The 60,948-nt window shown below is 44.2% G+C and overlaps 1 pseudogene across 1 annotated transcript; it reads left to right on the forward strand.

Annotated features, from left to right (window-relative positions):
* Positions 1-21,735: 21,735 nt before the first annotated feature.
* LOC149441009 (uncharacterized) lies at positions 21,736-40,870 on the forward strand (annotated as a pseudogene). The gene is made up of 4 exons (XR_016307456.1): positions 21,736-22,101; positions 31,556-31,676; positions 35,970-36,043; positions 40,374-40,870. The product of XR_016307456.1 is annotated as an uncharacterized LOC149441009 (transcript).
* The last annotated feature ends 20,078 nt before the right edge of the window (positions 40,871-60,948 follow it).

Below are 60,948 nucleotides of genomic sequence, written 5' to 3' on the forward strand. Positions count from 1 at the left end.
TTAACGGAACCCCCAAGGCATGATATTTAAAGGAAAATTTCAAAAAAATGTTTTACTATCAGCAATGACAAATGATTGCCTTTTTAAAAACGGTACTTTTTGAAAAAAAAGTTTTCACTGATTCATGTCCCTCAGGGCAGTACCCCAGTCCCCTTATCACTTTTAAGGCCAATGCCTTGCATATATGCCTTCAAAATTGGCACTTTTCAATTTGCAAGTTCGAGTCCCATAGACTTGCATTAGGTTCGATGTTAGCGGCAAACGTTTGGTCCGTTCGAATGTTCGACCGGGAACCAAACCGGGGGGGTGTTTGGCCCATTACTACCCTCTAGTGATATGAAGATCTATATAGAGGAATCGGGACCTCTTTGCTCCTGCTGGTGACACCTCTAAACACCTGGAACGCTTAGTCTACAATCGCCTGAGCTCCCACCGCACCGACAACAACCTTCTTGACCCTTTACAGTCCAGTTTTCGCTCACTACACTCCACTGAAACTGCCCTACTAAAACTCACTAATGATCTACTAACTGCTAAAACCAATGGCCACTACTCTGCACTCTTACTACTTTACCTCTCTGCGGCTTTTGATACGGTTGACCACCCCCTCCTCCTCAAAAAACTCCACTCTCTTGGCCTCCGAAACTCTGCTCTCTCCTGGTTCTCCTCCTACCTATCGCAGCGCTCCTTCAGCGTTACCTATAATGCTGCCTCCTCCTCTTCACTCCCTCTTTCTGTAGAGGTCCCTCAAGGTTCTGTCCTTGGACCCCTTCTCTTCTCCATCTACACCTCCTCCCTTGGTCACTTGATAAACTCCCATGGCTTTAAGTACCATCTCTATGATGATGACACACAAATCTATCTTTCTACTCCTCACCTCACCCCTTCAGTCTCCTCTCGCATTACTAACCTACTAAGTGACATATCAGCATGGATGTCACTCCACTTCCTCAAACTCAATCTTTCCAAAACTGAGCTCTTAGTGTTCCCTCCAGCCCGTGCCCCCTCCCCTGACTCCTCCATCAAGATCAATAACACCACCATCAGTCCCTCCCCTCATGTCAGGGTACTAGGTGTAACCCTAGACTCCCATCTGTCCTTTCACCCCCAAATCCAATCACTGTCCAAATCTTGTAGACTTCACCTCCGCAACATCTCCAAGATACGCCCGTTCTTAACCTCGGAAACCATTAAGCAACTTATTCACTTCCTTGTTATATCTCGCCTTGACTATTGTAACTCCCTCCTCACTGGCCTATCTCATCGCAGGCTATCCCCTCTTCAGTCTATCATGAATGCTACTGCCAGACTCATCCACCTTGCTAACCGTTCTGTATCTGCCACCTCTCTCTGCCAATCCCTCCACTGACCTCCACTCAGTGTCCTCCACCCCTCTCTGCCAATCCCTCCACTGGCTTCCTGTTGCCCAACGGATAAAATTCAAAACACTAACAATAAAGTATAAAGCCATTTATAACTCTGCCCCAAATTACATCACCAATCTTGTCTCCAAATATCACCCAAACCGTCCTCTCTGCTCCTTGCAAAACCTCCTGCTCTCTAGCTTCGTTGTCTCCTCCTCCCATGCTTGTCTCCAGGACTTTTCCAGAGCTTCCCCCATCCTCTGGAACTCTCTACCCCAATTTATCATGCTATCGCCTACTCTGCTCATTTTTAGGTGATCTCTGAAGAACTATCTCTTCAGGGAAGCCTATCCTGCCCTCAGCTAATACTGGAATCTTCTACTCTTCCAACCACTCCATCCCCCACAGTTACTACCTCTTGTACCACTAGCCCCTCCCTCCTAGATTGTAAGCTCCAAGGGGCAGGGCCCTCCTTTCCCTCTTGTATTGAACTGTATTGTTGCTGTATTGTCTCCCGTTATATTGTAAAGCGCTGAACAAACTGTTGGCGCTATATAAATCCTGTATAATAATAATAATAATATAAAGATCTGTATAGAGGGATTAGGACCTCCATCCTCCTGCCGGTGACCCTTCTAGTGATATAAAGATCTATGTAGAGGAATCAGGACCTCATTCCTCCTGCCGGTGACCCCTCTAGTGATATAAAGATCTGTATAGAGAAATCAGGACCTCCTTTCTCCTGCTGGTGACCCCTGTAGTTATATGAAGATCTATGTAGAGGAATCAGGACCTCCTTCCTCCTGCTGGTGACCCCTCTAGTGTTATAAAGATCTTTATAGAGGGATTAGGACCTCCATCCTCCTGTTGGTGACCCCTCTAGTGATATAAGGATCTATATAGAGTAATCAGGACCTCCTTCCTCCTGCTGGTGACCCCTCTAGTGATATAAAGATCTATATAGAGGAATCAGGACCTCCTTCCTCCTGCTGGTGACCCCTCTAGTGATATAAAGATCTATATAGAGGAATCAGGACCTCCTTCCTCCTGCCGGTGACCCCTCTAGTGATATAAAGATCTATATAGAGTAATCAGGACCTCCTTCCTCCTGCTGGTGACCCCTCTAGTGTTATAAAGATCTTTATAGAGGGATTAGGACCTCCATCCTCCTGTTGGTGACCCCTCTAGTGATATAAGGATCTATATAGAGTAATCAGGACCTCCTTCCTCCTGCTGGTGACCCCTCTAGTGATATAAAGATCTGTATAGAGGGATTAGGACCTCCATCCTCCTGTTGGTGACTCCTCTAGTGATATAAGGATCTATATAGAGTAATCAGGACCTCCTTCCTCCTGCTGGTGACCTCTCTAGTGATATAAAGATCTATATAGAGGAATCAGGACCTCCTTCCTCCTGTTGGTGACCCCTCTAGTGATATAAAGATCTGTATAGAGGGATTAGGACCTCCTTCCTCTTGTTGGTGACCCCTCTAGTGATATAAAGATCTGTATAGAGGAATCAGGACCTCCTTCCTTCTGCTGGTGACACCCCTAGTGACATTAAGATCTGTATAGAGAAATCAGGACCTCCTTTCTCCTGCTGGTGATCCCTGGCAGTACTAGGGTCGTTGGTTCAAATCCCAACCACGGCACCACCTGCCTGGAGTTTGCATGTTCTCCCTGTCCCTGCGTGGGTTTCCTACGGGTACTCCGGTTTCCTCCCACACTCCAAAGACATGCTGGTAGGTTAATTGGATCCTGTCTAAATTGTCCCTAGTAAAGCAGTGAGGGGATTCAGACCCTTTAGGATTACTATCCAATCCATCCACAGTCCGCACAAGGGACACAAGCTATATATGACCTCCTTTAATGGTTTGGTCATATTTATCAGGTGAGAGCACAACTGATGAAGGTGCACGAGTGGTTGTTATGATAACACACCAGAGGTTAACCAAGTAAAAGTTGATTTGTCCACATCACTTGAAGGAACGTATTATTACGGATGCAACATGGACATTATGTTTAATTTTGGAAGAGATATATAAACTTTGGAAGAGACTTATAAGTTTGGAAGTTTTTACATGTATATTGGATAGTGGAGCACGGCACTAATTTCTTGTATTTGCATATTGCTGCCACATTTGTATGGGTATGTGTATGGTGTGAGTGATCTACTATTTTATTTAGTTTGGCACAATTAGTTCAATAGGTGTCATAGCAGCTTACAAGATTTCATTTATTTTAATATTCACTATATATATATATTCAGGCATTAATGGCGGGATTTAGACCAGACGTATGTCTCTTGGTGAAACAGTTGATCTCAGACTGGACTGAAATGACAGCAAAGGACTTTGAGAAGAGGGTGCTAGAAAAGGACGTTTTGAGGTTCCCAAGCCTTGTAACAAGGACCATTTCCAAGGATTGCAACAAAGTAATTATCCAAGAGACGGAGAGTATGGTAGGTATAGAGGAGGATTTAGAGGTGGAAGAGGTATAGACAGGCGAAGAAATGAAATTTGTTTTGCTTGTGGACAAGAAGGACAGTGGAAAGGTAAGTGCACAAACAAGGACAGGGACATGGGTAACAGAACGAGTGAACAAAGACAGATAAGAACTCCCAAAGAACCCAGATGCAGAAACCCACCAATAAAATACCCCCTTAATTGGAAGGAATCAAATCCCCAATAAGGGTGCCCTGAAGGTGAAATTTCCCTCACATGTCCTGTGGCCTCACATACATCTGAACAGAATCCACTAATAATTATGACTAGTGATGGGCTACATGTTCGAGTTGAACCTAAGTTCAACTCAAACATGGGCCATTCGTGTGTTTGGCAAACACACAAATGGTACGGGCGTTCGGCAGGCTATTTTCCCCACAATGCACTGCACCCTGACGTGTGCATTGTGATTGGTCAAAGCAATGCACCTGACCACAGGGAGGATCATTGTGTGGGACCACTTTTTGAATGTGAACCTTCAATAGGGATTGGTGGAGCAATGATAGAAATAAAGAAAACCCCACCTCTTCCTGTAAGAGAAGGGGTAGACAACCATCTGTGCCATGAATTTTGTATAATTCCCGGACACCCTGTAAATGTTTTAGGAAGGGATCTCCTCTGTAAGATGGGAACATTTATGACATTGAACGAAGAAGGCATGGCTGTAGATAGCCCCTTTCTTATTTGTCCCCAACTTACTAGAGATTTTTAACAGTTACCTGAAGTTGCCCTTACAGTTGAAAGAATACTAATGTATTTCCGTGTTGAGTGTAAACCCTCTGTGGGGATAACGGGCATCCAGGTCAAAACACGGGAAACTCCACCATTAAGTGTATCAATAGGGCACAATGTATATCATTCGCTCAAAATCATACCGGGATGCCCTGTGAATCTTTTATGTTGAGATTTGTTGGGGAAGATTGGGGCCACAATCAAAGTAAATGAGGAGGAAGGAGTGCACATGGAGTCACCTCAGTCTGGGCGAACAGTAAGTTAGATGTAGGGTACATTCCCCGTACGACTTACAAAGCCAGACTTAAACCTGGAACTGGCCCAGTATACCAAAAGCAGTATCCCCGTCACAAGAAAAGACTGATGGTATGCCAATAGTAGAGAAGCTCCTTGAAGAGGGAGTTTTAAAACCTGTGATTTCCCCATACAACATCCCAGTAAATCCAGTGAAGAACGCTGACGGTACTTTTCACCTAGTGCAAGATCTGAGGGCCATAAACAGCCTCATTATTCCGGTAGCACCCATTGTCCCAGATGTACCCTCACTGATTACCTCCATTCCAGATGATACACAGTATTATACTATGATCGATTTAAGCAATGCATTGGCTGACCAGGTGGCCAAACAAGCCAACACACAGCTTTTGTCCTCACCTACGGCATTCCAGATGACACCTCAGAGCCCTTCATGTTACCAGAGCAGTCCCTGCTCCTTGAACTACAGTATATTGCCACAGAAGAGGATGTGAAGTACTGGAAAAGGAAAGGATTGACATTGGACATGAATGGTCTAATGTCAAAGGGAGAGACAATCATAGGTATCCCTCAGCATAGCGCTCCCCTCATCATTGCACAATTTAACAATATAGGGCATAGAGGGTGGCTGGTGGTAGAAGGAGAAATACAGAAAGTTTCTGTATAAAAAAATCTTTATAAACGCAAACAGGAGCAAATAGGATGCTGCATCATATGTCTTTGGAACAACCCAGGCAAAATATGACCAGTGTTCCCTTTCAAGAATTACAAATTGATTTCACACATTTGCTCAACCATACGAGAGGTAAGTATCTCCTGGTAGTAGTGGATACTGTGGGAACTCGCTTCAAGTGGTAGAGCTTCTTCAAAGCACACGGCAACTCGCTTATTTTTTAAGGGCCTGTTTGCCCACTTTTATTTAAATGACAGTTCAATAACATAAAGGTTTCCCACGCAGGGGTATCCACCATCAAACAAAACAATATTAAGCCTCCTGGCTTGTACGCAGTTTTAAGTCTGCCTCCTGCAGACTCTTCCCAAAGTATGGCACTAGCACACAGCTAGTCTGGCTTCCACCTCTCCTAGGTGTAGCCCACCTGACTCCACGGCAGAGACCTCCCGTCTGCCTGGGTGGCGCCCTCCTAACTGCCGGGGTGGAGCCCAGAATCATGGCCTGGCTTCCCCTAAAAGGCCTGCACACACCTGTGCAATCAGCACGCTGGCTGCTCCCAAAATATGGGCCCAGGATTGGAGATTTCATCCCTCCCAAATCTCTTAGAAATCTCCAGGCAACAGGTCCCAAAACAGGCTTTACAAACCAAAGAGAAAACTTATAAACCCGTTTCCTCTGCATTATGAGAACTGCCTGGAGCCCCTCAACCTGCATGGTTGAGAATCCTGGGTCTCCATCATGATTTCCACCGTGGCAGGACACCGCACTGCCACAATACGTTTAGCTGATGGCCGGAAGCTTTTGTGACCAATAAAGAGGATGCAAACACGTTGCCCCAAATCCTCTGTAAGGAGCATGGTGGGGATGCCCAGTAAGTATTGACGCAGACAAGGGACCAGCCTTTGTATCCAAGGTGACTCAACAGGTAACAGAATGATTGGCTATAGCATGGAAATTTCATATACCTTATCACCCATAAAGCTCTGCCCAGGTTTAAAGAATGAAATTTAAATAGATATGTAAATATTGTGAATCTTATTTACCTGCAGTATTAGCAGAGATTAAAATGACACCGAACAAGACCACCAAGTTATCACCCTTTAAAATATTCATGGATAGGGTATTGCCTACCCCATGGACTAGGCAACCATTGGTAGTTATGCCAGGGGATTTGGAATTGATCCAGAAAAAAAGAAACGAGACCTAACATTAGTAGACACCACCTCCTTTACTGATAGGTTAGGGCAGCAATGGGCAAACTACAGCCCGCGGGCCGTATACGGCCCGGCGGACCTTTTAATCCGGCCCGCGGAGCTAGGCTCCTCTCACAGTCCGCCCTGAAAACCGGTGTAGCATGAAAATCTGTCTCCTATGAGGATCTGTCCCCCTCGACGTATCTGCGCATGTTCCGGAGATCGCCGATCGGCTGCTAATGCCTGAAACTGGCACATGCGCAGATACGTCGAGGGGGACAGATCCTCATAGGAGACAGATTTTCATGCTACACCGGAACGGCGCGGGAACACGGCGAGAGGAACGCGTGGAGCAAAGGTAAGTGAATTGACACAGGGGGGACTTGGGGACTTAATATGGGGGATGAATTAATATGGGGAATGAATTACTATAGGGGGGATGAATTACTATATGGGGGATGAATTACTATGGGGGATGAATTACTATATGGGGGATGAATTACGATAGGGGGGGTGAATTACTATATGGGGGATGAATTACTATGGGGGATGAATTACTATATGGGGGATGAATTACTATATGGGGGATGAATTACTATGGGGGATGAATTACTATAGGGGGGATGAATTACTATGGGGGATGAATTACTATGGGGGATGAATTACTATATGGGGGATGAATTACTATAGGGGGATGAATTACTATGGGGGATGAATTACTATATGGGAGATGAATTACTATGGGGGATGAATTACTATGGGGGATGAATTACTATGGGGGATGAATTACTATGGGGGATGAATTACTATAGGGGGAATGAATTACTATGGGGGATGAATTATTATGGTGGATGAATTACTATATGGGGGATGAATTACTATATGGGGGATGAATTACTATGGGGGATGAATTACTATGGGGGATGAATTACTATGGGGGATGAATTACTATATGAAGGATGAATTACTATGGGGGATGAATTACTATATGGGGGATGAATTACTATGGGGGATGAATTACTATATGGGGGATTAATTACTATGCTTACTATGGGGGAATATTACTATACTTACTATGGATGACACATACACATCATTCATCTACTCTTGGTCCGGCCCCCGGGTCCAATATATGAACCCATTGCGGCCCTCAAGTCAAAAAGTTTGCCCACCCCTGGGTTAGGGTATGCTTGTCCTACTATGCCTAGCAGTAATTTTAATGGTGTACATCGTGATAAATCTATGCATGTGTTTTTTCAGCCAGGATTTGGCAGACTCTCATTCATATTGGAGACAAAAACTATAATCAACGAATATGTTGTCACTTTGTGACAAAAGGGAGGGATTGAAGGAAAAATATGTACATACACTGCATTCAATTTGTTATGCTGTCTCCATTTCATGTGTAAATGTACTAGTTAAGTTTCTTTAGTTTTGGATTTCTCATCTCCTGTGTAAGTTGTTGCAGCCAGTTTTGTTTTCTTAGAAATAACCTCTCATTTCTGGTAAATGGAAATGCTGCTTCTAACGTAATATTCCCTCAATTACTTATCAGTATTTTGTTTTGTGGTAGTTTGGATGGAAAAGTGTAATATTAATCTTAAACAGATGAATGGTCAGAGGAAATATGGAGCCTTCCTACAGACTGGCTTGGAGAACCTCTTCCACTTGGGACAGAAATATTTATCAACAATCTCCCTCAAGAAATCTATGAAGATAGAGGAATTCCACTTTTCAGACTGTTGGAATATTATATGAGTTTTGTCTTATGATGGACAGATGATACAAGTGAAGGCAAACACCTGAAAGACAGCATGTGTAATGGACTTTTTGTATTCAGGGGTGGGTTTGTTGACAGTGTTTCTGCCTGGACTCCCTGAATAATGAAAGCATTGTCTGGGTGCTTGGTTGTTGATTAGCTTACTGTTAATTAGATCACTGTTAGTTGACAGCTGAATGTAAAATGAATGTAGAATTGCCCGCAATTAAAATGAAAAAAAAAAACAGCGTGGGTCCCCATCCATACCAAACCCTTTTGGGACTGGTATGGATTTTGAGGGGAACCCTATGCCAATTTTTGTTGTTTAAATGGCATTGGGTCCCTCCAAAAATCCATATCAAACTGTTAGCCCTGAACCGTACCAGGCCACCTGCCCTTAAAATGTGTGGGGGTGCTTTGGGGCAAGGAGTGCTCCCCCCAAAGCACCTTGTCCCCATGTTGATGGGGATGAGGCCTCTTCCCCACAACCATGGCTGGGGGTCTTTGGGCGTGGGCTTATCTGAATCTGGAAGCCCCCTTTAACAAAGGGGCCACCAGATCCCGCCCCCCCAATGTGAATGAGTATGGGGTACATGGTACCACTACTCACTCACCAAAAAAAAAAAAAAAGCCCCCCCCCCCCAAGTAGATCCAAAGTCAATCATGATGCCCAGCACCATTCTCAAGCCAAAAAAGAAAAAAAAACCATGAACCTCTCTTGACCCTGGCTCCCACCATATGACAGCTGTATCGGGATGACATTTCTGTCACTGGGCCCCACCCCTTGTGACATAATCATGCTCTGTGATTGGCCAAAGCATTGCACCTGACCTGTGGTGTATATACTGTATATATATATGTATATACAGTATATATACATACACACTATATACACACTATATTGTCAAAAGTATTGGTCGGCCTGCCTTTACACGCACATGAACTTTACTGGCATCCCAGTCTTAGTCCATAGGGTTCAATATTGAGTTGGCCCCGCCCTTTGCAGCTATAACAGCTTCAACTCTTCTGGGAAGGCCGTCCACAAGGTTTAGGAGGGTGTCTATGGGAAGGTTGGACCATTCTTCCAGAAGCACATTTGTCAGGTCAGGCACTGATGTCGGGGGAGGAGGCCTGGCTCACAGTCTCCACTCTAATTCATCCCAAAGGTGTTCTATGGGGTTGAGGTCAGGACTCTGTGCAGGCCAGTCAAGTTCCTCCACCCCAAACTGGCTCCTCCATGTCTTTATGGACTTTGCTTTGTGCACTGGTACACAGCACAGTCATGTTGGAACAGGAAGGGGCCATCCCAAACTGTTTCAACAAAGTTAGAGCATTAAATTGTCAAAAATGTCTTGGTATCCTCACGCCTTAAAGAGTTCCCTTCACTGGAAGCCCAAGCCCTGAAAAACAACCCCACACCATAATCCCCCCTCCACCAAACTTTACACTTGGCACAATGCAGTCAGGCAAGTACCGATTTCCTGGAACTGCCAAACCCAGACACATCCATCGGATTGCCAGACAGAGAAGCATGGTTTGTCACTCCAGAGAACACTGCTCTAAAGTACAGTGGCAGCGTGCTTTACACCACTTATATCATCAAGTGCATGCATTGCACTTGGTGATGGAAGTCTTGGATGCAGCTGCTCAGCCATGGAAACCCATTCCACGAAGCTCTCTATGTACTGTTGTTGTGCTAATTTAAAGACCACATGCAGTTTGGAGGTCTTTAGCTATTGACTCTGCAGACAGATGGCGACTTCTGCGCACTGTGCTCTTCAGCATGCGCTGACCCCTCTCTGTCATGTGACGTGGCCTACCACTTGGTGTCTGAGTTGCTGTTGTTCCCAGTTGCTTCCACTTTGTTATAATCCCACTAACAGTTGAGCGTGGAATATTTAGTAACCAGGAAATGGACTTATTGCCCAGGTGGCCACCTATCACGGGACCACGCTTGGAGTCACTGAGCTCCTGAGAGCGACCCATTCTTTCACCAATGTTTGTAGAAGCAGTCTGCATGCCTAGGGGCTGGATTGTATACACCTGTGTCCATGGAGGGGATTGGAACACCTGAATCCAATGACTTCCATTCATGACTTTTTTGCTTAGTATTGTGATGCAGTGATTGGCCCACAGATGTAGCCAATCACAGATCCCAATAGTAATCAAGCTCTCATGAATGGAAAGCCATTCATGCAATTTAACTATTTCTTATAACAGTTGTTATTACTGTTATAAGCAATAATAGTGTAAAAAAAAAACCCAAAGTAGTACAGTATCACTATAGTCATACTGAACTACTCTGATAACAGGATGTATAAAAAATAGAAAACAAAATGTCAAAAAGAGAAAAAAAAGTGTAAAAAATGCAAAACAAAAAAAAGAGAAACTAAGAAAAATGTGTTATATTTAATTTGTTTGTTTATACAGGAAAAACCCAGTGGGGAGTAAATACCACCAAAAGAAAACTCTACAGCCCTGGCCAAATGTTTTGATAATGACACAAATATTAATTTACCTGTAAGGAAATATGTGCAGTCATCATTGCTTTGCACGAACAGGGATTCACAGGGAAGGATATTGCTGCTATTAAGATTGCACCTAAATCCAGCATTTATTGGATCATCAAGAACTTCAAGGAGAGAGGATCAATTGTTGTGAAGAAGGCTTCAGGTTGCCCAAGAAAGTCCAGCAAGCACCAGGACGTCTCCTAAAATTGATTCAGCTGCGGGATCGGGGTACTGCCAGTGCAGGGCTTGCTCAGGAATGGCAGCGGGCAGGTGTGATGCATCGGCATGCACAGTGAGGCAAAGACTTTTGGAGGATGGCCTGGTGTCCAGAAGGGCAGCAAAGAAGCCACTTCTCTTCAGGAAAAATGTCAGGGACAGACTGATATTCTGCAAAAGGTCCAGGGATTGGACTTCTGAGGACTGGGGGAAAGTCATTTTCTCTGATGAATCTTCTTTTTGATTGTTTGTGGCATCCAGAAAAAAATGTGTCCGGAGAAGAAAAGGTGAGTGTTACCATCAGTCCTCTGTCATGCCAACAGTAAAGCATCCTGAGACCATTTATTTGTAGGGTCGCTTCTCAGCCAAGGGAGTGGGATCACTCCCAATTTTGCCTAAAAACACAGCCATGTGACCAAGAATGATCCAAAAGCATCCTCCGAGAGCAATTTCTCCCAACCATCCAAGAACAGTTTGCTGAGGAACAATGACTTTTCCAGCACGATGGGGCCCCTTGCCATAAGGCTAAAGTGATAACTAAGTGGCTTGAGGAACAAAACATCAAAATTTTGGGTCCATTGAAACTCCCTAGATCTTAATCCCATTGAGAACTTGTGGCCAATACTCAAGAGGCGGGTGAACAAGTAAACACCCAAAATCCTGACAAACCCCAATTATTGATTATGCAAGAATGGGCTACCATCAGTCAGAATGTGGCCCAAAAGTTGATTGACAGCATGCCAGGGCGAATTGCAGAGGTCTTGAAAAAGAAGGGCCAACACCACAAATATTGACTCATAAATATAATGTAATTGTCAATAAAAGTCTTTGGCACTTATAAAATGCTTGTAATTATACTTCAGTATACCATAGTAACATCTGACAAAAAGTTTGTGAAAATTTATTTTTGTGTAATTCTCAAAACTTTTGGCCAGGGCTGTATTTGTGTGAAAAAAATGATAAAAATTCCCTTTTCGTACAGTGTTTCATGACTGAGCAAGTGACAGTTAAAGTAGTGCAGTGCTGAATAGCAAACAAATGCCCTTTTCATGAAGGGGGTAAAACCTTCTGGAGGTCAAGTGATTAGAGAAAACTACCTTTTTAAATCTGCTTCTGATCGTCCTATAGCAGAACTACAGCTACAGGGTGGCAGGGCTGCACAAAATCACGTATATACAGTATACGTGTTATTATATTTCCAGGTAGAGGGCATGCGCATGCCGCGCGTGCGCCCTACCCCCGCTGTCATTGGCGGCTACAGCTGTCGATCACCGGGTCCCAGATGGAAATCACCCGCCGGCACCTGCCGATTGTCAAGGAACACTGACGGGGAAAAGGTCTATATGTAATTACAGACCTCTCCCCTGTCTCTTAATAGCAGAGCAATACAAAGCAGTGTGCTTACAAAGTAAAACACTCCCAGCACACAGGTAACCCTTTGATCGCCCCAGATGTTAACCCCTTCCTGTCCAGTGCCATTAGTACAGTGTCAGTGCTTTTTTTAGCACTGATCACTGCATTGGTGTCACTGGGGATGTCAGTGACACCAAGTCAGTTCCCCCCAGTGTCAGAATGCCCGCCACAGTCCTACTATAAGTCGCTGATCGCCGCCATTACTAGTATAAAAAAAAAAGAAATCCCATTATCTATACCGCCATTTGTAGACGCTATAACTTTCACGTAAACCAATTAATTTACACGTATTGGGATTTTGTTTAGCAAAAACACGGAGCAGAATACATTTTGGCCTAAATTTATGACGAAATTTGATTTTTTAAATTTGTTTACTGGACATTTAAAGAAATTCCTAAATTACTTGTGAGCTACTAATTATAATCAAAAATAGGTTCGCCGGCACTAATCGCATATTCAAACAATGTGTGGATAACATACAAAAATACCAAATAAGTGCCGCGCTCCTGATTAATACTAAAATGATACAAGTTGCAAAATATATACGTGATTAAAAATACAGAGCAAAAAGCAATCACACACAAAAAATATATATATATATATTAAATAAATTAGTATAAATATAACAATATTAAAGTCTCTAATGATAATTAAAAGTGACTAATAAACAATGTGATAATGTGATCAAAAGACAATTTCTGAAAGGTGATCAAAAAATAAATTAAATAAATAAGTCTCTGGTGATAAAAGTGACAAATCCCAAGAATAAATATATGCCAAGAAAAAATATATTTTGCAACTTATATCACTTCAGTATTAATCAGGAGCGCGGCACTTATTTGGTATTTTTGTATGTTTACTGGACATGTTTTACAGCAAAAAGTAAAAAATATTTTTCTTTTTCAAAATCGTTGGTCTTTTTTCGTTTATAGCAAAAAAAACAAAAAACGCAGAGTAAATCAAATACCACCCAAAGAAAGCTCTATTTGTGGGAAAAAAAAGGACATAAATTTCATTTTGGTGCAGCATTGCATGACCGCGCAATTGCCAGTTGAATTAAGGCAGCGCCGTATCACAAAAAATGGCACGGTCAAGAAGGGGGGGGGGGGAAATCCTCTGGAGGGCGAGGGGTTAACATATTAAATTGCAATTTTGAAATTACATAACGTTAAATCGTCACTAAATTCTGGTTTTAAAATATATATATTTTATTCAAACATGTATTCCTAAGTCAAAAACATTTCCTTCTATTGATCTCAGCCTCCTCCAGATCTCCAAATTCCTTTTCTTTTTGCTGCTGACATCCTGTTAGAAGGTGGCTGTTTGTGCTCTCCATGACTGCTGTGTTTCGGTATGCAGCCACTCTCTCTCTTGCTCGCTCCTGAAATGCACTATGGACTATAGGATTTGTATAGTACAGAGATAAGACCACAACCAACGTGCACTGCTGATTTTAAACAAACAGAAAATCACGGAAGACATTGCAAGGAAGCAGAAAAAACAAAGTAACAATTTCATGAAAAGTCCATGAAAATAAAATGACAGGTTCATTAAGCAATGGATGTGTATGAATGATTTTTTGAAAAATAAGGATATTGCTTAGCGCAGTGGTCGGCAAGCCGCGGCTCGTGAGCCACATGCAGCTCTTTACAAACTTAAATGCGGCTCTTCTGTGTGCCGTCGCCCGCTCCCCTCCCTCCTCTCGGGCGGCCGCCCCCTCCCCTCCCCTCCCTCCTCTCGGGCGGCCGCCCCAAAAGTCAGGACTCTGCAGCTGTCAGGATGTAGGCGGGGCAGCCAGGATGTAGGCGGGGCAGCGTGACGAACTCCTCTCCTCTCACAGTCCGCCCTGAAGACCAGAACGGCGCAGGAACACGGCGAGAGGAACGCACGGAGCAAAGGTAAGTGAATTGACACAGGGGGGACTTACTATATAGGGGATGAATTACTATATGGGGGATGAATTACTATGGGGGATGAATTACTATATGGGGGATGAATTACTATATGGGGGATGAATTACTATATGGGGGATGAATTACTATGGGGGATGAATTACTATATGGGGGATGAATTACTATGGGGGATGAATTACTATATGGGGGATGAATTACTATGGGGGATGAATTACTATATGGGGGATGAATTACTATGGGGGATGAATTACTATGGGGGATGAATTACTATATGGGGGATGAATTACTATATGGGGGATGAATTACTATGGAGGATGAATTACTATATGGGGGATGAATTACTATGGGGGATGAATTACTATAGGGGGATGAATTACTATATGGGGGATGAATTACTATAGGGGGGATGAATTACTATATGGGGGATGAATTACTATATGGGGGATGAATTACTATGGGGGATGAATTACTATATGAGGGATGTATTTTCAGTTTTAAAAATGTGGCTCTCAAAATAAATTTCAATCGTGGTTTTGGCGAGATTTGGCTCAGTTGAAAAAAAAGGTTGCCCACCACTGGCTTAGTGTCACATTAAGGCTTGTATGAGATTGGGTTTATATACTTTAATCCCTCGCCCTCCAGAGGATTCCCCTCCCACCCCTTCCTGACCAGGCCAATTTTTGCGTTACTTTAACTGACAATTGCGCGGTCATACAACGCTGCACCCAAATTACATTTACGTCATTTTTTTCTCACGAATTGAGCTTTTTTCTGGTGGTATTTGATCGCTTGTGCACTTTTTATTTTTTGCGCTATAAAAAAAAAGCATCAATTTTGAGAAAAAAAAAACAATATTTTTGACTTTTTGCTATTAAACATGTCCATTAAAAAAATGTAAAATATCACATTTCGTCATAAATTAAGGCCAAAATGTATTCTGCGACATGTCTTTGCTGAAAAAAATCCCAATACGTGTAAATTAATTGGTTTACGTGAAAGTTATAGTGTTTACAAATGGCGGTATAGATACTGGGATTTTTTTTTATTTTTTAATTTGTACTAATAATGGCAGCAGTGACTTATAGCGGGACTGCGGCGGGCATTCTGACACTGGGGGGGAACTGACTTGGTGTCACTGACATCCCAAGTGACACCAATACAGTGATCAGTGCTAAAAAAAAATGCACTGACACTGTACTAATGGCACTGGGCAGGAAGGGGTTAACATGAGGGGCAAACAAAGGGTTAACTGTGTGTTAAGGAGTGTTTTACTAGGGGTAGGGGTGGTGTCCTTCACTGTAATCACACTGCTGTGGATGGCTGTGCTGTGCAGTGTGCCCGAGCTGACAGGGAGGAGGACTGTTAGTAAGCAAAACAGTCCTCCTCCCTGTCGGAGATCACCAGAAACCGGCGGGTACGAGTAATTACTGAAATTACTGTAATTAATGATTGACAGCAGCGCCGCCCCCCTTCCCAGAAAGGCAGAATCATTTGTGCACCCGTGTCACCCTGTAGCAGTATTTCTGCTATAGCGCGGTCAGGAAGTGGTTAATATCAATCAGTGTTTGGATGATTCAATTATAATTAGTATATAACTTAAAGCTGAACCCCATGGATGGCAAAATCTTTACCTTTGCAGTGGGTCCCAATCCCCAATGTAAGGGTTAGCTGCCCGTTTGGCCTCAGGGATGAAGAGTAAACTGCATCAAGTAAATAGATACCCAACACGTCAAACCTTAAAATTGCAGGCACCTGTGAAATGGGAAAAAAACTTGGGGACCCAAAATTGCCCATGAGCAACACTTTAACTGCTTGCCCGTCGCCCTATAGCAGAAATACTGCTACTGGGCAGCACGGCTGCACAAAATCACATATATACACATGATTTTGCATTTCCGGGTAGGGGAGCACCCTACCCGTGCTGCCATTGGAGGTTTCAGCTGTTGATTACCGGGTCCCAGTCGGAGATTCCCCGCCTGCAACCAGCGTATCACTGACGAGGGAGACAACACAGATCTCTCCCTGTCAGCACCAGCATACTGCTTTGTATGTCTCTGCATAGCAGCATGCTTACACTGTAAAACACAACACACAGCACACAGTTAACCCTTTGATGACCCCAGATGTTAACCCCTTCCTGCCCAGTGCTATTAGTACAGTATCAGTGTTTTTTTTTAGCACTGATCACTGTATTGGTGTCACCGGAGATGTCAGTGGCTGTTAGTTCCCCCCAGTGTCAGAATGTCTGTCGCAGTCCCGCTATAAGTCACTGTTCTCCGCCATTACTATTATAAAAAAAAAAAATCTAGTATACGGTATATGCAATAATGAGCCAAGGGAGCCACAATCTCTCCAGCATAAAGGTGACTGTGAGTAATAAAATTAGGTCAACATATATGGTGTAAGATACCAATGTCAAGTCGTTTTTAGGATTTTATATTTTGACCATAATACTGTGTAAAGAATATGTAAAGCACTGATCTGTGCCTGTAGTACCATGTACTTGTATGGAAAGTCTCTTTGTATTGCTTCCTTTGTGTGAAATCCCTGGTGTTCCTGCCAGACCCTCTGAGTTTCTATTAAAAACTGACCACACTAGGCATGAGAGCACAGTGTGGTCAGTTTTCTAGCTGTGATGGGAACTGAACCTGCTCTCTACCAATGGTCAGATTTATCCTGACAGCCTCCCCGCACCCACACACACACACACACACACACAGCCATTCAGTGTACTGCTGTTTCTGATCCCCCAGCTCTCTGAGCTCCTTATGCAGCTGAGAACAGAAATTTTGTGATCCCTTAAAATAACAAAGGGGATAAAGAGGTATTTATAATGGTTATTTTTTTATATCAATACACAAATGTGTTGCCTTTGTTTCCTATTTTAAAATGAATAGGTTGTTTTATAAGGTGAAGGTTCACATGCACTTTAACAGCTTTTCCGCCACCTCATAGCAGACATTCTGCTACAGGGCAGCAGGGCTGCACAGAATCACGTATATATACATGATTTTGCATTTCTGGGTAGTGGTCATTGGTGGCCTTATCTGTCGATCACCAGGTCCCAGCCGGTGATTCCCCGCCGGCACCAACAAGGGAGAGACCTGTATGTAAACAATACAGAACTCTCCCCTGTCTGCTCCTTCACACTGCTTTGTATGGCTCTGCATAGCAACATGCTTACACAGTAAAGCACACACAGTTAACCCTTTGATCTCCCCAGATGTTAACCCCTTCCTGCCCAGTGCCATTAGTACAGTGTCAGTGCTTTTTATTAGCACTGATCACTGTATTGGTGTCACTGGGGATGTCAGTGACAGTTAGGCAGTTCCCCCCTCAGTGTCAGAATGCCCGCCACAGTCCCGATATAAGTCGCTGATCACCGCCATTACTAGTATAAAAAAAAAAAAATCCCAACATCTATACCACCATTTGTAGATGCTATAATTTTCACGTAAACAAAATAATATACAATTATTGGTATTTTTTTTAGCAAAAACATGTAGCAGTTTTTAATTAGCCTAAATTTATAATGAAATTTGATTTTTAAAATTTTCTTACTGGACATGTTTAGTAGCAAAAGTCAAAAATATTGTTTTTTTCTCAAAATTGTTGGTCTACTGTCTATTTTTTTTTTTATACCTCAAAAATAAAAAGCAGAGGTGATCAAATACCACCAAAAGAAAGCTCTATTTGTGGGAAAAAAGGACGCAAATTTAATTTGGGTGCAGTGTTGCATGACCGCACAACTGTCAAAGTAACACAGCACCATATCGCAAAAAATGGCCTGGTCAGGAAGGGGGGTAAATCCTCTGGGGAGCAAGGGGTTAATAAGATTGAAAATGACCTAACATGTTAACACTTATATGGAAAGTTAGTGATTGGATTTCATGTACTCTATTCAGACTGTTGATATTGGTAATGTGGGGTTTTGCCACGCATTACCCCATTGCACCAAAACACATGGCATTTACTGTGGTGCATTGCAGTACCATTCATTTTGAATAGCACCCAATGCAAATAGACACAGTGTGGGCAAACTGTGGGCCTCCAGTTGTTAAAGAACTACATGTCCCATGAGGCTTTGCAGGACTGACAGCCACAAGTGTAACTCCCAGAGGCAGAGGCATGATTAAACTTGGAGTTCTGCAACAGCTGGAGGCCTGCAGATTGCTTACCCCAGACAGTAGAGCTCAACACACAAGCATTTTAGTTCACCAAAACACTCAAATGAGAACCAACTGCACCTTATGCTGCACTGCAACAAAAAATGCATTATAAGTTGCATTATGGAGTGTAACTGAGCCGATTCAGTCAAAGTGCATGTGAGTTTCTGCTGGCTGTAATGAAAGTGATATGGCTAGAAGTCTGTCCTCAATATGTACGGCTCAAAAAAAAGTGAAAGGAAAACTTTGAAAACCCATCAGATCTCAATGGGGAGAAATCTCCTGCTGGATCTCTATACTGACATGGACGGGGTGATGGGTGAGGAACGTAAGAATGCCCCATCGTTTGATGGAAATGAAAATGATCGACCTACAGAGGACTGAATTCAAAGACACCCTGAAAATCAAAGTGAAAAAATGATACAGCAGACGAGTCCATTTGGCTGAAATGTCATTGCAGCAACTCAGAATGGTCCTCAGTAGTTTGTATGGCCCCCACGTGCTTGTATGCATGCCTGACAACGTCGGGACATGCTCCTAATGAGACCACGGATGGTGTCCTGGGAGATTTCCTCCAAGATCTGGACCAGGGCATCACTGAGCTCCTGGACAGTCTGAGGTGCAACCTGGCAGCATTGGATGGACCGCAACATGACATCCTAGAGGTGTTCTATTGGATTTAGGTCAGGTGAGCGTGGGGGCCATTCAATGGTATCAATTCCTTCATTCTCCAGGAACTGCCTGCATACTCTTACCACATTAGGCCAGGCATTGTCGTGCACCAGGAGGAACGGAGGACCTACTGCACCAGCATAGGGTCTGACAATGGGTCCAAAGATTTCATCCCGATGCTTAATGGCCATCAGGGTGCCATTGTTTAGCCTGTAGAGGTCTGTGTGTCCATCCATGGATAAGCCTCCACAGACCATCACTGACACACCACCAAAACCGTCATGCTGAACGATGTTACAGGCAGCAGAACGTCCTCCACGGCTTCTCCAGACCCTTTCAAGTCTGTCACGTGCTCAGGGTGAACCTGCTCTCATCTGTAGAAAGCACAGGGCACCAGTGGTGCACCTACCAATTTTGGTGTTCAATGGCAAATGCCAAATGAGCTCTATAGTGCCAGGCAGTGAGCACAGGGCCCCCTAGAGTACGTCGGGCCCTCAGGCCACCCTCATGAAGTCTGTTTCTGATTGGTCAGAGACATTCACACTAGTGGCCTGCTGGAGGTCATTTTGTAGGGCTCTGGCAGTGCTCATCCTGTTCCTCCTTGCACAAAGGAGCAGATACCGGTCCTCCTGATGGGTTAAGGACCTTCTACTGCCCTGACCAGCTCTCCTAGAGTAACTGCCTGCCTCCTGGAATCTCCTCCATGCTCTTGAGACTGTGCTGGGAGACACAGCAAACCTTCTGGCAATGGCACGTATTGATGTGCCATCCTGGAGGAGTTGGACTGCCTGTGCAACCTCTGTAGGGTCCAGGTATGGCCTCATGTTACCAGTAGTGACACTGACCCGAGCCAAATGCAAAACTAGTGAAAAACCATCAGAAAAGATTAATAGGGAAAAAATGACAGTGGCCTCCACCTGTAAAACCATTCCTGTTTTGGGGTTGTCTCATTGTTGCCCATCTAGTGCACCTGTTGTTCATTTCATTGACAAAGAATAATAAAGTGATCACCAAGTGGGATAACTATGTACTCATTCCTAGCACGAGCCTTTAAATAGTGAAGCAGTCCACATGTACAGGAACAAACCAAAGTCCTTTATCCACACAAGCACTGCAAACAGTACACACGAAAAAGTCCAGTGATCCGTGTCACATTCCTCTTATGCATGCAAATCAAAGGAATGTATATGAACCCACACACCCTCGAATGTGATCCAGTAACGGCTAAAATGGCCTCTCACCTCCACCCTGCGACCCTGCAGGGCCACAGCGCTTTTTGTAAAATATATCACCACCGGAACTAGGATGGGCTCCTCACGATAATGTGACTTGAAGATGTTTCTACAGGACACAGCTTCCACCTCTCCTCCAATATCCTTGCGGGCCAATGAGCCAGATGGATCCCAGCTCAGATCCCCATAAGACAAAAGAAGACATCCTCCATAGTGCAGACCGTTTATTAAAACATTTAAAAGAGATAAAAAACAAACTCACATGGGCAGAGTTTCATACAGCGTTTTCCCCATATGCTGGGTGTAGGCATAGACCTCAAAGGGTGTGCAAAGATGGCGCCACGCCGGAAGTGCGTCACCACGCTAAGCCGTCGACGCGTTGCGTCACGTGACCTCGTGACTTCATCCTAGTTCCGGTGGTGATATATTTTACAAAAAGCGCTGTGGCCCTGCAGGGTCGCAGGGTGGAGGTGAGAGGCCATTTTAGCCCTTACTGGATCACATTCGAGGGTGTGTGGGTTCATACACATTCCTTTGATTTGCATGCATAAGAGGAATGTGACACGGATCACTGGACTTTTTCGTGTGTACTGTTTGCAGTGCTTGTGTGGATAAAGGACTTTGGTTTGTTCCTGTACATGTGGACTGCTTCAATATTTAAAGGCTCGTGCTAGGAATGAGTACATAGTTATCCCACTTGGTGATCACTTTATTATTCTTTGTCTATGTCTAAGCGCTACATCATTTATTTATATGTATGTGAGAATCACCTGTTCGGTATAGGATTGGATGTTAGCAGCTGCTGAATATTTAGTGTGAGCCAGATATATTTTTTTCACTACTGTCTTACATAAGAGCGCAAGAGGATTTTGTATCTTATTGTTCATTTCATTACCACCAAAGCAGCTGAAACTGATTAACAACCTCCTCTGCGACTTACCTGACCAGATCAATATCCCAAGAGTTTCACTGACTTGATGCTAGACTCGGATTACAAAGTCTTCCTTTCATTTTTTGAGCTGTGTGCAAAGTAAGGACAATTGAGAGAATAAGGGAGTGAGATGAGTGAAATAACAAAATCAGCAGCACTTTTACTTTCATTTTCCTACTATTATATAAAGAATCTTCATTCTCCTTCAGTTTCTGTAAGTTCAGAGATTGAGTCAAGCCAGGTAGTTTCCCTCTGAAGTCTCAGCTATGGCTAGTGGTGAGATGAGAACATATATCCAAGATTTCAGCCTTGATAATTGTGAGCATGGTAATCAGGGCTATAGTTGTTTGGTTTAAGCGGTCATGGCAAATCCTGCTTCATCAACTCCTGTAAGTATGTTGTAGACAATGCTCCTTACAAGGTCTATGCAGTGGTTGCTCCAGCAGAAGACAAGCCAGAGACAATGATAAGGAGCTCTTATGAGTTGACTGGAACCATCAAGCTGGTCGATAACCGGGGTTGTGTCAAACTGAATAAGAATGAGACGGGAGAGATATACGCTCAGCTTGGTATGTACAGAATATAATGTCTTAATGTACAGAACTGAAAGAAAGTAGTCTCTGCTTGTATCCAAACAGTAGAATATATATATGTCTCTGTATAAATGTTTCACATTTCACCAGGGGTGGACTGACCATTCAGGCACTGCCCGAGGGCCTGGGGTTACTAAAGGGCCCCATGAGAAGCTCAGTCTGTCCCTGAGAGAGGGAGAGAGAGAGGGGGAAGAGGGAAAGAGAGGGGGGGAGAGAGGGAGAGTGAGAGAGAGGGAGAGAGGGGGAGGGAGAGAGAGAGGGGGGAGAGAGAGATGGGAGAGGGAGAGAGGGAGAGGGAGAGAGGGAGGGAGATAGGGGGAGAGGGAGAGAGGGGGGAAGAGAGGGAGAGAGAGAGGGAGAAAGAGAGGGAGAGAGAGAGAGAGGGAGAGGGGGGAAAGGACGAGAGAGGGAGGGAGACAGAGAGAGAGGGGGAGGGAGGGGGCGAAAAGAGAGAGGGAAGATAGAGTGGAGAGGGGGGAGAGAGAGAGAAGAGAGGGGGGAGGGGGGAGAGAGGGAGAGGGAGGGAGTGGGGGGGAGAGAGAGGGGGAGATAGGGGAGAGAGGGAGAGAGGGGGAGAGGGAGGGGGTAAGAGAGGGGGGGGAGGGAGGGAGAGAGAGGGGGGAGGGAGAGAGAGGGAGAGATCAAGGGAGAGAGAGGTAGAGAAGGGGGGAGGTGGAGAGAGGGGGGAGGGAGAGGGGGGTGGAGAGAGGGGGGAGAGAGAGGGAGAGAGGGGGGCAGAGGGAGAGAGAGGGAGCTAGGGGAGAGAGAGGGGGAGAGAGGGGGAGGGAGAGAGAGGGAGAGAGGGAAGAGAGAGGGGGAGAGTGGGAGAGAGAGGGAAAGGGAGAGGGGGGGAGAGAGAGAGGGGGGGGAGAGAGGGGGGAGGGCGAGGGAGGGGGAGAGAGAGGGAGAGGGAGGGAGGGAGAGAGGGGGAGGGGGAGAGAGAGAAAGGGGGAGAGAGGGAGAGAGGGGGAGAGGGAGAGATGGATAGAGAGAGGGTGAGGGAGGGGGAGAGAGAGGGGGGGAGAGAGGGGGGGAGGGGGAAGATAGAGTGGAGAGGGGAAGAGAGAGATAGAGAAGAGAGGGGGAAGAGAGAGAGGAAAGAGAGGGGGAAAAGAGACGGGGAAGAGATAGTGAGGAGAAAGGAAGAGGGAAGAGAGAGAGCGGAGAGAGATGGGAAGAGAGAGAGAAGAGAGAGAGGGGGGGAAGAGAGATGTAAAAGAGAGAAAGGAGAGAGAGAGAAGAGAGAGAGGGAAGGGAGGGGGGAGATGAAAGAGAGAGGGGGAGAGAGAGGGGGGGAGAGAGAGTGGGTGGAGAGAGAGGAGAGAGGGGGAGGAAGAAAGAGGGGGGGGAAAGAGAAATAAGAAATAGGGGGGGGGAGAGAGAGGGAGGGGAGAGAGGGAAGAGGGATAGAGAGAGGAGAGAGAGAGGGGGAGGAGGGAGAGAGAGGGAGGGGAGAGAGGGAAGAGGGATAGAGAGAGGAGAGAGAGAGGGGGAGGAGGGAGAGAGAGGGAGAAAGAGAAGAAAGAGAGAAGGAAGAGAGAGACAGGGGGAAGAGAGAGAAGAGAGAGGGGAAAGAGAAAGAGAGGGGAAGAGAGAGAGAGAAAGACAGCAGGAAGAGAGAAAAGGGGGGGGGGGAGAATAACAGTTAGTGTATAGATGTCAGTGTTATATATAGGGAATAGTTAGTGTACATAACACTGATGTCTGTACACTGAGTGCCATTCCCTAACCGACCCTATATCTAAACACCCTGATTACTATATACACTGAGTGCACACTGATATCTGTACACTGAGTGGTACTCAATGTATAGTACAATGTACAGATGTCAGTGTTATATTTAGGAAATAACACTAAATGTAAAGATATCAATGTTATAAAACACAGATATCTGTACACTTAGTGCTATTTCCATATATATATATACACACATACAGGTGTACCTCGGTTTACAAATGCCTCGGTTAACATAATTTTCGGTTTACGAATGAAAATCCATTGAAAATAATGCCTCGGTTTACAATTTTTTTTTCGCAATACGAAGTGTGATTTTTAAGTGCAATTGCTGGCTTTTATTTTTCTTCACTATAGCTTCCAGAGCTGTCACTTTCCCTGGAGTTAAAGGAAACTTTGTTTCTTTTAACTTGGGGAAATAAACTAAAAATAAATTTTCTCTTTTAGCTGGGGGGAAATAGACAGCTGAATCTCTCAGCTATAGTGAAGAAAAAAAAGCTGTAATTACATTTAAAAACCGGCAACAAAATAAATTTAAAAAAACGGCATGGGGTCCCCCCTCCCATCCATACCAAGCCCTTCGGGTCTTGAGGGATTTTGAGGGGAACTCCCACAATTTTTTTTTTTTAAAATGGCGTGGGGGTCCCCCCCCAAAATCCAAACCAGACCTTTATCCGAGCATGCAGCCCGGCAGGTCAGGAAAGGTGGGGGGACGAGCGAGCACCCCCCTCCTGAACCATACCAGGCCACATGCCCTCAACATGGGGACAAGGTGCTTTGGGACAGGGGGGCTCCTTTCCCCCACAGCACCTTGTCCCCATGTTGATGGAGACAAGGGCCTCTTCCCCTTGTGGGGGTCTGTGGGCAGGGGGTTTATCGGAATCTGGAAGCCCCCTTTAACAAGGGGGCCCCCAGATCCCGCCCCCCCATGTGAATGAGTATGGGGTGCATGGTCCCGATACTCATTCACAAACAACAGAAAGTGTAGTGTGAAAAAAGACAGGACAGCTCGCTTCAGACGATGGCTCCTGCCATCTGCCTGCTCCGCTGATTTGACAGTTCTTAAATAGGTAAGGGGCGGGGCCACTCAGGGACATCATCTGAGTGACCCCGCCCCATGTGACATCATTGATGTCACGTGGTGTGAGGTCACATGCGTGATGTCCCTGGGTCTTTTAATGTCCCCTGGGCAAAGTAATGGACTTTACACACCTACTCTTAAGAATTAACCACTAGGGGACCGCCCACAGTACATATACTGCTACAAGGTGGCCCTTTGTGCAGGATCACGTATATAAATGTGATCCTGCATTTCCGGGTATGGGGCATGTGCAAGGCAATTTCCCCAGCAAGCGTGCCAGATATGGAGTCAAGATGTAGAAGACCTGTGAGGGCAACAGGCTATACTTATAAGTTTCGGATTTACGAGGGAAAAGATAGTCACGTGCAGGGGCGGACTGACCATTTGGAAACTTGGGCACTGCTCGAGGGCCCGGGGTCAGTAGGGGGCCCCATGAGATGCCTCTGGTACCTTTATCATAGGCTTTTTTGAGTTTGGGCAAGGACACAGGGGCCCCATGATCCCCTATTGCCCGGGGGCCCCATGAGTTGTCAGTCTGCCCCTGGTCACATGGAGCCCCCCTGGATACCCAGACTACATGGGGAGTGGTGGCATAATAGTTTGGGACTTGGTGTTATCCTTTTTCCATATGGGGTACCACTTATACGTGGACAATTTTTATTCAAGCGTGCCACTATTTAGACATTTGTTCAATCTTGGAATTGGCACTTGTGGCACCGTGTGACCTAATGTGTGCCCACCATTAGAAGTGAGTGGATGCAGGGCGGTATATTCTAATGGTGGGCATACCACACACTTTTTCTGGCAGAGATTTCTTCTCTTTTTTCATTCATTCCACTGCCTAAATACGAAAAAAAAAAAAAAAAAAAGAACATAGCATATATAACCAACAAGGACCAGCGACGTACTGGTACATCACTGGATTTGAATGGTTATACCAGGATGATGCCTACAGCTGCAGGCATCATCCTGGTATTGTTTTTTTCAGCCGTCAATCAGCTTTCATGTAAAATCAATCCTAGTGGCTAATTAGCTGCAAGATTGCTTTTAAAAGCAGCTGGAAATGATGCCCCCCCCTCCCCCGCTGCCTTCCACGGCCTTCTCCGGCAGTCCCATGCCATCGGGGGAACCTGAGAATGCAGCCGGTGTTTCTGTAGCTGACCATAGAGCTGATTGGAGACCAGAATGGTGCCAATCATCTCTATAATCTAAGAATTCGGAAGCTACAAGCATTTCATCACTTCAGTTTCGCAGGATATACACAGCGGCATTTGTAAATTGGGAAAGCATCACCGATCTTGGTGAGATGTAATGTAAGGGCAGAGGAGATATCCAGAGTCTGATAGACCCCAGAAAAAGAATATATGACAATGCCCATTGAAGTTATAGGGGATATGTGCATTCCCTGTTATAGCATTAAAAGTGATAAAAAAAAATGAAAGGGACAGTGTAAAAATAATTTAAAAAATCAAAATAACTTAAAAAAAAAAAAAACTCGCCCCCCCCACGCACGCACACCTGTGTGCTCGAGCATTGATCCTGTGCCGTTATATAAACAGCGGTTGCACCATGCATGTGAGGTATTGCCGTGAACGTCACTGACGCCAATGATTGGGCACTATTCCTCTCACTGACGCCAATGATTGGGCACTATTCCTCCCACTGATGCCAATGATTGTACACTATTCCTCCCACTGACGCCAATGATGGGGCACTATTCCTCCCACTGATGCCAATGATGGGGCACTATTCCCCCCCACTGACACCAATGATGGGGCACTATTCCTCCCACTGACACCCACAATAGGGCACTATTCCTCCCACTGACACCAATGATGGGGCACTATTCCTCCCACTGACACCAATGATGGGGCACTATTCCTTCCACTGACACCAATGATGGGGCACTATTCCTCCCACTGATACCAATGATGGGGCACTATTCCTCCCACTGATACCAATGATGGGGCACTATTCCTCCCACTGATACCAATGATGGGGCACTATTCCCCCCCACTGACACCAATGATGGGGCACTATTCCTCCCACTGACACCCACAATAGGGCACTATTCCTCCCACTGACACCAATGATGGGGCACTATTCCTCCCACTGACACCAATGATGGGGCACTATTCCTTCCACTGACACCAATGATGGGGCACTATTCCTCCCACTGATACCAATGATGGGGCACTATTCCTCCCACTGACACCAATGATGGGGCACTATTCCTCCCACTGATACCAATGATGGGACACTATTCCTCCCACTAAGGCCAATGATGGGGCACTATTCCTCCCACTGATACCAATGATGGGGCACTATTCCTCCCACTGACACCAATGATTGTACACTATTCCTCCCACTGACGCCAATGATGGGGCACTATTCCTCCCACTGACGCCAATGATGGGGCACTATTCCCCCCACTGACACCAATGATGGGGCACTATTCCTCCCACTGACACCCACAATGGGGCACTATTCCTCCCACTGACACCAATGATGGGGCACTATTCCTCCCACTGACACCAATGATGGGGCACTATTCCTTCCACTGACACCAATGATGGGGTACTATTCCTCCCACTGATACCAATGATGGGGCACTATTCCTCCCACTGACACCAACAATGGGGCACTATTCATCCCACTGATACCAACGATGGGACACTATTCATCCCACTGACATCAGTGATGGGGCACAGTTATGAAGTAGCAACGAAAATAATTTTATGGTTGGGGGTCACCACAACATGAGGAACTGTATTAAGGGGTCGCGGCATTAGAAAGGTTGAGAACCACTGCTCTATGGGGTCCGAGGTAGGTGGTCCTCTTCCTCAAAGGGGTCCCCCTGTGTAAACCTGATGGATTCTGTCCCTCTGGATAGTCTGGGTAGTGGGTGGTATTCCTTCCTTAGAGTGGATCTGTGGGCTAGAACACTCCCCCAGGGGGTGACAAAAACACTCCCATAGTGTAGTATGTTGTGAAGGCTTTTATTAAAGATACATCAGGGTACATCTGGGTAGATTAGGAAAAAATCGTTGCAGACAGTAGTCTGGAAAAGCACTGACCAGCTGGTATGTTAAAATGGCCGCCGGAGCTCCACGTTGCTCTGGCGGCGTGACGTCATGGCATGTTGTGGCTCCTCCTATCGCGTATCGTGCTCCAGCATGTCTTCAGAGGGGGGTCGCCAATCACGCCATGCCGTCCGCCGTTTGTATATATAGAGATGACTTTGCACATGCGCGGGGGTTACGGGCGCCATTTTGCCTTGGTCCCATCATACGAAGAAGCAGACTGGATGTCTGTAAATTCTTCTATGGGAATATGTTACTATTCCCATAGGGAAAGATTAGCGCCATCTACCGTTAGATAGAAAACATCAGAACCAAAACAGACTAGATGCCTGTGTGTTCTCTATGGGAATATGTTAATGAATATACAGGGAAGCTTCAGCGCCATCTAATGTTAGGTAATAAAATGATGATAGACAGAACAGATCTATCTTCCAAATGTCTGTGTTAGATGATATAATGATGATAGGTAGAACTAATCTATCTTTTAAATGGTAAAGCCAGTAAAAAATAGATTATGGGAAATTAAAATAGAGGGCGAGCAAAATGTCTGATTCCAATCCCATGTTATATTTTCCTGTAGACTTTAGATCAATGCGCATGTGCGAATATCATCATCACACAGTGCAATAATATAGTATTGTTCCTATATCTCATATGAAATGATATAGTGTGACTATTCTTCATGTCTATAAAGAAGATATATATAATTTTTCACAGAGTAAAATAATAATATATTAAACGGGAATAAATAATTATAAATAAACCATCAATATTGATGTATAAAAAGGTAAAATCCCAAATAAAAATGCATAGTTAGTGATCCCATATATAGTGAGTTAAGACATTGAAAAATCATCACACTATGCCTGGATTATGACAAGTGATACACATAAACAATTATAATATATCATAAAATATCTTATATGTAAAAAAAGTATAAAATACACGCATAAATATAAAATGTATGAAGAGGTGAATAGTAATATAAATATAAAAATAAGGAAATACATGTCCAGGATGGATGATAACTTAGCTATTCTCAATGAAACAGTTAATATCAACCTTGATATTGAGGCCATTCGGTTTTAAAGAACAGAGTTCATATATCCATTTCATTTCCAATTGTGAGACAGCACGTCTCTTATGTATTCCTCTCCAATGGGGTTTGATTAAATCAATGCCCGTGAATTTCAAAGAGGTGGGATCCATATTATGAAATCTCCTGTAATGATTAGAGACTGAGTGTTCTCTATACCCTCGTTTAATGTTATTGACATGTTCTCGTAACCTGTCCCTAAGCCGCCTAGTGGTACGTCCAATGTACTGCAGCTTACATGGACATTCCAGTAAATAAACAACAAACTTGCTGTTACATGTAATGAATTTGTCTATATTGTACCTCTTTCCAGTTACTTGTGAGGAAAAAACAGTCTGTTTATGCTTCCTAGTGTTGTCACACTTACAGATTATACATTTGTTACACGGTTGGTAACCCTTAAGATCATTAAACAAAGAGATTTCTTTGGGCGGGTCAATCACATTGGGCGCCAGATAATGCCTCAAATTAGTAGCCTTGCGAAACACTATTTCAGGTTTCTCCGGTAGTACATTAGACAGTATAGGATCCGCTCTCAGGACCTTCCAATTTTTTCTAATGATGTGATTAATTGCCCTATATTGCCTAGAATAGGTTGTAATAAATGGGCATATTTGTCCTTTCTTGGCCTTCTGCTTGTCTATTAGGAGGTCCTCCCTATTGAGATGTGCCACAGTGTCAATAGTATTTTCTAAGGTTTTTGTTTCATAGCCCTTTTCTGAAAACCTGTCTTTTAAAATTTCAGACTGATTATAGAACATTTCTAGATCAGTACAGTTCCTGCGTAGCCGAATGAACTGTCCCTTTGGAATATTAGACAGCCATCTTGGATGATGGCAACTTCCTTTCGGTATATATCCGTTACGGTCTGTCTTTTTGAAAAAGGTTTTAGTCACTAGACCTCCATTGTAATTAATCAGTGTGAGATCTAGAAAGCTGATCTCCTTCATACTGTAATTATAAGATAACTCTATGTTCAAATCATTATGATTGAGGGTAGTGAAGAAATTTATTAACGCTTGTTCCTCCCCATTCCAGAGCAAGAACACATCGTCAATGTACCGTCTATAAAACATAAGTTCAGGCCACTCCCTCGAATAGATCACCATCTCCTCCCAATGTGCCATGAATAAATTAGCAAGACTGGGGGCAAACTTTGCCCACATTGCTACGCCTGTTATCTGCAGGTAATATTTGTGATTAAACCAGAAGTAGTTATTGTTGATCGCAAAATTAAGCAAAGATAAAATGAAATCCACATGAGAGGACGATAAAGTGCTATAAGTGCGTAGATAATATCCGGCGGCTTCAAGTTCATCCCTATGAGCTATGTTACTATACAGAGAGGACACGTCCGCCGTTACTAAGAATGTTTGAGTGGTGATAGACAGATTTTTAATATCATTTAGCATCTGTTTAGTATCCCGTAAATAGGCTGGTGTTTGGGACACTAGAGGTTGCAAGAAGAAATCTATATATTGCCCAATTCTTGAGCTCAATGAACCTATACCGCTCACAATGGGTCTCCCAGGGGGATTTGTAGGGTCCTTATGGATTTTCGGGAGGATGTATAGAACTGGAAGTTTTGGGGCCGTGGGACACAGAAAATCTTTTTCTTTTTTGTTAATAATTTCTCTGGTGAAACCATCCTTAATAATATTCTTTAAAACACGTTTAAAAGAAAGGACTGGGTCCTTAGGTAAAACAGCATATGTTGTTGTATCTCCTAGAATGTTATATACCTCTTTTATATAGTCTGATTTATTAAGACTGATTGTACTGTTGTGGGTTTAGTAACACTAAGTTTGGAATAGAGTAGGGAAGGGTGTGAATCACTGTCAGGTGTCTACTGCTATTCTGGCCCAGGATCCCAGGTCCCAAAGGGAAAAACTTCAACAGAAGCTTGTTCAGAATATTTGGTAAAACACGATCCAACCCAGTAATGGCAAACTAATCAAGGGTTGGGCAGCTAACAAACATACAAGCAGGTAATGGCCGCTCCTGGAAGGTTCCCAGAAAGGTTTTAGCTATGATTCCACTCTAACAGCAATAGCCAGCTGAGGCTCCAATCATTATGTGTACAGAGCAGATACCTTTCTTGTGGAGTCAATACTTTGTCACCATCTCACAGGAGCTCTTCTGCCTGCCAGCCATCAGGGTCACTTACCTTTGTAGGTTCCCACCATTTTTGTGAAAGCAAATGTCATTCTATGTTTGAGTGGACTCAAAGCTGTTTTTTTAAATCTGTCAATCTGTGAGAAAACGTCTATACATGAGTTGTCAGCAGATCATGCTGAACCACAAACATGGATGTGCATGGTCCCGTATTCCTGTATCTTTTACTCTTGGTGGCTTATTGTGCCCATTTATGATCAGCCTTGGTTAAATGCAGTACCAGAATGTTTAATAATCTCTCCTGTGCTTTTCTCATTCTAGGAAATTTTCTACCGCTGGACACTGAGGTCACATGGGACTCCGGATATAATAACACACTGGCAAAAATTTTGAGAGCAGAATATCACACTGGTGATTTCATTGTCCCAGTGTGTATCTACAAGTAAGTAAAAATCTCATACAGAACATCACGTACAGTTGTGTTCAAAATAATAGCAGTCAGACATCACTAAACGGATCAATCGCTGTTTTTTGTAGAAATGATATTTCTACATGGCAAATAATTTACTAGCAGGTGAAGTAGAGTAATAGAAATCCAACAGACCCAACAGTCATGACATGCATGCTGCTGATTCTGTGTCATTGAATCACTCATTGAAAGGGGCGTGTTCAAAATAATAGCAGTGTGGAGTTCTATTAGTGAGGTCATTCATTCTTTGAAAAACAGGTGGCAATTATTGCCCTTATTTAAGGAAGGAAGGAAGGCAGCAAATGTTGGACATGCTGGTTTCAGTGCATTTCTCTCTGAAATTCTGAGGAAAATGGGTCGTTCCAGACATTGTTCAGAAGAACAGCGTACCTTGATTAAAAAGTTGATTGGCGAGGGGAAAACATATAAAGAAGTGCAGAAAATGATCGGCTGCTCAGCTAAAATGACCGCAAATGCTTTAAAATGGCAACCAAAACCTGAAAGACGTGGAAGAAAGCGAAAAACTACCATTGGAATGGATAGAAGAATAGCCAAAATGGCGCAGACTCAGCCAACAATCAGCTCCAGGAAGATGAAAGAAGGTGTGACGTTCCCTGTGAGGACTGTTACAATTAGAAGACGCCGATGTGAAGCCAAGCTATCTGCAAGAAGTCACCTCAAAGTGCCACTGTTGGAAAAAAGACGTGTGCTGAAGAGGTTACAGTCTGCCAAAGAGCACATTGACTGGCCTAAAGAGAAATGGTACAACATTTTGTGGACTGATGGAAGTAAGATTGTTCTTTTTGGGTCTAGTGGCCAGAGACAGTTTGTCAGACGACCCCCAAACACTGAATTCAAGCCACAGTACACTGTGAAGACCGTGAAGCATGGTGGTGCAAGCATCATGATATGGGGATGTTTCTCATACTACGGTGTTGGGCCTATTTATCGTATACCAGGGATCATGGATCAGTTTGAATCCATCAGAATACTTGAAGAGGTCATGCTGCCTTATGCTGAAGAGGAAATGTCCTCTATAACTGATTTCACTCAATGTTTTACATTTTTTGAAGGGACTGTACTTTAGGTGTATAACTGTATAAAAGTCTGTCTGTTTTATAAAAAAAAAAAGGTGTTCTTTAGGGTGTATCCGCAACTGAGAATGTACCTGTGTAATGTGTATACACAGGAGACCGCATATACACCTGTTGGTTGCAGAAACTGTTTATTTATTGCATAGCTTGACTAAAGAGTTTGCACTGTTAAGAGATAAGGTTAGATCAGATTTTAACTGGCTGAGACACAATGCAAAACTATGCCTAACAAACAGTTAGAAGGTTAGAGGTTGATTGGCCGCCATGTACAGGTGCATGTGATTCTGAGTGAACACGCTTTAGTAAATCTCCCCCTATGTGTATAACTAATACAGAAATCCTGTACAACTAATAGTCCATCATTAGTTTATCAAGGTACTTTCCTATGACCACCCGGTTCATCAACCATACACTTGTCAAAGGAGCCCCAGATCTGGAGGCAGAATCTCCTCAAAGCTTTATGAAACAGTTTCAGACAGTCTTTATTCCATGGGAGGGCGTTTCATCGGCAATCCAAGCTCCTTTTCAGCAGGAACTGTAGCTTTTCATGTTCTGAAACTCAGATACATAAGCGATTTCACTGCAAGGTAAATAAAAAGTATAAGCAAAATAGCCATGAAAAATCAGCACCCCTACTTGTTTAAACCATGAAAATATACAGTAATACCAAAGAAATCTTCAAAACCTCCTAGTCCTTTAAAAGGTTTCCACCATTCATTAGCAATACTGAGGGCTTTTTTCAGTGGGAATGTGGTTCCGGCACATCCAGCACTGAAGGTATTTAATGGCAAGGGATGCTGGAAGGGTCTATTGTTGCTGGGGTGATCTATTTTTGCTAGTGGGGGATCTATTGTTGTGGGTCATATGTTGCTGGAGATCAATTGTTGCTGGGAGGGATCTACTGCTGAGGGAGAAGTCCATTGTTGCTGGCTGCTGGGAAATCTATTGTTGCTGATGGGGTTTATATTGTGCCAGGGTGGATCTATTGTTGCTGGGGGTCTATTGTTGTAGTACTGGGAGTGGGGTAGGGGGTGAAACCAAAGGACAATGATGGGAGGTGGGTAGGGGGCAGGGAAATGGGTGCCCCATTAAAATTGTTTACCACCGCACTTCTATGTGTATGAATCCTAGACCCTGACCTCACCTTCGGATCTCACATCCTATCACTGGCTAAATCTTGGCACCTTAATCTCCAAAACATTTCAAACATTCACCCCTTCTTAACTAATGGCACATCAGACCAACTTATTCACTGCCTTGCTATCTTGACTGTCTTGACTACTGCAGCTTTCTTCTCACTGGTCCAGTTCCAACTGGACAACACTGAAGAGATCAAAGATCTTTTAAATACATTTTCTAGTAAGCCCCCCAATAAAAAGTAAAGACAGCGTAAAGAAAACTTAGAAAAATCTACTAAAACTGATGTCACTGTAAAAATATAAACTTAGCCTACCTTGAAAGTGTCAGTGAAAACCTCAGCGTTTACTTTCATTCACATTTTTTTTCCATGTCTAGGGAGTAATTGAGTAATTTTTCACCCACACAAATCTGATGCCAAAGTTCATCATGAAAACAGAACATCTGGTACTGCAGGCTGATTTTCTTGACTAGCTTTAGGCCTGGCTATCTAATCTGATTTCGTCAAGTGTAAGCAGTATGTAGGGTAGCTTCCAGGGCTCAGTAGTATGTAGGGCAATGTACAGAGGTCAGTAGGATGTAGGACAGTGTACATGGGTCAATAGGATGTAGGGCAATGTACAGAGGTCAGTAGGATGTAGGACAGCGTACAGAGGTCAGTAGGACATAGGGCAGAGTACAAAGGTCAATAAGATCTAGAGCAGCATACAGAGGTCAGAAGTAGGTAGGGCAGAGTACAAAAGTCAGCAGTATGTAGGGCAGTGTACAGAGGTCAGTAGCATGCAGAGCAGTGTACAGAGGTCAGTAGCATGCAGAGCAGTGTACAGAGGTCAGTAGCATGCAGAGCAGTGTACAGAGGTCAGTAGTAGGTAGGACAGCATACAGAGGCCAGTAGTAGGTAGGGCAGTGTACAGAGCTCAATAACATATAGGGCAGTGTACAAAGATCATTAGTATGTAGGGCTGGGGTCAGGATGACAAAATATAGGGGGGTCAAGGGGGCATGGTACTGGGGGATCAGAAGGGTATGGTGCAGAGGAGGTCAGAAGAGCACAGTAGTGGAAGGTCAGAAGGGAACGGTACTTGGAGATCAGGAGGGCACCGTACAGGGGGATCAGAATGGCTGGAGTGTCAAGTTGGCATGGCAGTGGGGGTATAATATTGGGGGGAATCAGGAGAGCTGGGGTGTTAGGAGGGCATGGTACTGGAGAGTCAGGAGAGCATGGTACTAGGGGATCAGGAGGGCTTGGTTGTCAGGAGGGCATGGTGCTGGGGGTAAGGAGGGTATGGTATAGGGGGATCAGAAGCGCATGGGGCTGGTGTCAGGAGTGCTGAGGTGTCAGGAGGGCATGGTGCTGGGACATCAGGAGGGCTGGAGTGTTAGAAGGGCACAGAAGTTGTTTTTTTGCAGAGTGGCTCAGGGAAGGTGCAGACAACCTACATGTCCTGGCTCTAATCCCTGCCAGTATTCCTCTTTCAACTACCTACTTGGTATCACCCAGAAGACCCTTGGATCGGGTTGACGGGCCAGTGGCAATAAGTGCAGAAGAGCCCAAACCTGCTTGAACCAACCTCATCTTGACATACTGCCCAAATCATCTCTGCTACTCCAAAGACCTCCTGCTCTCTAGCTCCTCCCATACCCACCTCCAGGACTTCTTTCCCATCCTCTGGAACTGCCTATATTCGTTTCCTACCCTGCCTGCTTTTAAGCAATCGCTGAAAACAAATCTATTCAGGGAAGCCTACCCCACCTCTACCTAAAAACTATACTATGACCATCTCCATCAGCCCATACCCTACAGATATTACCTTGTGTACCACTTATCCCTCCCTTTTAGATTGTAAGCTCCACAAACAGGCCCTCCTAATACTTTTATTGTATTGAATTGTATTGTAACTGTATTGTCTCCCTTTATATTGTAAAGCATTGCACAGACTGTTGGTGCCATAAATCCTGTATAATAATAATAATAACAATGTAGCTTTACGTTGCAATGTACATTTATAATTTATATAATATGTATTATGTTTAGCGCTGAAACCCGGATGTCTCCCAGTGACATTTCCGATCTGAAGGAGATCCTTTTGAAGGCCAAAGAAATAACAGGTACAACATTCATTTGAAATCTGGTTTAATAATTTTTAATCATGCACATTATACATATTAAACTGTTGTTAGAACTGAACTTGTCATAAACCTACAAGTTCAAGGGAACTTATGCTTTGCCCATCATTTAGACTCCATGCATATTAGCATTTTTTTAAGCTAAAAAACGCTGTAAAAAAAAAAAAGCTGGTAATAGCTTTTTTTAGTAGCATTTTAGTAGCGTTTAGAAGCATTTAGGAGCGTTAGTGTTTTATTATCGTTTTTACAGTACGTGTAGAAAAAACAATCAAAAAGCTAAACAAAGCTGTTAGCAGCATTTAGCATTTTTTTCTGTTTCAGCATCTAGGAGCAGAAAAAAAAAAGTTTTTTTGTAGAGTCCAGCAGAGAAAACTGCTAAACGCTGCTAAATGTTACTAAAATGCTCCTAGCAGCTTTTTTTTCCCTCTACATGTACTGTAAAAAAGCTACTAAAAACACTAATGCTCCTAAATGATTCTGAACACTACTAAAACGCTACTAAAAAAATGCTATTACTAGCGTTTTTTTATCCAGTGTTTTTCCCAGAATTTTTTGAGCTTAAAAAAAAATGCTAGTGTGCATGGAACCTTAAAGAGCTTATCTTGCCAATTTTAAAATGAATGTGGGGACAAAAATACTAATGAAAGCAAAATGGTGAACATACGGTGATACGTACTACATCCTGTTGTTAGATGAATTCACCAGAGCTTTATAATAATTTAGAAATTTATAATAATAAATAAATAAATAAAATAATAAATGTAATAATAATTTTAGTAGAAAGATGGATTTAAACACAGCAGGCAGGACCACAGGAGAAAATCAGGCAAAGTGCCCCTAACCACAAATAAGATGAATATCCCATTCTCTTGCTTGTGGTTGCGTTGGCAGGTGCAGTTAGTTTGCATTCTACTAGATGGCTTGATTCCTATTATAGTATGGTAAGGAGGGAGTTGTAAGTAGGTATTAGCTCCCTTTTAGGAAAGTCCCTCCTCTAGTGATGTCATGAGTGTAGTGAGTGCCCAATTAGAGGCCAGCTGTGGGAGGAGCTAAGTAGTTTGGGTCATGGAGTATATCAAAATACAGGATAGAGCCCAGAAAAAACTATCCCCTTAAGACATCTTCCCCAATCCACAAATCAATGTAGTTCAATGCTTATCCCTATAGAGGCACAATTAAAATCCCTTTATTGCAAGGTATTTTCCCATCCAAGATATCCCAGAGCTGCTAAGATGTAGTCTCCTGCAGATCTGAACTAAAAGGCCCTTTGCAGGAATGAAGTCCCAGGCTATGAGAGGAATAGCTGTAGTCACCCTATCTCCCCTGTCCTTCTTCTGCAGGTCCAGTAGTGGGTGCTTAAGGCTTTGGAGGCCTGGACAGAGTCCTCTTATGCGAGTAGTAGTAGGAAGTCTGGGAAGGAGTGTGCTAGCTGGGAGCATATTCATCTAGCTATAGATGGCACAATGAGAGAGAAGTAGGTATACTAATGAAGGAACCTTGATCCCCTTACCCTCAGGTGCAGGTCCTGTTAGGAGGTGATGGAAGCTAATGTTGCAGAATTATGGAAGCCAATGCTGTGGACTCGTATATATACATAGGGAGGTGGTACCAATTCTGTGGTGCACCCAAGTAGAGGAATTGAGGTGTAGAGGTTAGATGGCTTAAAATATGTGCACTTGCGCTCCACACTGAAATGAAAGCTACAGAATGTCTACCATTGCATGTGGCATATCGAAGATTCTGCTAGTAGGTCACTGTATTATGTCACAGAAGTTACAGTAAAGTTATTTTCAAATATTAAGGCCTTAGGCCAGGGAAGGCGTGGTCGGGCCTCCGGGCAGGAGCATGACACAATATGGGAAGATTCTTACAAAAGGTGGGTGGCTGTCCTATCTAGGAAGAAGCAGGGTGGGGATTTGTACCTTTGGCACCAACACCTGCCCAATCCTAGTCACCCTTACATGTGGACAGCCCCAAAGTAACACTTAAGTCAATAAGATTAATAAATGTCTCATAGAAAGTAGATTTAAGAGGTTCTTGTTAAGGTCCTGTTTATTCAGGTCATTGTACAGCTAGCAGTAGTTGGCCTCATTCACCTGGACTTGCAGACATTTCACTACACCAAAAGCAGTTTCTTGAACTCAAAACTTCAGTTCATGAACTACTTGGCTAAGCAGTGAAAACCATGGGCCTTCACTCAATATTGTTTGCCTTTTTGAGTACAGATTCCACAATTTGAGTCCTCTTTAAGACCATCCTTCTCACTCGTAGACCTTCCTTCTTAACTACTTTCCATTCCTTCACCATTTATAAGCAGCAGTGGGTTAAAAAGTCCTGATCTTGGTATAATTTTTTTCACCCACCAATTCTGCACACTGTAAAAGTAATCTGAGCGGCTATGAGGCTGCTGGACTACTCCCTCCAACCACTGCCACCACCTTTGCCACATTTTTACGGCCCATTGTGGAGCCTGTTAAGGATGGGACCAGGGGCATCCGGTTCTTGAGACCCAGTGAGAGGAACTGATGTTGTTCCTCCCACTGTGTGATGTCAGAAACCAGAAGAGGATTTTGTCACTTTTGGTTTTTCATGTAGGCAAGCCATTACCGACTTGTGACAGCATCTAATCAAACCGATCTTGTTTGATCTGATGCTTTGGAGGCCAGAGGAGGGTTATGGGGTCTACTAGACCACAGATCTCACCATAAAGAGGACCTGTCATGGCCCATGCTATCACAAGGGATGTTGTTCATTTCTTCTAATAGCAATAAGATTGATAGAAATACATTAAAGGTACATTGCTACAAAAAAAAATTTAGATGATAAAATTAAAAAAATGTAAAGCACCTTTCCCCCATGCTCACAAACACACATGTTGGTCCTGCACGAATATTTAAACAGCGATTGCACCACACATATGAGGCATTGCTGCGAATATCAGAGTGAGAGCAATAATTCTAGCACCAGACCTCCTGTGTATCTCTAATCTGGCAATCAATAAAGGCTTTTAAAATGTCACCTTTGGAGATTTTTTAGGTACTGTAGTTTGGTGCCATTCCATGGGCGTATGCAGTTTTAAAGCGTCACATTTTAAGTGTCTGTTTATTCGGCTCAGTATCATCCTTAATGTTTTACCAAATAATTGGGTATTATCTGGTGTTTGTGTTCACTAAAACAAATTTTTTCTTGAAAATGTGTGTTTGGTAAACTGCTGTGCAATTATCGTGTGACGTAAAAAAATTGCCACAACTATTTTATTCTCTAGGATCTCTGCTTAAAACAATATAATGTACGTATATAATGTTAGGGGGTTCTAAATAATTTGATTTTTCCATGTACAAGAGACATGTCAGAAGTATTTATTTTATGCTTGCTGAATTTTTCCATTATATAAACACTCTTTTTCAATAATGTACCTCTGAACTTGCTAAGCAATTGACACTGCTGAAACGGTCAATTCTCTGGCACAGCCCCCTCCTTTTGCATGCCATAGCTCTCTCCTATTTTGGGAATGTCTAATTACTCTCTGTGCTGGCCCAGCGCCCTTCCCCTCACCTCCCTATACAATATTTTATGCAGCTACAGGCAAGGGCGTATTTACCACAAGGCAAACAAGGCACTTGCCTAGGGTGGCATTTTTCAGGGGGGGCAGCACCTCTCCCAGGGATGAAAGAAGGGACACGCACACCATGGGAACCAGGTGGGATCAGAGAGAGGCTGCGGGCTGCTTGATGGTGTATGTAGAGCCTGATTCTAGTTCCCGGAGATGTCCGGAGCTGTGAAGATGAGTGTCTCCCTATCGCTGGGGGGAGTAGTGGAAGGATCTCTTGGGTGGGGGCAGGGATGTTGTTGGTCAATGTCAGGATCTCCCTGTGGGAGGGGGAAGGGGGAGTTGTGTTGGTTGGTGTCCGTGGGGGCAGACTATTTTAATGTTGCCTAGGGCAGCACAAAACCTAAATACACCACTGGCTACAGGGGGAGAAGTGAAGGGGAAGTGACAGCTCTGAGTCTTCTGGGGCTGCTGACATCCCATCCAAGATGTTGGCACTCAGCAGCATTCTTGAGGCTTTTGGATGCCTACACAAGGAGGGCTTTTACAAGTAAATGACATGTATACAATACATTGAATGCACATATAACCTTATGGAAAGATTGTTGAGGAAATGAATGGTGTGATGACAGGGTCTCTTAAAGAAACTCAAATACTGTATGCATACATTGTCTGATGATGTAAAGGAAAACATTATCTCCAGGCCTATTGTTCATGATTAGAGCATATAGTCACAAGTGTTTTGTCTCTTCTTCATCTCAGGCATCTTCCCCACTGTGGTCCTCACTCATGAGACCAGTGAACATTTTCTGGAGAATCAGGAGAATTTCAGGAGGATGGGAACACAGAATATTTTTGCTGTAGAGAATTACACTACACAGGATACAGTGAAGATCCGCAAGAAACACGAAACAATACTGAAATACCTCTGTGAGATTGTCAAGGACGTGGAGTTCCGGATGGAAGAGGAAAGAAACCCCATAGAGGAGAAAATTGCAAGACAGCAAATTCTTCATAGATTTATAATAGAGAGAGAGAGAGAGAGAGTCAAGGAGCAGAATGATATAGAGAGAGAGAGAGAGAGAGTCAGGGCGCAGAAGGATATAGAGAGAGAGAGAGTCAGGGCGCAGAATGATATAGAGAGAGAGAGAATCAGGGCGCAGAATGATATAGAGAGAGAGAGGGCAAATTCCCGGAGAACATCTACCCTGAGAACGCCCACATCACCTGGTGGATTTTGGGATATTTTTAAATTTTAAATTATTTAAATTATTGTTGCACGTATTCAAGATATACAAACATAACATAAACGTATCACTGTATGTAAAAAACATAAAGTGAGTGAAACAAAGTCCGTGCAGAAAAAGTCCCATCCAAGTGTTGATAAATGAAAAGTTCATTCCTTCCTGATAACATGAAGTGCCACCACTCGGTACACGTGGTGTACACGCTTACCCATCCCATTAGCCTAATGCAGTGGTCGGCAAGCCGCGGCTCGCGAGCCACATGCGGCTCTTTACAGACTTTGATGCGGCTCTTCTGTGTGCCGGGCGCCCGCTCCCCTCCCTCCCCTCTTGGCTGTCAGGATGTAGGCGGGGCAGCGTGACGAACTCCTCTCCTCTCACAGTCCACCCTGAAGACTGGAACGGCGCGGGAACACGGTGAGAGGAACTATATGGGGGATGAATTACTATGGAGGATGAATTACTATATGGGGGATGAATTACTATGGGGGATGAGTTACTATATGGAGGATGAATTACTATAGGGGGGATGAATTACTATGGAGGATGAATTACTATATGGGGGATGAATTACTATGGGGGATGAATTACTATATGGGGGATGAATTACTATATGGGGGATTAATTACTATGGGGGATGAATTACTATAGGGGGGATGAGTTACTATGGGGGATGAATTACTATAGGGGGGATGAATTACTATGGGGGATGAATTACTATAGGGGGGACGAATTACTATGGGGGATGAATTACTATATGGGGGATGAATTACTATGGGGGATGAATTACTATAGGGGGGATGAATTACTACGGGGATGAATTACTATATGGGGGATGAATTACTATGGGGGATGAATTACTATAGGGGGGATGAATTACTATATGGGGGATGAATTACTATGGGGGATGAATTACTATATGGGGGATTAATTACTATGGGGGATGAATTACTATATGGGGGATGAATTACTATGGGGGATGAATTACTATATGGGGGATGAATTACTATGGGGGATGAATTACTATATGGGGGATTAATTACTATGGGGGATGAATTACTATATGGGGGATGAATTACTATGGGGGATGAATTACTATATGGGGGATGAATTACTATATGGGGGATGAATTACTATGGGGGATGAATTACTACATGGGGGATGAATTACTATATGGGGGATGAATTACTATGGGGGATGAATTACTATATGGGGGATGAATTACTATATGGGGGATGAATTACTATGGGGGATGAATTACTATATGGGGGATGTATTTTCAGTTTTAAAAATGTGGCTCTCAAAATAAATTTCAATCGTGGTTTTTGCGAGATTTGGCTCAGTTGAAAAAAAAGGTTGCCCACCACTGGCCTAATGGAATGTTAGAAAGTACCTCAGCAAAGGTAACACTCTTACTGACTCTAATTTGGTTTCCGGTTTTGTGCAAACATCTGAGAAAAGCAGTGATACAATCATAAAATTATAAATCATAATAAAAAACAATGCTGCGCTGCAAATTATATGAAAATTGAAATAAATCAAAAATAAAAAGAAATAAATTATATCAGAAATAAATTGTCCATGAAAGCAAGTCCATAAATGTGAAATCATCAGTAATGATTCAATAGTGCAATTCTTCTTCATGTGCTGATATCCCAACACCATCAGATGAAGTGCTATAGATCATACAGGCAGTGCCACCTCAGTGTTCACAGAACTCTCACCTCAGAGCACTAGAAATGCTCTTTGTAATACCAAATAGGCAACAACTTCTTCACTTTCCCGATCATCAATCATGTGAGAGCGGTCAGATACCTTTAAGCTTTCTATAAAACATCAAACCAGAACTAGGGACCGGTCCCTGTAAGGAAGTTGGAGGTCACAGATTTCTATCCTTAATAGAGGAAACAGAGGACACTCCAATGGTGCGGTATGTACTGACAAATTAATTTATTATAAAAAGTAGTACACTCCCATGTAGAACACTAATAAAATGCCATGAAATAGGTAACAAAATCACCAAATCCAAGCTGCTCTTCCATGCAGCTTCAATCACGATTCGCGTCTGCCCTTATGTGTTACGTCACGCCCACGTGACTTCATCAGTGGGATCCCTCTGATGAAGTCACAATTTTTGTTTTTTCACTTTATTTAGGTAGAGCATGGGGTTTTTGTGCATTTTATCCAATCCTAAAATTGTGATGATATTCATCTAATCATAGACTTGTCATGATATTCATCCAATCATAGAATTGTGCAACATTTTGGGGCAGGGACGGACTGACAACTCATGGGGCCCCCGGGCAATAGGGGATCATGGGGCCCCTGTGTCCTCGCCCACACTCAAATCACACCCAAAAAAGCCTATGAAAGGTACCAGGGACATCTCATGGGGCCCCCTATTGACCCCGGGCCCTCGGGCAGTGCCCGAGTTCCCCAATGGTCAGTCCGCCCCTGTTTTGTGGTGATCGGCTCTCTTCCTCTTTTTGCCTTGCATGGATTGTTACATTGTGAGGATCATTGGCAGTGTTCCTGTTTACCATCGAGGCTGCTGTGGGAGTATCTTTGATACCAGAAGATGTCATACAAGCACTTTTTGACTACTCTTATTGTAAGGGGGTCATTGGGAGCTGGTATGGGTGTATCCCATTACCACTGTGGGTCGAGCGATGGCATTTTATGTTATTAGGAAGGAATGAACGTTCCATTTATCAACAATTACTAACACTTGGATGGGACTTATTCTACACAGACTTTGTTTCACTCACTTTATATTTTTTACATATGGTTATAGGTTTATGTTATGTTTGTATATTTCAAACACATGCAATGCTAATTTAGGTTGAGGACGACTCTTTTTTTTTTTTTTTGTGTGTACTTTTTATAGGGATATTTTTACTGTGTAAAAAGCCCATACATGGTTGCTCAACATAGCTCACAGATTTTTTGGCAGTTTTGTCAGCATGACTTATTTGGGATAGATTGTCATAGATAACCAACAAACAATGTACAGGATAACCTTCAACATACTGTATGTTCCCAGGTGGCGATGTCATAACACTTTCCAAGTTTCCTGTTTTAGTTATCTGAATGTCTCAAGGAGGTGATGAAAGGTTTGAACTAAATGTCTTAAAGCAATACTAAACGCTTTAATTTTTTTTAGTCCGCTGACACCCACCACCATCTGATCCGATCCTGTATACCAAAAACAGACAGATGGGGATCAGTTCCCCATCCATTCAGTGGGTCGGATCAGATGACAATCGGGTGGAAATGGACAGGCAGTCCATTTCCATCTGACCGTCCCATTGAAATCAGTGGGAAGAGCAGACAGCGGGGATCAGTGGAGAGATCCCCCCTTGAGCAGGCAGATCATGCTGACGGATCCTCCCCATCTGAAATGAGCTTTATACTATAAATAGGAATCTAAAAATATCTTGTATATATTTCCTTTGTCATGGTTGCACCGACAATGCTTTAAAAATGTATGTAGGTCTAAAGCCAAGTCCACTGGTATGGCTCTTCAGATTATCTATTCAAGTTCACACCCTGTTGGCACTGGCTGCATGTCTGGACCTATCTTTTCTAATTACCACACCCACATTACAGAAATCCTGGCTGTACTAGACTAGACCAGCATTACATGTTTGTCCAAACCCATGAGATTTCCTCTCCCACCCTAGGGCTCACTGGGGACCTTCTACGGTTCTGACTCTTTTTCAACTGATTCATCCCACAATGGGGCAAAGCTCTGGTTTGGTTTCCACAATCACTAATCAAGGTTAACTACACATACTACACTTACTGGTAGAGAAAATTTTTGGGGACGAACCAGACCTGAGTTCGGTTTGAGGCAAGTTAGTGGAAAATTTTCTGAAGGTGCACCTAGATGTGTGTGGCAGAATTCCTAAAGTACTTTGAACTGTATGTTTATTGTATCAGAGAGAAGAGGGCCCTAAATTGATCTTCCTATTTGAATTCTGCCTCACACATCTAGGTATTGTGTTGCATTATTCCCAAAATACTGTGAACTGTATGTTTATTGTATCGGAGAGAAGAGGGCTCTAAACTGATATTCCTGAGAGGTGCCAATCCAAAACTCATTGAAGTCAAAGGGAGCCGAACGTTAAAAACCAACAATGGACATTTTCTAAGCAAGTAGGCAAGGGATTATATTATTCCTGTAAAAAGTGCAGCGTAATCACAATATAATCAAAGGAAACGCACTATTGACATGCGTTAATGTGCAAATCCAACTTCAATGCAATATGATCTAACAGCTTTGAGTAGAATATGAATTCATGTGTAAACAAATGACATGCAATAACATGTATAAAAAAATCATGCAAAATAAATATACTGCAATGTAAGTTACATATATAAATGTGAATAAAATATATTATGGACAAAATTCTGGTTCACAATCTGGTTGATATACTCCAAAGGTTCTCAGTGTCTAAAAAAGTCTTAAAAAAAAGTGATAATGGTTCAAGATAAATTATCATGTACACCCAGTGTAATCCACCACCAATTACACCGGCTGCTCACCTCAATCATGTATATACAAGTGTCTTGACCTTTTACTGCACAGCACAGCTTCTTTCCTGAACACAGATCACTGCACCAGGCTGTGCACTCACATTTTGGGTCGGTCCTGAGTGAGGGCTTGGGGGAAGGTACTCGGCCATCGGCCGTCAGCCAGAGAGTGCACAACAGAAATCTGGGGGAGCACAGCCCACCCCAGCACCCCCCTAGATCCGGATCAGACTGCACACCCTGCACACATTTCCTTCTGCCAGGACTTGGAATAGGTAGGATGCAGGTAAACTGTGCAGTCTGGACTAGCGATCCTGTGTATGTGTGGAAGGGGGTGTGTGTGTGAATAAAATTTGTGTTTGAGATTAGAGATGGAGGGATTAGCGACTATTTGCACTGGGGAGGGATATTTTCTAGGAGGGGGGATTGGAGGGGAATATGTGCAAGGAGTATGGATTGGGGGAGGGGGGCTCATATGTGCAAGGAAGAGGGATTAGGGGGGATATGTGCAAGGAGGAGGGATTGGGGGGGGGGTGATATGTGCAAGAAAGAGGGATTAGGGGGGATATGTGCAAGGAGGAGGGATGGGGGGGGTATGTGCAAGGAGGAGGATTAGGGGGGATATGTGCAAGGAGGAGGGATTGGGAGGATATGTGCAAGGAGGAGGGATTGGGGGGGGGTGATATGTGCAATGAGGAGGAAGGGAAGAGGAGACCTGCTGAGTGCTCTGCAAGCAATGGCCTTGTACTCTTCTCTGCTGAACAATGTCCTATGCCCTACTGACTCCTGTCTTCTGCACTGCTGACCTGACAACCCATTTTCTCCACCCTACTAACCCTTGTCCTCTGTTCTGCTGACCGGCTGCATACAGTCCTCCGTTCTGATAACCCACTGTCCTACAAACTATTGACTGCTGTTGACTGCCCTATAAACTGCTAATCCTATCCTCTGCCCTGCTGACACCCTGTACACTGCCCTTCTGACCTAACATCCTCTGCCCCCCTGAGATTTTTTACTGCACCCCCACATCAGACAGTCTAGATCCGGCCCTGCAGGCCACCCTCATGAAGTCTGTTTCTGAGTGTTTGGTCAGAGACATTCACACCAGTGACCTGCTGGAGGTCATTTTGTAGGGCTCTGGCAGGGCTCATCCTGTTCCTCCTTGCACAAAGGAGCAGATACCGGTCCTGCTGATGGGTTAAGGACCTACTATGGCCCTGTCCAGCTCTCCTAGAGGAACTGCCTGTCTCCTGGAATCTCCTCCATGCTCTTGAGACTGAGCTGGGAGACGCAGCAAACCTTCTGGCAATGGCACATATTGATGTGCCATCCTGGAGGAGTTGGACTGCCTGTGAAATCTCTTTAGGGTCCAGGTATGGCCTCATGCTACCAGTAGTGACACTGACCCTAGCCAAATGCAAAACTATTGAAAAACAGTCAGAAAAGATTAGTAGGGAAAAAAATGTTAGTGGCCTCCACCTTTTAAACCATGTTTGTTTTGGAGGTCATCTCATTGTTGCCCATCTAGTGCACCTGTTGTTAATTTCATTAACACAAAGCAGCTGAAACTGATTAACAACCCCCTCTGCTACTTACCTGAGCACATCAATATCCCAGGAGTTTCCTTGACTTGATGCTAGACTCTAATTAAAAAGTGTTCCTTTAATTGTTTTGAGCTGTGTATAAACAGAAATATACTTCCCCTAATACATAAATAAATTATATACATCTACAAAAATGAGCAACAATCTTAGAAATTTATAAATTCCTATGTTTATATCAAATTTGTTTGGATTTTGTAAGAGCATACTAAAGTCCCTGATCAAATACCTTCATTACTGATCCAGTTCTAACCCATTAATGCCCCTCTTATATCTGGTGACCATCTACTGTTGTTATAACCTCTCCACCCTGCTGGGTCTCTCCACCTGTCTAAAAAGGCACCTAGGGATTGCCAACAAATAAGGTGTATTCCAAAGCAACCAACAATTTAAAAAAAAAACACTATTGGTAGTTTTAGAGCGGAAAACCACTTAATTCAAATAAGTAGAGTATTTTTGGGGGTATTTTTGTGGGCTGGGCTCACGTGCAGGACCTACAGAGGCAGAGTGTTCATGCCCTTGCATGCTGCTAAAGGTATATGCCTAAACGTGGGATACGGTGTTAAAATGGCACTCTCGCAGGCTCTCCAGACAAACATTATGACGTCACTGCTAGGCTCTGCTCTTCGCATTTCATTTGACAAGGCAGAGTCAGTTGTTCCTTGAAAAATGTCCTGTCAGACAACACGTATAGGGCAGAGCCTAGCTATGATGTCATCATGTCTGTCTGGATAGCCAGTGGGCACTTCTGATTTGCTCTTGACTCTTTGTTTTTTCTGAGTACATACTGTTTTTGTAAAAAATGGTGTTTTCCTTTCAATAGATTTGTATTGAATTTATTTTGTTTTTAGAACATACAGTGGCAACCACAGTCTCGTGTACAGGTAGAAGTATGAAATCAATGATAAACAAATCAGATGCAGCTGTGTATAAAACTGTAAAGCCATAACAAAGGTCAAGATAATTGACATTGCAGAAGATACAGTAAGCATGTCATAACAATGAGACAAAATGGATAACAGGATAGCCATACACCTATACCATGAGGTCAAGCATTGGTGAGGGAAATACCTGTATATTAAATCAGTTAAGGTTTAAACAAAGGAGTGCATAGGAACAAACCATATATCGTTTCTGCGGGACAGCCAAGTGAAAGAAAAATAAACCGAAAAAAAAGGGGGAGAGAAAATTGAAGAAGCAAGAGATAGGAACAAGAGGAGGATGTCTGGAGCACCCGAGCTGTAGATAGAGTATAGATAGAGATGCAAAACTGGCTGTTGATATAAAAGGGTGGACATGTTGGATCCATGGAGCACATATTTTAAGCAATTTCCCATGGTTATCCAAAAAAATACCTGAAAATTTTTTATTGATGAAAAAGAAGTCTAGGCGGCAGTGGACTTCCAATGAAGGAAATAAATTGTTGTAGCGCATAGGTAGCCAGTTGAAATTGGTATTTCATGAGGCCTGGAGGGGGTGCAAATATAGAAGGACATGCCACGTTCCCTTGGGAAGGGACAGGTAGATAAAGAGTGTAAAATCTTAAGTATTTTTGTCCACAACTGGGAAAGCATAGGACACGTCCACCGTGTATGGAGGACGTCTCCCGAGGTAAGGCATCCCTGGAAACAGGTGCCAGAGGCTGATGGGTGAAGGTGTACCAGGTGGGATGGGACCAGGTATCACCTCGTGACAGTTTTGAAGGCAGATTCAATAGTAAGGATGTTAATAGAACAGGAAGTCAAGGTAGTCCAAAATTGAGACCAGCAACCCTTACTGCTAAGATCCTTTTCCCACCTGGAAATGTAAGTGTGATTGTTGGGATTTTGGAGGCTATTTGACTGTGACTAAAAAATCTATATAAGTCTGGGTGGGGAAGGGTGTCAGAGCCTGGGATCGAAATTATAACCTTTTTGTGTTGAAATTACATAAACCTATTAATATTCAAATCCCATAATAATGAAAACTCAAAAAGAAAAAACAAAAACAAAATTTGTAATAAAAAATTCAGAAAAAAGTGTCCCAATGAAAATTGTCCCAAAAAACAATAATAATGTCCAAAAAAATATGTCCCAATGTTCAAACTTTATCCTCCAGTAGGAAAAATCTCATTGCATCCCGTGGTACCTCAAAAAAACAAAATAAATAATCTAGTGCGTTACCTTTATAAATGATAAATATTCACTCCGTGCAAAACACAAACAACAAAACTGTGCAAAAACTGTATACATATATATATCTCCTGTGCACGTATGGATAAACTGTGACCACTCTGTGAACACTGCAACACTGTGTATCCACCGACACCAATAGTATTAAATACTATTACCCTCTGTCTCAATATACCAGCAGGGATCTTCTCATTCTCTCCAAAGAAATTATTCCAAGGTCCTCAAAAGACAAGAAGGGTCTCAAGGCTCATATTCAAGGTATAGGTAAAAGATTTTAATATCCACTTACATTAAAATTTCATATATCCAGCTCCCCACATGGTTCCTATGCAAGTTCTACCAAACAAATGCGGTAAGCCATGTGTTGATAACCCACAAAATGGCCGCGGCGACACTTCCGGTCTGCGTGCGTGCGTCGCCGTGTGACGTCGTGACGCACGCACGCAGACCGGAAGTGTCGCCGCGGCCATTTTGTGGGTTATCAACACATGGCTTACCGCATTTGTTTGGTAGAACTTGCATAGGAACCATGTGGGGAGCTGAATATATGAAATTTTAATGTAAGTGGATATTAAAATCTTTTACCTATACCTTGAATATGAGCCTTGAGACCCTTCTTGTCTTTTGAGGACCTTGGAATAATTTCTTTGGAGAGAATGAGAAGATCCCTGCTGGTATATTGAGACAGAGGGTAATAGTATTTAATACTATTGGTGTCGGTGGATACACAGTGTTGCAGTGTTCACAGAGTGGTCACAGTTTATCCATACGTGCACAGGAGATATATATATGTATACAGTTTTTGCACAGTTTTGTTGTTTGTGTTTTGCACGGAGTGAATATTTATCATTTATAAAGGTAACGCACTAGATTATTTATTTTGTTTTTTTGAGGTACCACGGGATGCAATGAGATTTTTCCTACTGGAGGATAAAGTTTGAACATTGGGACATATTTTTTTGGACATTATTATTGTTTTTTGGGACAATTTTCATTGGGACACTTTTTTCTGAATTTTTTATTACAAATTTTGTTTTTGTTTTTTCTTTTTGAGTTTTCATTATTATGGGATTTGAATATTAATAGGTTTATGTAATTTCAACACAAAAAGGTTATAATTTTGTATTACTTTCTGGGGAGAAAGTGTGACTTTTTGAGGAATTTTGAGGTGGTATACACATACACATAAGAGCCTGGGATCGAACCTGGCCCTTCTGCAGTGGGAGGCAATGTCTCTTCTCACTGAGCTATCTGGAATGCTGGACAGCTCCCTTGACAATTCTTGGATAATCCTGCCTTGGGCCTTGATTTCTCTTGAACCTTGAACTCCTTGCTCCTCCCATGAACTTCCTTATAAAAGCCATGTCCATGCACTTCCTCCTTGCCAGATTATTGTGCCTTTCCAGCCAATATCCCGCTACTGTTCCTGCTGCTGTCTACACCTCCGCTACTGACCTTTGGCTTGTTCCTGACCACGATTTTGTCTCATCCTAACGTACTACGATTGATCTGCTACCATTTGTGACCGACCCTTGGCTTGTGACTGACTCTGCTTTTGTCTGATCCCTAACCTGTTGATCCGCTATTGGTTCCCAGTCTGCTCTTTCCCTGGTGGGGTGATCCTGAGATCTGCGACCTGGTATTAACCAGCCCAATCCATCTCCACCATTAGGAGCTCTGGTGAATACCGGTTAATACTTAGACCCCGCACCTCAGGTGAGCCTGCGTCATTCCCAGGGGGATCCGCTGGTGTACCTATACTGCTGGTTTCAGGTAAGCCTTTTACTGCTATAGCAACTGGTCTCTGAACCTGACCTTATATCGTGACAAAGGGTGTCCGATGACAAATGTGTTTGAATAAAGACAGTTGAGTCATTAGGTCTTTTTCAACAATCACCAAAATCAGCCAGTGTTTGATTTGTAGAAATCAGAAGAGTTCAGTGTGGGGAATTTGGTATATATCCCTTATTTCTGCCCAGGTGTAGATAGAGCGACCAGTGAGAAACGAATGGACACAATGAAAATTGTGGTAAATCCACCAGTGGAAAGCACTAGGGGACTCAAGGCCTATAGAGAACACAGGGTTACCTAAAAGGGGGAGGAGGGGTAGATGAGGGGGAGAGTAAACCACTAGAATATTTGGTGGAGTCCCATACTCGTAACGAGTGTGACTTTAGAGGGCTAATGGTTGTTGGCCTTAATTTTGGGGGAAGACACAAAAGAGAGTGGGGGTAACCCCAGGTCTCTTGTTACCAGGCGTGGACTGACCATTTGGAAACTCGGGCATGAGATGCCCCTGGTATCTTTTTCATAGGCTTTTATGAGCTTGGGCAAGGACACAGGGGCCCCTGCTTGTTAGTCCAGATAAATCTCAGAAGATCATTTTGAAACGACTTGAGGGCATAAGAGGGGACAGGGATAGGAGGGTTTGGGATAGGTATAGAAGCTTTGGAAGGATTGTCATTTTTACAGCTTTGATTTTGCCAATCCATGAAAGGTGGTGGCGATACCAGGATGTAAGTAAATCTTTAAGGGAGCAAAATGTTGGGGTATAATTAGCCTCATAGGGGGTTTGATAGGATTTGGTAAGATGGATCCCTAAATAATCTAAGTGAGTAGTAGCGAAATTATAGTTTTTTCTCAATAAGGAAATCTCTGCCTCAGGGAGGGAGATATTAAGGCCGTTGATTTGTCTTCATTTACTACCAGGCCAGAAATATTAGAGAAGCTGGAAAGGATAGAAAAAAGGACAGGTAGCATAGTGTGAGACTGGGTCAGGGTCAGGAGCATATCGTCTTCAAATACGCTAACCTTGAATGATTGTTGGGCAATCGTAACTTCTTTAATATCTGAGTTAGATCTAATGAGGTGTAATAGGGGTTCTACAGCTAGGATGAAATGTTTGTGGGATAATGGGCACCCTTGACGGGTACCCCTGTTGATTGGGAATGAAAGATATTGTTGAGAAATGTAACAAACTGTGGCAGAGGGCCTATGATATAGAGCTCCTAGCCAGGATGTAAAAGAGGTTGGGAATCCCCATTTATCTAAAACATAATGCATAAACTCCCAGGATAGAGAATTGAATACCTCAAATATCCAGGCCTAGAACCATACTGGGGAGTTCAATTGTGATTCAACAAATGTATAAGGTGGATCACTTTGCGAGTGTTATCAGGAGCCCGTCTAAAGGGGATGAAGCCCATCTGAACTTTATGGATAAGGTGGTGCAAGAAGGAATTTATCCTAATGGTGAGGATTATAGCGATAATTTTAGTAACATTTAGCAGGGAGATGGGTCGAAATTATAGGGGTCCTTCCCGGGTTTCAGGATCATGACTATTTGGCCCGTCATTGACAACAGGTGTAGATCGACATGGGAACGGAGGTGGTTGAATAAGTTGATCAGATGGGGAGCAAGGATGTTGGAAATCTTTTGTAGTATAACGCCGAAAAGCCATCGGGTCCAGGGTTTTTTTGCATCATTAGTGTTTTGATTGCTGAATGGACTTCAATAACAGTAATAACTGCCTTCATTTTATCTGACATAAATTGGGAAAGGCCTGGGAGATGGATACCTCAAAACAGGGCATCTGCCAGGTCCTTTACAAAAGGTTGCGAGGGTTGATACGGTGTGGTCAAAACTGAAGTAAAAGCATCTACTATTTTGGAAGGATTGGCTGTCTGCCTTTGTTAGGCAAGATGGTAACATGAACGGTTTAATGTCCCAGGTGTGGATTTTGAGAAGGTTAGCCAACATCGAGCCTGGCTTTTTGGCGCATGCATAATATTTAAGTGGAGACCATCTAATCTGCTAATCCTTGTCATCAAGAAGAAGATTTAATTCCACTCTGATAGCTTCCAGCCATTAGCGTATGGAAGCAGAGCAGGACACTTTAAACTGAGGTTCCAGCTGTGCGAGCGTGGAAGATAAGGATATTATGTATGAGTCCCTGTCAGGAAGATGCTCACCATAGTGCACAGCGGTGCAGGCGCAGATGTGCGAGGGCCCATTCTGCTGAACATAGTCCTGTGCATTTGCGTTTGCGTGTGCGCACATGCAGCTGCCTGTTGCTAATGTTGATGCCAATCAGACTATTTAAACCCAGGAGCACTATTAGTCTGCACTGTCTGATCTGAACCTTCCCCTGCTGTATTCCTATGAGTGATTACCTGTGATTGACCCCAGCTTGTTTCTTGGACTCTGCCTTCTGATTCTGTCTGATCTGCTCCCACCATCACTGACCCTGGCTTGTGACCTGACTATTCTGCCTACTGTTCAAGCCTGATCTGCTTATCTGTTACCGACATGGCTTGTCTGACCCTACATACAGTCTGCTACCAGCCTGCTTCATTGCCTGCCTGCCTGTTCTGCTACCAGCCTGTTCTGCTACCAGCCTGCTCTGCTACCAGTCGGCCCGCTGTGACGTCTGTCTGCTGCCAACCTGCTCTGCTGCCAGCCGGTCTAGCCATCCCATCTGCCAGCGAAGTGCCAGCAATTCCCACACAAACTACAGGACTGACCAGGCACTCATACCCCGCTGTGCTCTTGTGGTTGCTGTTCCACCTTCAGTCGCCCTCGAGCCAGAGCCGTACGAGAAACCTTCCTCTGCCATCAGGCTCACAAGTTAGGTACGTGGCAGTATCAGACAGCTATGGCTGAGCCTGCAGGAGGATCCTCTCCCATGGAAAATATCTGCCGGCATCTTGCTACCCTGACTCAAGCTGTCAAATCTCTTCAAGAGGGATGCAATCACTCACTACATCTGCCAGTCCTGTGACAACACCTGCTTCCTCATCTGCTACAGCTCCTACAGAACCTGCTCCTGTACCCACTGTGGTGATGCTACCCTCTGAACCCAGGGTCCCCACACCAGAAATATTTTCAGGAGATCTAAGTAAATTCCGGGCATTCCAAAACGCATATCAATTATACTTCTCTCTACAACCACAAACTTTCTCTCTGTAATCCACCAAGGTCAAGTTCATCATCTCATTACTCCAAGGTGAGCCACAGTCCTGGGCCCACCGACTTCTTGAAGAAGTCTTCTTCTTCTCAGCTGCAAACCATGTCTGCCTTCTTTGAAGCAATGGTCCAGTTATATGATGACCCACAGCGGACTGCCACAGCAGAGGCTGCCTTCCATATGCTCCAGCAAGGCTGCAGAATGGTCGAGGGCTATGTTACGGAATTCAGACGCTGGAGCGCAGACACACAATGGAATGACGCAGCCCTGTGACACCAGTTCTGCTTTGGGCTTGCTGAAGGGCTAAAAGATGAACTGGCCTGGGTCGGTGTACCAAATACATTGGAGGCTCTTGTTGCTTTGTCCATCCAGATAGACCGGCGGCTGTGTGAACGAGGGCTGGAAAGAACTACTCAGCAGTCACGTCCTGTATGGATGATGCCCAGGGTGCCTTCTTCCGCTCATTCCCCGGCTGCTCACACCATTCCTGTCAATCCTGAGCCTCCAGCATCTGACACTCCATAACCCATGCAGCTTGGATTGATGCATCTGTCTTTGTCACCTGAGGAACGTCAGCATTGTCGGCAGAACAACCTTTGCCTGTACTGCGGAGAAGCCGGTCATTATGTGCACACATCCCCCATAAAGATGCGTAAGTGTCTATCTATTTCTCCTGCTAACCTGTCATCACTATCTGCCAGTACCACTCACCTAGCCCTTCCACTCTCATTCCAGCTGGCGGAAGGAGCAATCTCGGTCAATGTCATTATTGACTCTGGGGCATGCAGCTGCTTTATTGACTTGACTTTTGCAGTCCAGCAGCATATACCCTTACGACAAAAGACTCAAGGACTTTCAGTTTATCTGACAGATGGCTCATGTATCAAATCGAGATTGGTTACCCGGGAAACACCACCATTGCCTGTTGTTACCCCTTCCAAACATAAAGAAATTTTGAGTCTTGACACATTTCCACTGTTTCCTGTCATTTTGGGCCTACCCTGGCTTCATGCCCACAACCCTCAAATTGATTGGATTACTGGAGAAGTCAATTTCCAATCTACCTATTGTCGAGAAAATTGCTTGCCAGAATCACCCAATTCTGCTGTGACCCTACTCTGTATGGAGTCTGATCTTGAGATCTGTCAAAAAGTGCCCAAATCTTATCACAAATATCTTGATGTCTTCAGCAGACGGGGGGCTGATACCCTGCCCCCTCATCGACCATATGATTGCCCGATTGAACTGCTTCCAGGAGCTGAGATTCCATTCGGGTGAATATTCCCACTCTCAGAGCGGGCACAGGAGGGTCTGAAAGAGTACATAGCTGAAAACTTAAAAAAGAGTTTCATCCATCCTTTCACCTCCCCAGCAGGGGAAAGAATATTATTTTTTGTCGAGAAAAAGGACCACTATTTATGGTCATGTGTGGATTATCAGGAACTCAATTAAATTACAGTGAAGAACAGTTATCCCTTTCCTCTTGTACCCAAACTGTTTCAAAGGTTGTAGTCCACAACTATCTTTACCAAGTTAGATTCACGAGGGTCCTATAACCTGGTCCACATACGGGAAGGAGATGAGTGGAAGACGGCTTTCCGTACCAGATTCGGCCACTTCGAATATTTGGTTATGCCCTTCAGTCTCTGCAATGCCTCTGCCATCTTCCAGCATTTCATTAACAATATATTCAGAGACTTCCTGGACATTTTTGTAATTGTACAGTATATGTAGATGACATCCTAATTTTCTCAGTGTCCCTTACATCGAAAGCACGTGAAGAGTGTTCTATGCCTGCTCTGCCAACATGGACTGTACGCCAAACCCGAGAAGCGCAAGTTCGAGCGGCAGTGCATCCAATTCTTGAGCCTGGTGATCTCCACAGAAGGAATTGATATGGATCCCCAAAAGGTGTTCACAATCCTAGACTGGCCATCACCCACAGACAAAAAAGGGGTGAAACGGTTTGTGGGATTCGCAAACTTCTACCAGAGATTTATTAAAGGATTCTCCATCATTATTGCCCCATCACTCAGCTGACTAAATAAAATCTCCGTTTTCACTGGAGCCCTGGGACACAAACTGCGTTTGGAACCCTGAAAAGATTCTTCACTTCCGCCCCTATCCTCAGCCATCCTGATCCATCGTTACCATACATATTGGAAGTGGATGCATCAGAAATCACAGAGGGCGCAGTGGTTTCACAACGTCAGGGTCTGAAGGACTTAATGCAGCCTGGGGCCTTCTTTTCGCGCAAACTTTTTCCAGCAGAAAGAAACTATGATGTGGGAGATAGAGAACTGCTTGCCATCAAAGCTGCCTTGGAAGAATGGAGGTACCTGTTGGAAGGAGCGGCACATCCTATACTGATCTATACCGATCATAAGAACCTCAAGTATTTAAGATCTGCTCAGCGTCTGAAGCCACGACAAGCTCGATGGACACTGTTCTTCTCGAGGTTCATGTTCCATATCACTTACCGACCTGGATCAAAGAATACTAAACCTGATGCTTTGTCTTGTATGTTTAATGACCCAAGAGAACCTCCTGTGCCAACACCATCCTGCCTGCAGGTAACTTTTTGTTATTACAAACTGACCTTCTGTCGCAAATTAAACAAGCTTCTGTGGGGGTCCCCTACCCCTCTGCAATTACACTGGTTCCTACAGTTGCAAGAAAAAGTATGTGAACCCCTTGGGATTACGTGGAGTTTTGCATGAATTGGGTATAAAATGTGCTCTGAACGTCATCTAAGTCACAACAATAGAAGAACACAGTCTGCTGAACATAATACTACACAAACATTAGATGTTGCCATGGTTTAATTGCACATAACATGTAAACATTCACAGTGCAGGGAGGAAAAAGTATGTGAACCTTTGGACTTAATAACTGATTGACTCTCCTTTGGCAGCAATAACCTCGACCAAACGTTTCCTGTAGTTGCAGATCAGACCTGCACAACGATCTGGAGTCATTTTGGACCACTCCTCTTCACAAAACTGTTTCAGTGTAGCAATATTCTTGGGATGTCTGGTGTGAATCGCTCTCTTAAGGTCATGCCACAGCATTTCAATCGGGTTGAGGTCAGGACTCTGACTGGGCCACTCCAGAAGGCGTATTCTCTGCTGTTGCAGCCATTGTTTTGTTGAAATACTTGTATGCTTTGGGTCATTGTCCTGTTGCATCACCCATCCTCTGCAGAGCTTCAGTTGGCGGACAGATGGTCGTACGTTTTCCTGCAAAATGTCTTGATAAACTCTGGAATTCATTTTCCCATCAATGACAACAATCCGTCCAGGCCCTGAGGCAGCAAAGCAGCCCCAAACCATGATGCTCCCTCCGCCATGTTTTACAGTGGGGATGAGGTTTTGATGTTGGTGTGCTGTGCCTTTTTTTCTCCACACATAGTGTTGTGTGTTCTTCCCAAACAACTCAATCTTGGTTTCATCTGTCCACAGTATATTTTGCCAGTAGTGCTGTGGAACATCCAGGTGCTCTTTTGCAAACTTCAAACGTGCTGCAATATTCTTTTTGGACAGCAATGGCTTCCTCCGTGGTGTCCACCCATGTACTCCATTCTTGTTTAATGTTTTCCTTATTGCAGATGTGTCAACAAAAATGTTAGCATGTGCCAGAGATTTCTGTAGGTCTTTAGCTGACACTCTGGGATTCTTCTTTACCTCATGCAGCATTCTGCCCTGTGCTCTTGCAGTCATTTTTACAGGATGACCACGCCTAGAGAGAGTAGCAACAGTGCTAAACTTTCTCCATTTGTAGACAGTCTGTCTTATCGTGGACAAATGAACATCAAGGCTTTTGGAGATACTTTTGTAACCCTTTCCAGCTTCATGCAAGTCAACAATTCTTGATCGTAGGTCTTCTGAGAGCTCTTTTCTGCAAGGCATGGTTCACATCAGACAGTGCTTCTTGAAACCAGTAAGCCCAAAACAAGTGTGTGTTTTTTAAGGGCAGGACAGCTGTCAGCAACACATCCAATATCATCACACTGATTGGAGTCAAGGCTAACTCACTCCTGGCTCCAATTAGCTCTGGGAGAAGTCATTAAGCTAGGGCCTCACATACTTTTTCCTACCTGCACTGTGAATGTTTACATGTTATGTGCAATTAAACCATGGCAACATCTAATGTTTGTGTAGTATTATGTTCAGCAGACTGTGTTCTTCTATTGTTATGACTTAGATGACGCCCTGTCAGGCCAGATGGGCCTTATTCTTGTCGCGTTTCAACTATGTGGTTTCCTATTTGCCTGGTTCCAAGAATGTCAGGGCTGATGGATTGTCACGGCAATACTCTGAGTTGTCCAGGGAGGACTCGGAGCCAACCTCGGTCATACCTCCAGATCAGATCCTGGCTGCCATTCGCACCAGTCTGACTTCTTCCCTTGGGGAGCAGATTTTGGCAGCTCAAACTGATGCTCCTCCGGACCGGATGGTAGATGTTTCGTACCTGAGGGATTGCGCACCCACCTGCTGCGTACCTACCATAACTCCAAGACTGCCGGGCATCCGGGGAGGAACCAGTTGTCCTGGGTCATTTCCCGTTCATTCTGGTGGCCAACTCTCCGTGCCGACATCGCCTCTTATGTAGCGGCATGTTCGGTCTGTGCCCAGAATAAATCTCCATGGCATCTCCCATTGGGTTTTCTGCAACCCATTCCCAGTGGGGAGAGTCCTTGGTCACACCTGGGCATGGATTTTATTGTAGACCTCCCTGTGTCTTGGGGTCATATGGTCATTCTCATGGTTGTCGATCGTTTTTCCAAGATGTGCCATTGTGTTCCGCTCAAGAGATTACCAACGGCGCAAGAACTGGTCACGGTTTTTACCAGGGAGACTTTTCGCCTGCATGGGTTGCCCAGGACCGTGGGAGTCAGTTCGTGTCCAGGTTCTGGCATGCCTTCTGCTCCCAGTTGGGTATCAGGCTCTCCTTCTCTTCGGCCTACCACCCGCAGTTCAATGGGGCTGCGGAGCGTTCCAACCAGGCCCTGGAACAATTCCTTCGCTGCTATGTCTTGGACCATCAAGACGATTGGGCCAATCTCCTGCCATGGGCGGAGTTTTCCAGGAACTCGGCTGTCAACTCCTCCTCCGGGATGTCTCCCTTCATGGCCAACTATGGGTTCCAACCTGCGGTATTACCTGAGAGGTTCTCACCACAGGACATTCCGGCTGTGGAGAACCATCTCGCTGCCCTGCATTCTTCATAGGGGCAGATCCAGAGGTCCTTGAAGGACTTGGCACAGCGCCAGAAGTTTCAGGCTGATCGCAGACGGCTGCCCGCTCCTTCATACCAGGTCGGAGATTGGGTGTGGTTGTCTACTCGCAACCTCTATCTTCGGCTGGCCCCCCGTTTTGTTGGTCCTTTTCGCATCCTCCGCAAGGTGAATCTGGTTGCCTATGCCCTTGCCCTTCCTCCTGGGATGCGGATCTCCGATGTCTTCCATGTATCCTTGTTGAAGCCTCTGGTCTGCAATCGCTTCACTACCTCTCTGCCTTGGCCCCTTCCCATCTGGGTTGACGGTCAGGAGGAGTATGAGGTGAGCCGGATCCTGGACTCTCGATTGGTGCACGGTCGGGTGCAGTTCCTGGTTCATTGGCGCGGTTATGGTCCCGAGGAGCGTTCCTGGGTTCCTTCTGTGGATGTTCATGCTCCTGCCCTCCTCCGCGCTTTTCATGCCGCTTTCCTCAGAAGCCTTTTGTTGAGCCGTGGAGGGGGAGGGGCCCTTGAGGAGGAGGTACTGTCAAGGTCCTACCTTTTCCCAGAGGTTATGCTGCTCCATGTGCTGGCATCCATCTTGGATTTCCGCAGAGCATGGTGGGAGTCTTTTATGCCTTCAGGCCTCTGCGGTCCATCCCCCAGAGGGGTGTGGTTGATCACATATAAGCCTGTTGTCCGAACGTGCCCTTTGCATTCGTGTCTTGTTTGTTAGTGTTGCAACAGCTCTGTTTATACTCTTGTGACTCTGCTGGAATCTGACTCGGCTTGTGACTAGACCAATCTCTGCGTTTTCCTTTGATCTGACCTCCCGTTGCTGAACTCGGCCTGTGACCTGTGATTCTTGTCTACTGTTCTGTACCATTTGTCCCATTGTTGTCGACCTGGCCTGCCTGACTACGCTATTGTCTGATCTGATTCTTCCCAGCTACACGCCATTGGCGGCGGCCATTACCGCAGCTGGGGTGTCTCGGAGGCCGCGACCTGGTTCCTGGCTGCATCAAGTCCATCCCCACCATCAGGGGCCCTGGTGAAGGGCAGCCTGGGACTTAGACTCCGCGCCCTGAGGGACTCCGGTCTGTGGGTGGTGGTTGTCGTCAGTCAGTGTGGGACCCTGCCACTAGGCCTGCCTGTCCGTTCCACAGCTCCTCCCCTGACACTGTCATACCCTCCACACTCTTCTCCTGTACATACTGTCCACTGTCATCCACTCCACACTCCTCTCCTGTACATACTGATCACTGTCATACCCTCCACACTCCTCTCCTGTATATACTGCCCACTGTCATACCCTCCACACTCCTCTCCTGTACATACCGATCACTGTCATACCCCCACACTCCTCTCCTGTACTAACCGATCACTGTCATACCCCCCACACTCCTCTCCTGTACATACCGATCACTGTCATACCCCCACACTCCTCTCTTGTACATAGTGATCACTGTCATACCCCCACACTCCTCTCCTGTACTAACCGATCACTGTCATACCCCCCACACTCCTCTCCTGTACATACCGATCACTGTCATACCCCCACACTCCTCTCTTGTACATAGCGATCACTGTCATACCCCCAC

The sequence above is a fragment of the Staurois parvus genome, unplaced genomic scaffold, assembly GCF_062004578.1.
Source record: "Staurois parvus isolate SC_StPar_1 unplaced genomic scaffold, SC_StPar_1.0 ptg001037l, whole genome shotgun sequence".
Lineage (NCBI taxonomy): Eukaryota > Metazoa > Chordata > Amphibia > Anura > Ranidae > Staurois > Staurois parvus.